The sequence below is a fragment of the Malaclemys terrapin genome, chromosome 20 (assembly GCF_027887155.1).
Source record: "Malaclemys terrapin pileata isolate rMalTer1 chromosome 20, rMalTer1.hap1, whole genome shotgun sequence".
Lineage (NCBI taxonomy): Eukaryota > Metazoa > Chordata > Testudines > Emydidae > Malaclemys > Malaclemys terrapin.
This window is the reverse complement of record NC_071524.1, coordinates 7,212,463-7,284,551: the sequence shown is the minus strand read 5'-3', so window position 1 is coordinate 7,284,551 and position 72,089 is coordinate 7,212,463. Positions and strand designations below refer to the sequence as shown.

Here is a 72,089-nt window from a genome sequence, read left to right as displayed (position 1 = left end):
CCATATTTAGTATTCTTTCTACACATAGGGATGATTTGTTCCTGCAACCTCAAGAAGGATTTTTTAAAATACAGCCAGCTCTTCTGGACTCCTTTCCCCCTCATGTTATTCTCCCAGGAGATCCTGCCCATCAGTTCCCTGAGGGAGTCAAAGTCTGCTTTTCTGAAGTCCAGGGTCCGTATTCTGCTTTCTTCCTTGTGTCAGGATCCTGAACTCGACCACCTCATGGTCACTGCCTCCCAGGTTCCCATCCACTTTTGCTTCTCCTACTAATTCTTCCCAGTTTCTGAGCAGCAGGTCAAGAAGAGCTCTGCCCCTAGTTGGTTCCTTCAGCACTTGCACCAGGAAATTGTCCGCTACACTTTCCAAAAACTTCCTGGTTTGTCTGCACACCGCTGTATTGCTCTCCCAGCAGATATCAGGGTGATTAAAGTCTCCCATGAGAACCAGGGCCTGAGATCTAGTAACTTCTGTTAGTTGCCAGAAGAAAGACTCATCCACCTCATCCCCCTGGTCTGGTGGTCTATAGCAGACTCCCACCATGACGTCACCCTTGTTGTTCACACTTTTAAACTTAATCCAGAAACTCCCGGAGCTCTGAGCAGTCATACTGCTCTCTTACATACAATGCAACTCCCCCACCTTTTCTGCCCTGCCTGTCCTTCCTGAACAGTTTATATCCATCCATGCCAGTACTCCAGTCACATGAGTTATCCCACCAAGTCTCTGTTATTCCAATGACATCATAGTTCCTTGACTGTGCCAGGACTTCCAGTTCTCCCTGCTTGTTTCCCAGGCTTCTTGCTGTGGGAATGTATCATCCCTACACCAACCTAATGAAAAGTTCCATGAGGAGGTAAGGGTCACGATGGGACACTTGCCAGGTAAACAAATCATGCCTTATGTAAGGCCCCCTGGTGGTCTAGGATTATATAAGATGATCATGGCCTTATGTAAGGCCCCCTGGTGGTCTAGGATTATATAAGATGATCATGGCCTTATGTAAGGCCTCCTGGTGGTCTAGGATTATATAAGATGATCATGGCCTTATGTAAGGCCCCCTGGTGGTCTAGGATTATATAAGATGAGGTAAACAAATCATGGCCTTATGTAAGGAACGGTTGAACCAATCGGTGTGGGGCTATACATGTGATAAACACATGATTCTCCTTCTTGTCCAATCCGTAGATGTGTTATTATAGCCTAATTGTGTTATGTAATGTTGAGAAAAACTATAAAAGAAAGCTTGCAATAAACAGGATTCGGATTCAGCTTGCAACCACATTGGTCGTGTGCTTTATCCGCTCCGCATGGGACCCCACAAATGGTGACCCTGACGTGATTCGGCTTGGACATCAAGGCAGCCAGGACTTTGCCCAGAGTAAGCTAGCAAAAATCATACTAAACACAGCCGCCAGTGGAGCAGGGATCAATGTTCTCAGACAGTAGACCCAACAGGTGTTGTCTCAGAAGCTAAGCAAAGAGAAAGCAGATCCAACCAGAAAAAGGATCTGAGAGGTCAGACTCTATGTCATCTCTCATGAAGAAACTGGAACAATTGAATTTAGATATTAAAAAGGCTCTCAGTGCTGGCTCTTCTCCTTCCAGCACTCCTTCTACCAAAAAGCGCAAACAGCCGTGCCCTGTTAAGGTGGAAACAGGCCTTCTTCACAAAGATCATCAAAGAAAGGGAATCTGTGGGAATAAGAGGGCAGGCTACCAAGATTTAAATGGTTTGCCAAGCTCAGTGTCAACTGGAGCACGACCAAAAACTGAAGCGTTCGGTAAGAAAAGGCGGAGGTGGCAGCCGCGGCAGGAGGTACCGGAGGATACCGGCTCCTGGTCGTCCGAGAGAGACGTTCGTGAGCTCACAGCCGACTGAAGTGTTCGGTGAGAAAAGGCGGAGGTGGCAGCCGCGGCAGGAGGTACCGGAGGATACCGGCTCCTGGTCGTCCGAGAGAGACGTTCGTGAGCTCACAGGTAAGCGGCTGCTTTTAATAAAATGGGCTCTGCTTTGTCTGCAGAGAAGGAGACGGTGCATAATTTTTTATTACGCATCGCTAAAAAGCGGGGAGAGAAGCTTCCCTCTGACGCGTTGTCCCGTTTGTTGAAATGGGGGCAGAAACGCGGGAATGTACAAACAGGGCCTTCAGCTACAGGACATGCTGAATCAGTTGTCCCATTTGGCCGGTGAGAGCCATCCCCCGCAGTCCCACACATTGCGAGCCCTGAACCAGCCCGGCTTTCCTGTCACCAATGATGTTTGTACCCCAGAGTTCCGGGCGGAGTTCCCGGGGCAGGGTGAGCAGTTGCGGAATAGGTTGGAAAGAATGGCGGAGCCAGGCTTATCTAACTTTGAAAGGACATATAGGAAAAAACCACCGGATAAGATCCCTCCGGCAGATGATATTGCTACCCGAACACCATGCCGCCACACAGAAGCCAAACAACGGCCCCGCAACACCGGACCTGCACTTGTTGTTTGCTACAACCTAGACACCTGATAATGCTGTGCTTCTATTTGTTCGGACTCCTTATTATAGGAGCAGGGGTCTTTGTATGTCCAAACTCTGTACCTTTTGTTAACCCACGACAAAATGTTTGAATCACCTGGGCGAACCAAACTGGCCAAAAAGCCCTTTTTGCTTGTTCATGGCCACCCCATCGGATCCCCAATGGTTTTCGTGGGTATTTATGTAATGTTATGTTTTTTAATAGTTCCCAGTTGTTAAATGTCACCTGTCGTCAGTTTTATAGGTTCAAAAAAAGTAGTCAGGTGACTAGTAATTGTCCTAATGTTAGTTGGACCCTCCTATAGGCCTTATTTAAGAAAAAGGGGGGAGGTGTGGGGATGTATCATCCCTACACCAACCTAATGAAAAGTTCCATGAGGAGGTAAGGGTCACGATGGGACACTTGCCAGGTAAACAAATCATGCCTTATGTAAGGCCCCCTGGTGGTCTAGGATTATATAAGATGATCATGGCCTTATGTAAGGCCCCCTGGTGGTCTAGGATTATATAAGATGATCATGGCCTTATGTAAGGCCCCCTGGTGGTCTAGGATTATATAAGATGAGGTAAACAAATCATGGCCTTATGTAAGGAACGGTTGAACCAATCGGTGTGGGGCTATACATGTGATAAACACATGATTCTCCTTCTTGTCCAATCCGTAGATGTGTTATTATAGCCTAATTGTGTTATGTAATGTTGAGAAACTATAAAAGAAAGCTTGCAATAAACAGGATTCGGATTCAGCTTGCAACCACATTGGTCGTGTGCTTTATCCGCTCCGCATGGGACCCCACATCTTGCATTTGGGTATAGGCACTTAAGATAACTCGCTGATCATCCTGCTTTCTCAGTATGAGACAGGAGTCCTCCCCTCTTGCGCTCTCATGCTCGTGCTTTCTCCCTGTATCCCATTTCCCCACTTACCTCAGGGCTCTGGCCCTCTGCTCTTATCTTAAATAGATATTAGGCCTAAATATGTCAAGAGGCAGATTTTAAAGGCCCAATCCTGCAGGATGCTGAACATCTCATGAGCATCTTCAGCTCCTATTGATGTCGAATGGGCCTGGGAGGCACTCAGCAATTGCCAGGAAGGGGTCAGCAGCTTGTAGGGCTGGGCCAGCCACTGGAGTAATTATGGTGTAATGCTGACAGACCCCAGTTGCTGGTGGGCAGGATCAAACCTGAGATCTCTGAAATTTAGTGTATGAGCCTCTACTGCATGAGCTAAAAGCCACATGCCTCTTAGCTAAGGCTGCAGCAGACTCCTCAATCTCTAGATGGTCTAGGTGCCACCAGAGGGGGACAGGGCACCACACAAGCAGGCCTGGGTTACAGTAGCGTGAGCCTAAAAAGACACGGCAGCCAGACTGTTCAAAGTAGCTCAGTTCCCACATGTATGGCCAGAGGAGTCAGCACCCTGAGGTCACGTTGGGTGCTGAGTCCTTGAAAATCTGGCTCAGAGCCCTTGTGAAAATCTGGCCCCCGATCCTGCAATCTGGATTTTATTGGCTTTGACCTTTAAAATGACATTTACAGGCCTTTGTTTCTAGTCCATCCAAATGGCTCAATAAAGTTCTAAAAAGAACCCCAAGTGACTGAGCTAGCGACGTTTTAAAGTTAGCCTCGCTGCTGGGCCCCTTTGCCGTGGCAGTTGCACTGTGTATCGCTGCTCGATGCATGACAGACTTTTTTTAGGTTCTCAGCTGTTTAAAGTGGGCTTGGCCCACCCGCTGATGCTCCTGGGATCACACTGTTCTGGGCCTCCCGAGACACCATGAAGTGGCCTGGATTTCAGAAAGTGCTGAGCACCCACCCCCTGGAAATCAGCCCCTTTGAAAGTGTCTCCAGTTGGGAGTTTTGGCTAGAGAGTCTTTATTAGCAGCATTCCTTTTCCAGTGGCAATTAAAGACCCCAGCCAAGATCAGAGCTGTGTTGTGTTGAGCACTGTGCAAACACAGAGCAAGAGCCAATCCCTGATGAGGAGCAATTTAAATAGCCAAGACAGGGTTAGGGTCTGACACCTCCTAGTAATTTCTTTGTTCCCCAAGGCCAAAGGGCTGGGAGGACCAGGGGAATCACAGGGGTCCTGGAGCCCTGGAAAGGGCTTTGGATCCAGGTTATTATTCCTGCCTCTGGGTCCCTTCACTCTTCCAGCCTCTCTCACTCCCCAGCTTCTGAAAGTAAATCAGCCCGCAGACAGAGTGCCATCCAGCCGCATGTTCTATGGCATCAGCTTTTCTGCTTAAAGGGATGGGCTGGGCTCAGTGAGAATTGGACAATGCAAACATGAAAAAAGAAATCACCAACATTTTGAAACACCACAGAATCCTTTTGCTGAAAATCTTTTCTTGACATTTCTCTGGATTTTTTTTTAATCAAAAATGTTATTGAAAAGTTTTGTTTCTCCTTTTCCACGTTTTAAATAAAAGAAAATCAATTAAAAAGATGATTTTGGTCAGCTTAGGCCCTGATTCTGTGAACACTCATACACGTTACTTACACTACCACCGCAGTAGTAGAATAAAGCACCTGCCGAAATGTTTGCAGAATAGAGGCCTAAGTGTGTGTGTGCACATTATTTAAAAATGTTAAAAAGCCATTTTTGAAAATTTCTGATTTAATAATGTCTTTTGTCCTTTACGCAACAGTAATATGAAGAAACCACAAGGGCATCATGAGGTCCACATTACTGTACTTGACTACACATTGACTACACATAACTTCTCAGGCTTGTACTACTGCTAAGATTAGTGTCGAAAAACACAAAACACGGTGAGCGTCACTAGACGGCTCACAGGCTATATAAAGAGACACTACCCAATTCCTATACACTGCAAAAAGCACAAAATTAAGGTACAGTTTCTATCAACATTTTAATACAATTTTCATGATGATTTCTTAAAAACCCTTATTAAGCAAAAATTCCAGCGTCAAAAAAATTCACCCTTCTCCCCCATCTGTTAAAAACACTTCAACCAGCTCCAGTGTGGCTGAATTTATCCCAGCAATGAACAGGTGTTTAATGTAATATATTTTTTCCCCATAGGTGGCCTCCCTGCTCCTCAGATATTTCTAGACAAGGTGTCCAGTCACCCAGGAGACACAGTTTTGCTTAAATGTAAAGTACCTGCCTTGTCCCGTTTTACCTTTCTTATCTTCTGTAAAGATGGGCAGGATCTTGCAATGCAGCCAATGAAGGAAAGCAGATTTGCCTACAGCCTCCATCACAAAGTGAGGGCAAACAGCTCCGGAAACTTTGCTTGTTTGTATCAGCACAGAGATGGCCAGGTGAAGAATTTGTTTCTCAGTGAAGTCTGGTACCTGAGTGTCACAGGTAAGAAACTGAACTCACACAGCTTAAAGAAAAAATATTTACTTTTCACAGAAGTGGCCAAAGAAAATGAAAATATACTTGGTGAAAAAGTTTGAAAATCGTTATCATTAATTTCCAGGCCATATGGGATCATTGCAACCACCTAGTTTCTGTAGCAGGTGCTAGAATGTCATCCATTCCTAGGATATTCCTGTAAAGATGAGCTAGCCTGGACCTGTTAGAAAGATGGCCAGTCTCAGTGTAAAGGCCAAATCATGAAGTATCTGCTATATCCCCATGTGAGGCCCCGGTTCTGCAAACAGTTATGTATATGGTTGACTTTAATACCATGAATAGTCCTATTAAATAACACAGCAGGGATTGAACCAAGAACTTTCAGATTGAAACAGGGTTGTTATGGCTTGACACTGTACTAACTCATACCCGGTGTAAACCTGCACAGACGGGATCCTATAACACAGACTCTCACCAATAGATTATATTTACAGGATTGGAACCTTAGTTGTACCAATAGTTCATTCCCTTCACTGTTAAAATTTACTCTTAATTTCCTGTTTGTATTTGTCTAACTTCAACTTCTGACCTTAAAAACCTCTAAGGAAGGAGATTCTACCGCCTCCCTAGGTAACCCATTCCAGTGCTTCACCACCCTCCTAGTGTAAAAGTTTTTCCTAATATCCAACCTAAACCTCCCCCACTGCAATTTGAGACTATCACACCTTATTCTGTCATCTGCTACCACTGAGAACAGTCTAGATCCATCCTCTTTGGAACCTCCTTTCAGGTAGTTGAAAGCAGCTATCAAATCCCCCCTCATTCTTCTCTTCTGCAGACTAAATAATCCCAGTTCCCTCAGCCTCTCCTCAGAAGTCATGTGCTCCAACCCCCTAATCATTTTTGTTGCCCTCTGCTGGACTCTTTCCAATTTTTCCACATCCTTCTTGTAGTGTGGGGCCCAAAACTGGACACAATACTCCAGATGAGGCCTCACCAATGTTGAATAGAGGGGAACGATCACGTCCCTCGATCTGCTGGCAATGCCCCTACTTATATAGCCCAAAATGCCGTTAGCCTTCTTGGCAACAAGGGCACATTGTTGACTCATATCCAGCTTCTTGTCCACTGTGACCCCTAGGTTATTTTCTGCAGAACTGCTGCCTAGCCATTTGGTCCCTAGTCTGTAACAGTGAATGGGATTCTTCCATCCTAAGTGCAGGACTCTGCACTTGTCCTTGTTGAACCTCATCAGGTTTCTTTTGGCCCAGTCCTCTAATGGAAACACCATTTTGAACTGAAAAGTCAAAACTAGATGTTTTGACTCTTTTTTTTCAAAACTGATACTATTTGTTGAATTTTAACTCAAATTTGGCAAATAGCTTTTTTATTAAAAAAAGGAATTAGTTTAAAAAATTCACCGAGCTCGAATAAGGCCTTGAAAATACCTTAATTTTTCAAATTTAGCAAGCCAATGTCTCTTCTTTATTTGGACCTATCTAGCACATATATTACGTTATAGAAATGGATGAGATCTGTTTTGCTACTTGGTGGGCACATAAAGTTGGGAATAATGTGTGTTTTGTGTGTATTAGTGATTGGATTTTTACAAAGCATCATAATTTCCCTGGAAGGTAAAATAATTGTGCCAATTTCAAGCTGCTAGATTTAAAAATGTCCACATTATGGTGAATAACAGCATTACTCTAGTATTAATGCTTGGACATGCACATCACCATTAGGAGATGAGCAAAAATTATCTCTGTGGTTCTAAAAAATGTGCAGCTCTCCTTCCTACAAGATACACGCATCTTTTTCACATGAAGTGAAACAAAGGTATTAACCCCAAATTTACAAAGTTCCCTGTTTCACTTTCATAATTACTAATTTTTTTACCTTGAGTTGATTGATGTTTCTGTTCTAGAAATGGTCCATTGGTTAATATTGGGATCTACAATTCCTTCTTCCCTGTTCATAATTTTGGTGTGTTTCCTACTGATGAAAAAAGGTAGGTAACAGTTAACAAGACTATCCAAATCAATATCCAAGACTGCACAGACAGATGTTCAAAAGAAGGCTCGAAAATGACTGTAAGACATTGAAACAATTAAACATTTAAAATTCCACCCAAGGAAGAGTATTTCTGGCAGAGAATAAAATACTTTACAGTTCCAGATTGCTAACAAATAGCAACTGTCCGTGTCTGATTTTGTGATCCTCATACATAGCTTAAAGCAACAGAGGGTCCTGTGGCACCTTTGAGACTAACAGAAATACTGGGAGCATAAGCTTTCGTGGGTAAGAACCTCACTTCTTCAGATGCAAGAAGTCTTACCCACGAAAGCTTATACTCCCAATACTTCTGTTAGTCTCAAAGGTGCCACAGGACCCTCTGTTGCTTTTTACAGATTCAGACTAACACGGCTACCCCTCTGATACATAGCTTAGTAATTAATGCAAATACATAAATATTTTCAACTGCTTGCTTGCAGCTGTTGAAATAGAAATTTATGAATTAAATTTTGCATAGTCAAAACTATTCCACATTGCATATTCTACTTGAGGCAAAATCCATCCTTCAGTTATATATATATATCAGGTTGAACATTTCAATTGAAACTTTTTTTAAACTGAAAATCAGATTTTGAACTAAAGGAATATTTTGGCAAAAAAGGAATGCTTTCTTCAAAAATTTAAAATTTTATTGGAAAGCTGAAAACTCAAAAATTGTTTGCTTCATGATGGTTTGTGGTTTTTTATGATTTTTTTGGGGGGGGGGGTAGTTTTCAGTCCAAAAATTTCAACTTTAGGTCAGAGATTTTGTTTTTCATCTGAAAGTGATCAGTTTGTGGTTACAGACAACAAAAAAATATTAAATTTGGCTGGTTTCTGGTTTCGGCAACAATTGAAATTTCCTATGAAATTGGAGGATGGTGAAGCACTGGAATGGGTTACCTAGGGAGGTGGTGGAATCTCCTTCGTTAGAGGTTTTTAAGGTCAGGCTTGACAAAGCCCTGGCTGGGATGATTTAGTTGGGAATTGGTCCTGCTTTGAGCAGGGGGTTGGACTAGATGACCTCTTGAGGTCCCTTCCAACCCTGATATTCTATGATTCTCTGAATAAACCATCCAACCTGCTCTCTCTCTGTTAAAATTATGGCTATTTAACAGAATGAGTAGTACATATGTATGCAACTAACAGCTCAAAGTGCTAGTATTTGGAAGACAACATTGGCAAGTAATGCATTCACACATAATGCAGAATTTGGAGCCAAACCTCATGCTCAGAGACTGATTGAAAACACAGGTCCTGTTCCAACCAGGGCTGGCTCCAGGGTTTTTGCCGCCTCAAGCAGCCAAAAAAAAAAAAAAAAAAAAGCCGCGATCGCGATCTGCGGCGGCAGGTCCTTCGCTCCGAGCGGGAGTGAGGGACCGTCCGCCGAATTGCCGCCAAATAGCTGGACGTGCCACCCCTCTCCTTTGTGTCAAAGTTCAGAATGCAAGTACAGAAAAGCTAGTAAAATCTCCTTCAAGATGATGCCAGCTTCCAAGACACCTCCCATGCCCACCTGGTCTCCCAAGCCACACTGGATACAGGTCCTACATGAATGGCCAGAAAGTCTATCCCCATCCCCATAGCAGCTGGAGACCTTTTTCTACCTTTCTGCACCATTCATGTATGAGTATGATGCTTCTAATCTACCAATAAGGGACAGATGTCATTTTGTCCACCCTGACCTGAAATGACCTAGTAGGCTTGGAAGGGATTGTGCTGTTTTGTGTCAGAGACACAATTTTAACACACATGTCAGGGAACAACTAAGAAAGCTGCAAGTAGAAAATATGTGTGTCTATCTCCATGGACCAGTCATACACACAGGAATCCATGGGAAGCATTCATCTCTCCAGAAACCTGATGGACATTTTTTTTATTTGAAACGTTTTTCCCCCAATCAAAAAGGGGGCCTTTTAAAATAAAAACTGAAACCTTTCACAAAAATCTTTGGGGTAAAATTTTCACTAGTGCCTAAGTGAGCTAGAAGCCCATGTTCCATTTTCAAAAGCCATTTAGGCTCTTCAGCCCAGATCTTCATAGGTCTTTAGGAGCCTAATTCCCATTTATTTCAATAGGTGTTAGGCACATATGAGCTTTTGAAAATCCCTCTAGGCACCTATCTGCATCATTAGGCATTTAAATACCTTTGAAAATATGGCTCTCAGATATTTTTGAAATTTTTACTGTTTGTGTGTATGTGGGGGGGGGAGGTGCTCAGTTTCTATTTAATGTTATTTATATTCAAAAATCGGAACATTTCAAAATGTAAACATTTTTATCATGTTTAAAATTTTAATTTTGGGGCTCCCCCTTTCACCTCCTTCTTTCCACTGAATACAATTGAGTGAATGAAGTCTAGGGTTTTTTTCCCCCTTAACTTCTCCCCACTCTCGATCCCCCACTTTTTCAATTGTAGGTGTTTTAGGGGGTGGGTTGGTTGTTTTGGTTTGTTTTCGGGGGGCGGGGTTGTCCTTTATTGTTTTATTTTTCTACATTGTAACTTTTCAAAACTTCCTTAACTTTGGAAAAGTTACCAAAAGAAATGGGTTCAAAAGTTGGAAATTTGAAAAATTACAGAGTTGCAAAAAGAAAAATGGGTGTGAACCCTGGGCTTCATTTACTTTATTGCCCTCAGTGGGCAAACAGGAACAAAACAGGGGGGAGGGGGAAGGGGGGGAGAACAAATCAGAAAAAAAAATACATTTCAAAATGGGGGGGGCGGAATATGTCATAAGAAATTCTGAATAAATGAAAAACTGGTCTGCTTCAAATCCTGAAACATGGAAACTTTATCAAATGTCCATTTTTTTCCCACATAATTATTCTTTTTTTGACCCACTCTAAACTTACACACTGAGCTGCACATCTTCCAGGGACAGGTTGACATTGGCTTGCCTCAGACAATCAGCTCTCTAAGCTCCTTTCAGCAATACCAATCTCTTCTCCCAGATTTCCATGCCGGTTATTGAGATCTGGAGGAGAACCACAAACAAGTGCAGCTGCCAGTCTTCGCTGTGGTTACTGTGCTTTTATTTTCTGCAGAATACAATGTCACAGTCACAAAAGCAGGAGCACTGGATATCAGCCGTACTGTAAGAAAGCATTTATTAATCAATTTTTAACCTGATCAGTTTAGATTTTCATTTATTTACCGAGGTAAGCAAAAGAGAGGAGAGAAGAGATAGTGCCCAAAAAGTCATATCATATTTATGTATTTTTATTTATTTATATTGATTTTTTTGAAAGAAGTTCAAGTGTCTTTTCAAAGTCACTTAAAGGATTTGGATGTCCAATTCTCTTTAGAAATTCTCACAGGTCAGTGCAACTGTACATGTATTCCCCTCCATAGTCCAGCAAGGGAACCTACTTATAGGTTTCTGGCTCCTCAGTTGTCACCTCTCTTAAATGGGACCTGTGATGCACCTCTCCGGAGCTGGGCGTTTTCTAGGCTGCACAATTCCCTGCCTACACTGTGATCTGTCCAGCTAGCAAGACTGCCTAAATAGCCAGCGTCTGCAAATTGCTATCTCTCCAGGGGCATGAACAGCTGTAATTGCCCAAAATTACCACTCAGACCTTTCTAAGCAAGTACTTTTATTCTTAAGGTAAAAGCATTACAGGAAAAAAAATATTAAAACAATAAAAGAACCTAAACACATGCTGATAAATTCCAGCAAGAGCTCTGGTAGGTGATTAGTTCTTCAAACTACACACAGCGTTTTTTCTGTGGTTATGAGTTTATAACAACTTTAGCTCAGAACAAGACCACCTATGAACAGTTTGTTTCTAATGGCCCTGTGAAGTCTATAACTCTTCCCAGTTCATAACACTGACAGTGGTACCACCTTCCCCTGTAGAAGTTATACGTTCAATAATACACACACTTTGGATTTTTAATACAATGGACTCCAAAGCTATTTAAACTTAATTCAGTAAGGTTTTTCAAGGATATTTCAGGAAATTGCCATATCTGTCACAGAAATCAACAGGAATTGTGAATCCAAATTCCTTTAGCAGCTTTCAAACTCTGCCCCCACCACATCCTGCTCCTGCAAACACATATGCATGGGCTTAAATTTATTCCTGAGAGTAAGCCTGTTAACTTCAAAGGCATTCCACACAATAGGAACATTAAGCACTACAGCTGGTCAGGAAATTTTCATCAGAATGGTTTTCCTACTGAAAATACAGTTTTCTGAAAAATCTAAGTTATCTGCAGAAAAAAAATTGGTTTTGTTCCCCCCAAAATATAGTTTCAACTAGGAAAAATAAAATGAAATGTTTCAGTTCAGATCACAATCAGAATATTTCATTTTTCCCATGGAAAAAACATTTAAAAAGTGTAACTGGGTTTACAATTCGGCTCTCTAAAAAGTAAGAGAAAATGTGGAATTTTTCTATGAAAAATGAATCAAAAACTTGAAAAACAACATTTTACAAAGCAAAAATTAAATTAAAAAAATCAAAATGTTTTATGAAAGCCCCAAAACTTTTGAGCAAATTAAATTCTATATCTATATCTATCTATTTATCTATAGATCTATATCTAATCTATCAAATATCTATCAAATCTATCTAATCAAAGATAGATAGATAGATACTCACAAAAAACACAATTTTTTAGCCAGCTCAACTTAATACTGCTAGTGACCTAATGAAGTCCATGGGACTGCCCATCTGAGTGCTCAATAGTGCTTGCATAATTAGACTGTTTAATGTCTGTGGGTGGTTGTTTGTAATGGCAAAAATTAGGAAAGGTCACATTTATTGAAAAAAGAACAATTTCAAAATATAACGTGAGAGGGTAATATTATTGACAATAAAATACCCTGGGCCTTCCACAATTTGTATCCACCCAGCCTTCAAGAGACTGAGCATTTATTAACATGCCAAGAACCATGTCTGCTGGGCACCATTGCTAGCAGCCATCTCTATAAATGCAGTCTAATTATTGTTTTTCAGGTACATCTCCCAGTGGATCTTCCCAGGAAAAGATAAGTGACTCTGAGATTCCAAGGCCAGAAAGGACCACTGTGATCATCTAGTCTGACCTTCTGTATCACATAGGCCGGAGAACTTCATCCAGTGATTCCTCTGTCAAGATAATACTGTGATTTGTAAAATCTGTGATGCTGATCTGCATTCAGAAATGCACTCGACAGTGTTGGTTTGCTTTCCTGCCTGAGATCTAGGCTATATTAGAGCTGGTTGGAAACTCAAGTCTCTGACCCACAGCTAATTCTAATATTTCAAAATGTGTTTTCATTCCAAATTGGAATGAAAAGTGGAAATTTTTGAAATTTCTCATGGAATTAATTTTTTGTAAAAAATCAAGTTCAGGACCACCAAAACATTTTGTTTTGTTAGTGGTGAAACATTATAATATAAAATAACATATGTAAATATAATATACAATATTTAAATGAATATTTACTATAACAGACATCTAAATTAAATCAACTGAGACTTATTTTAAAAACAATCAAAATCAACAAGTTCCTGTGAGACATTTCCATTTTGGCCAAACTACATTTTCCAACAGAAAAATGTTCCACTTTTTTTTCCCCCAAGTAGCTCTGCTTATGATACCCTTAGGCGCACTGACTGCATTGTGCCCTCCTCTGTGAGTAAGCACCAGCCCAGTCTCACACTTTTGAGAGCTACATTTTGCTTTAGGCAAAGACCTGAGCTAGGGGACATGCATAAGCTGCATCACTCTAAAAGTAGTCTTGGGAGACGCTGTGTTTCAGAGACAGTTGAGTGAGAATAGCATTCCTGCTTCCTCCGTGAGCCTGGCAGCTACTCATTTACTGATGTCCTTTAACACTGCACTGGCTCAGCTACTCTGGCCATCAAGAAGAAACAACCAGGTCACCCCTCATTTCCCACCCACCAAGTTGCCTCCCACCTGCTCCAGGTAGGCAGTAAGGAATGAGAGGTTGAGTGACTCTGCTTACACCTACACTCATGGACGTAGAGCACAGGCAGCCTGTGGAGAGTCATACAGTGGCTTATTTTATTCCCCTGCCTGGGTGCTTAGTCCAAGTCAGAATCCAGCCCTTGGTTCTCAGCAGATTTACCAGCTGAGCTGGTCAAAAATTGCAGATCATCTAGGATGATTTTAGAAGGAATTGAAAATGTTTCACTTTCACTGAAATATCTCGTGTAGGTTTTTTTCAGATTGTTCACTGAAGAACAATGGTTTTAAATTATTGTATTTAAAAAATAAAGGTTTTGGTCACCAAAAATTCAGTAGGAGGAAATTGGTTTTTGAGTTTTCAGTTTTTCGATGAAAACTGAATTTTAAAAAAAAATTAATTTGTACAAAAAAGGAAATTTTCTCTCAAAACATCCATTTTTCTCAAAAAGTTTTTTTCCCCATGATTTTTTTTTTTAATGAAATCTTTGTGACCAGCGCTACTGACCAGGAAGCCCCTTTGCACTGGAATATGATGTGTACAGGGAGTCAGATTCTGATACCACCAGTCAGAGGGAGTCATCACTCTACTCCATAATGAATTGCACTGAATCCAGGGGCCAGACCCTGAATCCTTCACTCACTCTGGTAAGTCTTTTACTCACACAGAGAATTCCACTGAAGTCAGTGGCGTTGCTCACTGTGAGTTGGTAACCTGGCCTGAAGGGATCATTCTTGGAGTAAGGCGATCTCTGAGAGGCTAGCTGGCTTCTCTTTCAGTCTTAGCTTTCAAACACTTTCTCAGGCAGAAGGTAGCCTCTTCCCCGCATATTAATGTCCAAAAGTCTGGTGTGTGTGTGTGTTTTGCTTTTGTTTTTAGAAGGCACCACAAGGTAACAAAGATATTGATGGCTCATATGAAAGCGTGAATGCCATCACCATGGAGAATACACCTTACTCCACACTTCCTGCGAGGGATGCCCCTGCCTCACCGACCACTGAGCGCCATAAGTAATACACTCCCCTCTGGACTTTGTATTTTTAGAATCAGAGAAATGTCAGGCTGGAAGGGTACTTGAGAAGCCATCAAGTTCATCCCCCTGCTCTGAGGCAGGACCAAGTGAATCTGGACCATCCCTGACAGACATTTGTCCAATCAGTTCTTTACAACCTCCAGTGACTGATATTTCACAGCCTCCCTTGGAAGCTTGTTCCAGAGTTTAACTACCCTTATCGTTAGAAAGATTTTCCTAACATCTAACCTAAATCTCCCTTCTTTCAGATTAACCCCATTAGTTCTTGTCCTACCTTCAGTGGGCACTGAGAACAATTGATCCCCATCCTCTTTATAACAGCCCTGAACTGTTTGAAGACTGTTATTAGGTTCCCCCCTCAGGCTTCTTTTCTCAAGACTAAACATGCCCAGTTTTGTTAACCTTTCCTCATAGGTTAGGTTTTCTAAATCAACTTGTGATCCACTATACACAACCCTCCACCCCCAAAACGTTTCAGCAGTACCACCACCTAGCCAGTTATTCCCCATTTTGGAGTTGATTTTTCCTTGATAAGTGAAGTACTTTGCACTTGTATTTTGAATTTCATCTTGTGGATTTCAGCCCAATTCTCCAATTTGTCAAGGTAATTTTGAATTTTAATCCTGTCCTCCAAAGTGCTTGAAACCCCTCCCACTTTGGTGTCACCTACAAATTGTATAAGCATTCTATCCACTCTACTATCCATGTCATTAATGAAAATATTGAGTAGTACCGGACCCAGGACAAGCCCCTGCAGGATCCCAGTTTGACAGTGAACCATTGATTGCTACTCTCTGAGTACAATTTTTCAAGCAATTGTGCATCCACCTTATAATAATTTCATCTAGACCACATTTCCCTAGTTTGCTTATGATAATGTCATGTGGGACAATGTTAAAAGCCTTGCTAAAATCAAGCTATATCACGTCTACTGCTTCTCCCCTATCCAGCAGGCCAGTAACTTGTCACAGAAGGAAAATAAGTTGGTTTGGTCTGATTTGTTTTTGACAAATCCATGTTGGCTATTATTTATCACTCTATTATCCTCTAGGTGCCTACAAATTGATTGATTGATAATTTGTTCCAGTATCTTTCCAGGTATCGAACTTAGTCTATAATTCCCTGGGTCCCGTTTGTTCCCCTTTTTAAAAATAGGCACTATGTTTATTGACTTCTATTGAGGGCAGGGCTTCCTCCCATGAAGAAACAGGGTGAAATCTGCTTGCCCCATACACATCTTGACTAACTAGCCTTTCCATGGGGCGTTGAGCAATAGTTGGGCTGGGGTGTGATGGGAGGTGGAAATGAAGATAACCTCCAACTCTAACACTCTTTGGCCAGTTTGTATAGACGAGGGTCGTCTCTTTCCCTGGAGGGGCTGCATCGAGATTCATAGACTGTAAAGCCAGATGGGACAGTTATAACCATCCGTTCTGCCCTCTAGCATCACAGAGCATCCTACCCAGCAAGTCCCGCATTAAACCTAATACCTTCTGATTCAGCCAGAGCAGGTCTTTGAAAGGATATTTAGTCTTGATTTAAAGACTGCAAGTGATGGAGAATACACTATGTCCCTAAGCAAATTGTTCCAATGATTCATACAGGCAACCCTCCGAGGCGCTAAATGCAGCGGGCTGACATGTACCCAATTCCTTCCCCTCTCCCCATAGAACCCAACGTGCCATTATACGAAGAGGCAAGAGACTTTGTGAGGAGCTGAGGCCAGAGGATCAAACAGCCACAGAGCAGCCCTCTCAGCTGTCCCAGAAGGAGCATCATCACATCCAGCAATAAAACTTGGGCAGTCTCCATGCTCTGTGTTCTCAGTCAATGCCCCACATGGATGAATTAGCAGCTGTCTGGGGTTAGGGGCAGGTGCCAAGAGCTTAAAAAGACACAAAACCCCTGCACACAGAAAGCTTCTTGCAGTACACAACAGCAATGCCGTTTTATTGCTCCTAGAACACCCATGAGCAATGCTACATATTCTTGTGTGCCATTTACTGGGGCATTATCTATATATTGACTAGAGCTGGCTGGAATTTTTCCAATGGAACTTTTTTCCATTGGAAAATGCAGGTCCATGAAAATTGAAACACCTAAAAGAAAACTGTCAATTTTGACAAAATTTCAGGTAAAAAAAAAATGGAAAGGGGGCATTGTCGTGACGTGAAGAGGGAACATTTCAATTTACCCTTTTAAAATGTCTTTTTGTCTCACTTTTTAAATGTTACATAGCAGAATATAAAACTGCTGTCAGTTGTTGGCTGTGTGTGTGTTCTCTCTGCGTGCTGCACTGGCTCTGGCCAGATAGCCCATACAGCAGACCTTGATCAAACTGCCCAAGAAGATGATTCAGTAGCGAAGGTGCTTGGCCAGGTTTATTGCCAGTAAAATACTGTATTAATCCCCTGTGCATGCTACAGGTACACTCAGTACATGTATCCCTATGACAATGGATTCAGTAAGCAGCAGGACTTTCTTCTCCTGCCCCCCCAGGCTAGACAAAGACACCCCCTGAGACCCCTCTTTTATACATGGATACAAACATATTGTGTATTGCCCCTCTGATGTGGTTAGTTATCGCCCTTTACCTTGTACCTACTGGTTCAATCAAAACATCTCTATCCATCACCCTGTCATCCTGATCTTATCTTTAGGAAGGCTCAGTGTGCCCCAGTACCAACTTCGGGGATTATGTTTACACCATAACCTGGTATCAGGGTGTTCTGGTACCAACCTTCTGGAATGCGTTTATGTGAATACTAAGTGCCTAGGAGTGCTTCTTTTTGCAAAGCCAGCCCTGTTCCTGCCCAGTTCATGTTTCAGATCATGAGCCTGCAAGCAGGCATCTGTTCTGTAACAGGCCGTCACTTTTGCTCATAGTCTGACTCTTGGTCATTTGCTTTATATCAGCAGGGCCTGATTTAAGTTTGGGCCTTAGGCCTTACACCAGGTCCTTCATACAAGGCCTCATGTCTCAGTCTCTTTCTACTACAAAAATGTGAAATAAGAACTAAATATTTAGCTGGCCCTGAAGCAAATTTCAAAACCATGCCATTTCCTGTGAAAATGAAACTCCAGTTCCTGCACAGCGCTACTATTTACCTAACTACAGACCTCTCTCCTATAGCTCACTCTCGTAATGATCATAAAAGGAATCTTCCCCCTTCCCAACAGCACAGGGAGGCAGAGAGGTCAGGAGCTGTTGGGTTTTCAGATAGAGGATGTGATGAGCCTGCTGTGTGAATTTTCTCTGGCCTGATCCTCCGATCTTCCCCATCCCCTCCTGGCTATCTGGACTCCCTCTCCCTGCTCCTTAGAGGGTCCAGTAGAAAGTTGGGGCCTGCCTGAATCAACTGTAGTGGACGAGGGGAACAGTGGGAAAAGTAAACCAACAGCCTTTGCAGGGGCTGCATAAACAAATTGTCTGTGGACAGTCGGGGTAGGGAGCACCCCTCCTTCCTAGTCCCCTGCCCTCCAGTGCCTAGGAGAAGTCCAGGCAGGGCACGGATCCTCTGCTTGAACCAGCCAGCCCCCAAACAACCTGTACATCACCAAAAACTTTACAGCTGGCAAAATGTGTTCATGTAAATCACACCATCAGGAGACATGCTTAGAAGCAGGATTTGTAGTTAAAGAAAAGTTACAAGCTGCCAGTAATGGCACAATGTGCAACAAAACCCAGGTGTTCTGCCACTCAGTCATTTGTCGCACAGATTGTGGTCATTGGCCGCCATGTAAAGATTGAGAGATGACATGTGGGGGAGGGATAAAATATGGTTGAAACCCCAGAAACAAATACTCTTTGAGCTCATTATCTGAAGGGACACATTTACCTTGTCCATATTCTTAAAGCACAAGGAGGGTTTGTATCAATTTCAGATCAGGTGGAAGACAAGGTGTGTCTGTGTGTCTGTGTGATGTACATCAATAATATCATTGTAAATTAAAATCTGCTGTACACGGAACATATGAAAGTTCCATTTCCTATTAGTTCATGACTCAAAGAGATGTCCAATATGTAAAGTATATGTAAGTATTTATTCACACAACACAGAGTCAACCTGTGGAACTCCTTGCCAGAAGATGCTGTGAAGGCCAAGACCATAACAGTGTTAAAAAAAGAACTAGATAAATTCATGGAGGTTAGGTCCATCAATGGCTATTAGCCGGGATGGTGTTCCTAGCCTCCGTTTGCCAGAAGCTGGGAATGGGTGACAGGGAATGGATCACTTGATGATTACCTGTTCTATTCATTCCCTCTGGGGCACCTGGCACTGGCCACTGTCGGAAGACAGGATACTGGGCTAGATGGACCTTTGGTCTGACCCATCATGGCCGTTCTTATGTTCTAAAATAACTGCTATCTGTAACATGAATACATGCATTACTTTTAATGCACCAGGCCCTAGCAGCCCCAGCATGCTAGGTGCTGTACATACCCAGAGTGAGCTCACAGTTTGGCTAGACAACACAAGGGTGATTGCCCCCATGTCACAGTGGGGGAAATGAGTCACAGATTAAATTACTTGATCATGGTCACTTGTGTGGTGTTCGGGGTGGTGTTCAGCATTCCTCCAGTGCTTAGAAGAGCTTAGCTTCAGCCTGAGTTCCAAATGGCCATGCAGAGCAACAACCTGCAGCAGAACCACAAACTGAATTTAGATTTGTCAGTTCTACTCGCAGGCCTGGAGCTTTAACCACAAGAACGTCTTTACTCTGACAAGTATGGAAACTGCCACAGCAGATCAGACCAGGGCTTGGTCTAGCCCAGTGTCCTCTCCAGCGCCAGCTGCTTCAGAGGCAGTTGCAAGAAAGCGCGAATAAGGGCTAAGTTTCCCCTGGGGATAATATCCTCCTACTCACCTACCCCCAGCAACAGGAGCGATGACAGAGCTCTCCTCTATTTGTACAATACTGTTATGGGTTGGGCTAAAGTTTGTGGCCCCCACCCATAGGCACGAGGACTACGGGTCTGGGGGGTGCTGCAGCACCCCTGGGCTCCCGGCCCAGCGCCTGGGGTCCCAGCTGCTGCCCCACATGCTTGGGACTCTGCTGTCGGCCCCGTGCCCGGAGCTTTGCTCCCGGCCTCAGGCGGGGTGGACAGGGGTAAGGAGGCTGGCTTTCAGCACCCTCACTCTTTAAAATGTTCCAGCATCAGTTTCCCCCCACCACCAGCATTCAGAATCGATGCCAAGAAGCCATTGTAACCAGGCAGCTGTAACAATGGGAGTCACCCCACAACCCAGGCACGTGGGAACGCAGAGTAGAAGCTGAATCGTGGCTCAGAGAGGGGGAGTTGAATAGAGAGGTGAGGGCTTTAACTGGTGGAAAGGCTGTGTGTGTATGTGGGTGCATGTGCAGCAGGCAGAGAGACACATGGCAAACTGGAACACAACAGCCTGGGGCAGGTAGAGGGGCAGCCTAGACAAACATAGTGTGCGACCCCGAAGTCCGGGGCGGGGGAAGGTATTAGGTTTGGTGCTGACTAAAGAAGCTTGGAACTGGGAGCAAAGAAGCTACTCCCTGGTTTTGGTTCCTTCTCCGTTCACAGAAGCAGGACTTTGTACATTCCTTGTAACTAAACAAGATGGCACCCCAGAGAATACCAGCCTCCATCATCAATTTCTCCTCGCAGCTGGACTATCCCCAGGGCCCTGATCTTTGACTAGCCTAGAGGTCCCCAAACTGTGGGGTGTGCCCCTCTAGGGAGACACGGAGGAATACTGGGGGATGTGGTGGGCCCCTGGCCCACCCCCACGAGGGGTGGGGAGCGCCACCCAACCCCGCTCCACCCCCAGCTCTGCTCCTGGGCCTGGCCCCAGCCCCAGCCATGCCCCCAGCTGCAGCTCCAGCCTCAGCCCCCTTACCAAGCCCCACCCCCCCGAGTTGTGGCCCTACAGGGGGTGATGGTGGACAGGGGTAAAGGGGGTGTGACCCTGAAAAGTTTGGGGACCACTGGGCTAGGAGCTGGAGCCAAAAGGAAACAATAACAAAACTATTTCTGCTTAACTCTTCACGGGCTGGGCGGGTGGCACTGCAGCAAGCACTGACGTAAACACATTTGATCACTAGACGTGGCTGCCTCTGGCACCAAAGTGAATTTCCACATGATCAGAAAGTCATGGATTTCCATGGATCTGTTCATTATGTAACCCTTCTGCCCATCTAAGTTGGCAGCAACAAGGGCCGGGTTCTGTATCTAGGGGTTCCGCTTCAATAACGCAATGCAAAACCGGCTCGAGCCCCCACCCAGTGACCTGGGACAATTACATACCACCCCCTGGGCACCTTTAGGAGGCAATAATTCCCCTCTCGCAAGCACGGAGTCTGAGTGTAACAGAAAATGTTTAATAACATGAGGTAAACGACATCAGCATTAAATTGGAAAAACAACACAAACAGGCTTCATGAGCAAAAAACCCACCCCAGCAAATTGGGTTGTGTCCTTTCTCTTTGGTTCTTGAAACCAGCAACCCAAGAATCACCAAAGTTCCAAAAGTCCAACAACCCCAAAGTCTCTTGGGTCCAGCAACCCAAGGATCACCAAAGTCCCAAAAGTCCAACAACCCCCAAAGTCTCTGTCCCTGGTCAGTGCAGCCCCAGAGTTCAAGCGGGGAGGGGGAGGCACACAGGGTGTTAAGGGGCACCTTACGTGATCCGAGGCCGACTGGCTGCCTCTCCGTGGGGTTCCGCCGCAGCCTTCTCCACGAGCCGCTCCACTCCACTCCACCAGCTGTCCCGTGAGCCGCTCCCGCTGTCCACAAACTGCTCTGGCAGCTGCTCCGCTCTGCTCACCGACCTGTGAGTTGCTCAGCTCCGCTCCAACCATCCCTGTGAGGCTCCACTCGGCTAGCTGCTCCACCAGCCGCTTAGCAATATAGCTTCAGGCTCCCCCACTAGTTAACACAGTCTCAGTGATCTCAGCTCTTAATAACTTTAGCTCTTTTGTGATTTCAGCTCTTAGCAATTTCAGCTCATAGTAGGGGAGCCCCAGTGCTAATGTACCATTGACCCAAAGTGAATTCAGCTCAGCAGCCTGTAACTAGACTCCTAACGGAATCAAAGTTAGCTCTGACATTCCACAGTGGAGAGAGGAGATAGTACAATTGGTGTTTCAAACCCTCAAAGAGGGCCCATACCATCAGGCACAAATACCTGTCCCCCTCCTCTCTCAATTCACTGGGTTTTGTAACCCATGCCCCTTGTCAAGCAAGTGCTACTTAGGTAATGGTGAAGGACTCACTCAGTCCTTCTGTCATACAACAGTTCCACTGGCCTTGATTCACAGAATCAGGGTAACAAAACTTTATTCTTCCTGCCCCAATAATAGAGAAACTGGGGATCCCACACCAGCCAAAGTAACCACTTTGAGTTGCTGTTGTTTCATGCCAGGCGAGTGGGTGTGCCTATGCAAACCAGATCAGCCCCTGGAGTTCTTTTCCACACTCGCCATAATTCACCACCAGATGTCAGGGTAGAGCTCATCCTGACTCTGCTTACAATTAGTATTCAGCCTATTAGTGTTATTAGGCGGGGAGGCTGGTTAGCAGGAGCTCTCGCTTGGGGGAGATGGAGGAGCGGGGAGGTACACCACGATTTCAGTGAGGGTGGAGAAAGCAATAGGCAGAAGGGGCTGGGGGGCTGGGCTGGAGCAGATCCAGACTTGCAGAGGATGATGTGGGGGAAGGAGACAGAGGTTACATTGCACAGTATCAAAGCATGTCACACACAGCAGATGCACTCTGAGTACAATGGAGCTGTTTAAAGCTATCCAGGTAATGGAATTTTGATCCTGCAAAAAAAAATTTGGGGGGGGGGGGGGGGGATTATCCTGACTCGGGACGAAAAGTCAAAATCTAGCAATTTGTCACAAGACTGAAATTCTGCAACACCAAAACATTCCTGCTACCTGGATTGCCTGGCTTTGTGGAGGGTGGGAAAGCTGCCCAGTTTCCCAGCCAGCTGGCTGGCTGCCCAATAAGCTGGCTGGGCAGCTGGCAAGCCAGGCAGACCAGGGATCTGGCCACCTGGTGAGCTGGGTATCATGGGAAGCCAGCCAGCCAGGGAGCAGGGCAGCCTGCCAGATGGATAGCTGGGGTGTAAGGCAGCGATGAGTGGCTGTCTGGTAGGAAACCAGGGAGACAGGCAATTGACACCTCCTCAAGGAATGTTTGGATTTTGTCCAATCAGCATTTGCCACTCAAACAATTCCACCGAAACAGATTCTACCAGCCCTCCTGCCCTCTGACCAGTTAAGCCCCAATCTTGCTAACGTGTGTCACTTCCTACTGCAAACAGTCCTGTTTCCCTGGGGCTCCACTGACTTCACTAAATCTACTGACATGTGTAAAGCTACTCATGGGCGTCAGTGTTTGCAGGATGGAGGCCTTAGTATGTCCCACTGTATTTGTTTCACGGATAACGAAGGACACGGATCATATTTCAATGGCTGCAGCATTCTGGCTGAGCAACTCTGGTGCACCTGAGTTTGGAGTTACTTATTAACTCTTGATTGCTTGACTTTGGGAGAGGAAAAATTTGGTGTTTTCTTTCTTTCTGAAACATCAACAAACAACCGTCCTTCACCACAACTAAAATGTGCTAGTGGAACTGACACATAACCGCCTGGGACTGGAACTATCTGGCTGAAACCTCAAGTTAATTTAGACACCACCAAAATAGTGCAGTCATGAACCGTCCACTGGGTCAGAGGACATGATCAAAGGCGGCAGCTCTGGTGTGCTCATGGCACATAACATTCAATGGTCGATGGCGATTAATTTGCTAATTAAATATAGTATATATGTCCATTTACATTTAAATATAAATGTGTATGTGGTGGCCACTTTGCAGACATCCAATGGGATAGCCACCCTGAAGTAATCAAAAATCATGCATCAGGTCCCAAAATATCTTGAGCCTGGCTTAAAAATCATGAGATTGTAAAGATAACAAACCTGAGGGCGATTGTTAAATTGTCCTTCTGGGATTTCAACCATTTTCAGGCTTTTCTGCACAATCACAAGAGCTAGAAACTTACTTTTTTAAAATAAATGAAGTCTGAACTACTCCTGTAATAATTACATGACTGGGGCTTGAAGAAATACCTCAAAATATAATAAGACTCATGTGAGGGACAGCATGAGTATAAAGTCAATGGGCCAGAGTCCCCACCATTGTGCACCTTGTCACACCAGTCACTTGGTAGCATATTACACCCATTGTCCACTGATTTAAGGGGCCTTTCGCCAAGAAGGCTTTAACAAGATCAGAGTGATGGACCCAGGAAGTGTGGCTTGATCCATAATTTTTATTTTGAAATCTATATTTCCTATTGACTCCTGAGATGGGCTGGACATTCTACCGGCTTCCTGGAAGAGACTTGATGTGTTAAAGAGCAACTTGAAGGAAAAGAGAGACCTGATTTCTCTTGAGAATTAAAAGAACACAGAACGTACAATAAAGTCAGTATAGTACATGAAAATACTGCCCTGCTGCTAAATAAGGAAGTCGGGGGGAGGTAGATGGATGCAAGACATGGCCGGATAAAGTCTATTCAGTGACTATATTTGTGTTCCTCTAACTATATCCTGTGGCTTCTGTGGCTGGGTCTCTGAGCAGGAGTCACTGTGCAGTCAGAGACAGGGTCACATCAGTGCTACAAAACCACTGTGCAGCTCAGATCTATTTATAGTTATCTTATCTGTATGGAGCCTTGACAAGCTGCAGCAGGCAGGCGCTGGCCATTCCGCCCTGCAGAATGATTGGCTCCCAGGAAGGCAGGTGTTTCTGGATGCATTTACTCATGCTGGCTGAAGGAGTCATGCCATGGTCAGAGCGGAGCCAGGCCCAAACTGGGCCCTGAGCAGTTTACTGCTAGCTGGACTAGCGATAAGTGCCAACTTGCTGCCTCTGCTGAAGCAATCAAGCAGAGTCATTTCTGACTGGTCTACACAGAATGAGCTGTGCACAGTTAGCTAAGACCTGATGAACTCTGTGGCCAGGTTATGAGCTCAGAAAAGGCCTGGCTTTCAATTGACTTAGTCTAACTCCACAGAGAAGCCCTCTTAATGCTTGTTAAGATGCCAGCTAACACATTTAAAGGTGAATTAGCTGGCCACATTGAAGCCTAGACTACCCACCAGGCTGCAATACAGCCGGCTAGAATGCTCCACTTCTCCTTGCCTCATAGCATGGAGGGGACCATTCAATGAAATTGAAAGGTGAGAAATTCCAAACTGATTAAAGGAAACACTTCTCCACACACAGCAGGTAATTAGATGGTAGAACTCACTGCCACAGGAAGTCATTGAAGCTCAGAATTTAGCAAGTGGCAAAAAGGGAGTGGACATTTATTTGAATAACAAGGATATCTAGTTACAATAGTTACAGACTTTTGGAAGGGACATTAAACCTCCTGCTTCAGGACTTAAACTGATCTCCAACTCATAGCGGTTAGGTTGTGATCTTCGTGGGGGAGGGGTTATGTTATCCCCCACCACCACTGAGGGGTTTCTCTCAAACATCTGAAGATGGCCACTGTCAGAGACAGGATACTGAGCTAGATGGACTCAAGTCTAACCTTGTCTGGCAATCCCAGTGTTCCTATGACTTCAAACACCTTAGCCTGTGTCTTAACAATAGGTCTGACTGGGAAATAGCAATTCCTTTTCGTAAAAGAAATTGCAGGCTGTGGACATTTGTTTATTTTCCTATGTGGAACCAGATATGAGACTTTCCTACATTTTTCAAGACATAAACGTATGACAGAGAGATCTCTACCCTGGAGTACTCAATTGTCCAGCTAAGCATGGTAAACTTATGCTCAGTCTCTGGTCCAAACTAGATAGCGTCTCTCAGACTATAGGTGCACACCCTAAACATTGGGCTATTGCTTATTTTACAGGCTATAGACCACAATGTCACTCACTCATATTTTGACTAGAAATTCCCAAGAAACCCAAGGAAATTTTCATGAAAACACGCCTGTTTCCCTAAAACAGTTTGGTTTGGACGAAATGGCATTTTTCGGCAGAAGAAAGTATTGTCAGAAACTTTCCAAGTTCTACTCAACAAGCCTTAAGACACGGCCTCAGCTGAACTCAATCCTTCCCTGCCCCCTGTCCCCAGAGGGACCTGGGAAAGAAGGAAAAAACCTGATCCTTGAGGGCATGTCTAAATCTCATGCTGGGGCTGTGATTACCAGCTAAAGGAGACATACCGAAGGTAACTCTGAGGGAGCCAGAGTGCTAAAAATAGGGTGTAGCTGCTGCAGCAGGACTAACTAGCTGCCTCGAGTCTATACCTCATGTCTCATGTGGGTACATCCTCCTTGCAACGCCACCAGCTACACTCCGTTACAGTACATTAGCACTATTGGAGCTAGTGCAGGAATATCTCCTCGAGTTAGAATGTACACCTTCCAGCACAAAGTGAAGACATACCTTGAGAACAGTTAGAAGGGGGCAAATCTGGCTGCACTCACCCCACAATCCCCTGAGGCAAGGTGTGGCCAGAGCTTGCTTCCGACACCATCTTCCATTGTCATCACCACAGGGAAAAGAAGGAGAAAGGTAAGGAGACCACTGGTACATCCCCAGAATATCAGACACTCCAGTACATCTGGGAACAACATGGGTCCACCCTCACCTGCCTGGCCTTGCCCCCAGTGGTGTGATCTTGCATTCATGGTGCGTAGAAAGACATGCCACACAGAGGGCACCTGTGAGAGGTCACACCATTGTGGGCAGGGTGGCATGGTCTTCAAACAGGCATTCTCCGTCCCATGTGTGATACTGGACAAACCCACGTCTGGTTTTATATCTGTGAAAAAAACAGGAGTGTCGGCTTAAAACCGGACAAATGAGGAGATAGGGCTAGGGCGAGTGGAGAATATGGAGGTACAGAGTGAAGGGAGCAGAGGATGGGACTGGGGGCTATATGGTGGAGAGGGAGTCAGTGAGCAATGAATGAACAGGGGGTGGACAGAAAACAAATGGAGAGGCTGGAAGGAAGTGGATAGGGGGGGAGAATTCTTTCACATCCCCAACACTCTCCTGCCACTGACCTTACGGAAATGTTTCTGAAAGCTGTGCTCTGGGTTTACATATGAGGCACAAAGCTGTCACCTGCAAACTGTCCCCCAGGAGCAGGCATTTCTGAAGTCCAGCCAAACCCCGCAGGGATAAGGTGCTATGATGTCACATAGTGTGTGGGGCAGGGAAGTCGTCCTTAGCCTTTGCTGAAAGCTTAGAATTTGCTACTGAGCAGGCTCTGACCACGGTCCTACGGGGGCCACTCTGAGATTGCTCAATCAGGGCAAACTGCAAAGAATGATCCCTAAAGCTGATGGTTATTTCTAATAGATTCGCTAAGCCAGCAACAAAACAGCTTCTACAACACCTTACTGGTTACCAAGAAGCCAGAAATATAGTTCCCTTAAAGCAACCCAGCCTTGAGCTCCCACCCAGACAGCCAAGTCAAATATGATGAGAATGACTGAACATCTTGTTAATCATATATAAAGTTCTACTAATGCCAAAGGATCGGACACATCATCCACCAGTTCAATAAATATTTCAGATCTCACATACATACACGCTTACAGCCAATTCTTATTAACTAAACTAAAATTTATTTAAAAGGAAAGGAGAGAGAATATAGGTTCAAAGATCATTATACATACAGATAGGAATAAAATTCTTAGGTCAGTTTCATAGTAGAGATGGTGAGCTTTGAGTTCCAAAGAGTCCTTCCAGAATTAGTTCTATAGGTTATAGTCCAATGTCCAATATCAGGGTGACCCAGACTGGAGCTGGAGACCTCTGTCTTGTGACTCAAACTTCCCCCGATGAAGCTTAAGCTGATCTGAGATACAGGATCAGGGTCCCGGAATTCTTTTCTAGATCTCCGGCAAGCTAGTGATTGCTTCTTGATAGCAAATATTCCTTGGGTGAAGCATTGCGGCTTTGAAGTAAAACCTCGTATGTCCTTTGGGGGGAGGGATAGCTCAGTGGTTTGAGCATTGGCCTGCTAAACCCAGGGTTGTGAGTTCAATCCTTGAGGGGGCCACTTGGGGATCTGGGGCAAAATCAGTACTTGGTCCTGCTAGTGAAGGCAGGGGGCTGGACTCAATGACCTTTCAAGGTCCCTTCCAGTTCTAGGAGATGGGATATCTCCATTAATTTATTTATTTATTTATATTTATTTGTATACGCAGGTAACAGTTGCTTTCATCAGCGTAAGGTGTTTACTACAAAGACAGTTTACTACAAATTTCAAAGAGAAATATAGACCATGATATTATTACACCGAAGTTCCATTTAAATGCTAATATCCCATTTTTGATCTCTGAATCAATAGGACATAGTAACATGGTTAATATCAGTCCTAGGAACTGAGTTTCATAACATGTCCTGAAAGCCAATGGACAGATCATAGCTTGGGACTGTAGTAAAAGTAAAAAAGAAATGTAGCAATCACAGAATCATAGTGCCCCATCGCCATCCTTCTCCTACCTACCTTGTTGCCTCCTCTTGTTTGTTCCCCCTTTTAATCGTGGGCCGGGTTTTGACACCCCCACTTACACTGAGACTGGGCGACTAAGGCCCCTTTGAAGTCAAGAGGATTACTTGCAATAACTCAGCATCAGAATGACAGAATCTGGCCCTTAGATTGGTAGTTCTCCAAGGTAAGACGATCCAGCTTTATTTGTACTTTAAAGACCTTTTTTTTCTTCTTCTTCTGGTTGTTTTGAGATTTTAATTTGTCTTGGAAGAAATGTAGAATTGTAACCACTCTGGACCATTCATATGATAGTTATTCTGTATATTTCAGACCAGCCTAGACATCCCCACCTGAGATCAACACCCCTTTGTGGAGAAAGTGAACAGGGAAATATTATTTATCCCTTCAAATAACACAAGAACTAGGAGTCACCCAATGAAATTAATAGGCAGCAGGTTTAAAACAAACAAAAAAAGAAGACCTTCTTCATACAACACATGGTCAACCTGTGAAAATCATTGCTAGGGGGTGTTGTGAATCCCAAATGTACAATTGGGTTCAAAAAAGAATTGCAGAAGTTCATGGAGACCATGAGTGGCTATCAGTGGCCATAAGCCGAGAGGGTTATGGATGAAACACCGTGCTCTGGGTGTCCCTACACCTCTACCATTCAGAAGCTGGTAGTGGATGACAAGGGGTGGATCATTCAATAATTACCCTGTTTGTTCCTCCAATCGGAAGTCTCCAGTCTCGGAAGACAGGATACTGGGCTAGATGAACAATGGGTGTGATCCAGTGCATAGAATCATAGAATCATAGAATATCAGGGTTGGAAGGGACCTCAGGAGGTCATCTAGTCCAATCCCCTGCTCAAAGCAGGACCAATTCCCAACTAAATCATCCCAGCCAGGGCTTTGTCAAGCCGGGCCTTAAAAACCTCCAAAGAAGGAGACTCCACCACCTCCCTAGGTAATGCATTCCAGTGCTTCACCACCCTCCTAGTGAAAAAGTTTTTCCTAATATCCAACCTAGACCTCCCCCACTGCAACTTGAGACCATTGCTCCTTGTTCTGTCATCTGCCACCACTGAGAACAGCCGAGCTCCATCCTCTTTGGAACCCCCCTTCAGGTAGTTGAAAGCAGCTATCAAATCCCCCCTCATTCTTCTCTTCTGGAGACTAAACAATCCCAGTTCCCTCAGCCTCTCCTCATAAGTCATGTGCTCCAGACCCCTAATCATTTTTGTTGCCCTCCGCTGGACTCTTTCCAATTTTTCCACATCCTTCTTGTAGTGTGGGGCCCAAAACTGGACACAGTATTCCAGATGAGGCCTCACCAATGTCGAATAAAGGGGAATGATCACGTTCCTCGATCTGCTGGCAATGCCCCTACTTATACAGCCCAAAATGCCGTTAGCCTTCTTGGCAACAAGAGCACACTGTTGACTCATATCCAGCTTCTCGTCCACTGTGACCCCTCCTTTTCTGCAGAACTGCTACCCAGCCATTCGGTCCCTAGTCTGTAGCAGTGCATGGGATTCTTCCATCCTAAGTGCAGGACTCTGCACTTGTCCTTGTTGAACCTCATCAGGGTTTTTTTGGCCCAATCCTCTAATTTGTCTAGGTCCCTCTGTATCCGATCCCTACCCTCTAGTGTATCTAGGAATAACACATCCACTGCTTTCCCCTCATCCACAGAGCCAGTTATCTCATCATAGAAGGCAATTAGGTTAGTCAGGCATGACTTGCCCTTGGTGAATCCATGCTGACTGTTCCTGATCACTTTCCTCTCCTCTAAGTGTTTCATAATTGATTCCTTGAGGACCTTGAGAACCTGCTCCATGATTTTTCCAGCTGTTCTTATGATTATAACTTGTTTAAAACATCCAAGGCAATTGACTAAATTTATGTTTTTGAAGTTTTTAGGCCAAAGCAGAAACCTGTATAAAGCGTTCTTTAATTAAAATCCAAAATATGGTTCCTTGAGGTCTCCCTAGAAAAACTGCTGACTGAACAAGGGAACTTTCAGTTACTTCTGTTAAAAACACAAAGAAAAGCCCCATCTCTGTAATGGAGTCTCAGCACTGGGATGGCGAGAGTTGTCCAGAGGGTTGGTCAGTTGCACAGTAGCACTTCTGGGTTCTGCTGCTTCTTTTGTGGATCATGCAACAGAAAAATTCACTTCAAAGTGTCAATTCAAATTGGAAAATTTCACTTTGAAATGTCAATTCAAAATAAAATATGTTTTTACATCTTCCTGATGAAGAGCCCATTATCAAATATTTGCTCCCCATATAGGTACTAATAGACTGGGATCAAGTCACCACTTAACTGTCTTTTTGTTAAGCTAAATAGACAGAGGTATTTGAGTCTATCACTATAAGGCAGGTTTTGCAATCCTTAATTATTCTCGTGGTCCTTCTCTGAATCTTCTCCAATGTATCAACATCTTCCTTGATTAATCAAAATCTATTAGAATCAGGAAAGCACCACATCCCTGATATGCCCATAAATGAGTGACTGAACTGAAGTTCACGACAAAAATGATTAAAGGTCTAGAACACATGACCTATGAGGAAAGATTGAAAGAATTGGGTTTGTTTAGTCTGGAAAAGAGAAGACTGAGAGGGGACATGATAACAGTTTTCAAATACCTAAAAGGTTGTTACAAGGAGGAGGGAGAAAAATTATTCTCCTTAACCTCTGATGATAGGGCAAGAAGCAATGGGCTTAAATTGCAGTCTGGGAGGTTTAAGTTGGACATTAGGAAAAACTTCCTGTCAGGGTAGTTAACCACTGGAATACATTGCCCAGGGAGGTTGTGGAATCTTCATCATTGAAGATTTTTAAGAGAAGGTTACACAAATGCCTGTAAGGGATGGTCTAGATGGTGCATGGTCCTGCCATGAGTGCAGGGGACTGGACTTGATGACCTCTCGAGGTTCCTTCCAGTCCTATGATTCTATGATTATATTACAGGTCTGTCGTATCTTAGGCGCATTTAACATGTGCGATTTCAGCTTTACACGGTCGGCAAAACAAAAACAAACAAAAAAAGAGAGAAAAATAACAATTTAAATACTGTTTCTGAAGTGCGCGTGATTCCGCCTGCCATTACACTCAATGTAATTTTGACTATATGCAATTTTTGCTTTAGGTGCTGACTGCGGAACGTAACCCCAGCGTAAGATGAGACAGATCTGTATTCTATGAAAATCTGACACACAAAATATGAATATTCTCTGAAGCCGAATCAGTTTCTTCAGTTCTTATTCTCATCTGCTGTACTTGTTATGTAGTACACTCGTCTTTCTAGTTATTCACACAATGTCATGAGCCCCGTACATTTACTAGAAAAGCAAGAGTAAAAAGTGTATTGATGCTAACTAGGATAAACCTATAGAATTTATCTGTGTGGGAATTTGGAGAGGTTGACAGATGATACTTGATCTTTCAGCATAAGGTTGTGCAGGGTGCGAAGGGGCAAGATTTTCTTTGTGTAGATTGTAAGAAAGTTTTAAATCACCCTGATTGGCTTCCAGGACCCACATAGGGGTCTCAACATTTTTCAAACAAAACATTTAGGGTTTTTTTGCCAAAAAATGCAGATTCCGATCGACCAGACAATTTTGCGAATATGTGTCAAATTGTTTCAGTTGAAAAAAAAATTCCAAAAATGTCAAAACTTTTCATTTCTACATTTATTGAACAAAACATTTTGACTTTTTGATTCAAGGTCTCTTTCTGTTTCAAATTTTACTTCAATTTTATTTAAAAAAACTTAAAAATGAAATAAAATGTTTTATTTTACCCAAAATGATTTTTTTCAACTTTTTCTGTTCTCTCACTGAACCTGAAAATCCATACAGCTCTATTTGCAACCCACCAGTTAAGAAACACCCTGGACAAACATTCTAGGCCAAATTCTACTCTCCCACGTGCTGGTGTAGATCCTGAGTATCGCTGCTGAGCTCCCTGATGTTTACTCTCTCCTTTTCACCCCAATTAGTCTTCAGTAGAGCTACTTGGATTTACACTAGATTCCTGGGGTTCTGTCTGCTGGCAGCTCAGGGAGAGGCACACTGTCCCTGGTAGGGAGAGGGAGCCAAGGCAGACTCAGAGTCTGCCCGGCAACCAATAGGGAGTGAGATGCCCCTCCCAGGGAGCTCAGGAAAGAGGAGATGCCATTTTTGAGTCAGTCTGGAGCCAGCCAGGGCAAGGGTAGGACTGGTTGTGTGGGGAGCTGGTGAGTTCCAGGCCTGCATGCAGGGTTCCCCCTGAGAACTGGCCTCTAGTGACCTGAAAGCAAGATCCCCTCAGCTGGGCTTTTCCCTCTCCACTGATGATTCCCAGTTTGTAGAGTTTTGCTGGGAAACTTCCCCAGCCAGGCTGAGTTCGCCCCCCAGCTCCCTAGGTGAGACCAGTCACCACATGGTCAGCTCTGCTCTGGCTGCTAGTCCAGGGCTGCCGCCTGCTGTGCGTGTGTCTGTGTGCTGGGCTAGGAGACTACAGTTTGGATTTTAGTACAATTGTGTAACCTGCACCTTGAGCCCTGCACCCCTTTTTGGTGAGGGGAAATCCTGGGACAGAAGCACCCTGATTCCTGCTTGAAGAGGATCCCTGCCAGCAGAGATCAGCCCTTCTGCAGTGACCGAGGAGTCCAGAGTCATCTCTGAACCTGAGGATCATTCATGGAGTTTGTGAGTGCACCATCTTTTAGTTAGTCAGTTAGGGAATTTGTTTTGGGGACCCCCTACTCCCTGAACTGTGTCCTCAAGCCAGAGAGTGAGGGGTTGGGGATTTTATAACCTGCTGGATATTAAACCTGTGGAGGGATTTAGTACCTCCTCCCACTTGTGAGTCCTTTGGACTGTACTGAACCCAGTCAGCCACACTGCTAAACCACCACAGAGAAGCTATCGTGGTCATAGGTCATCAAGGGCCCCAACAAAGTACGTGTACCAACGGGACACTAATCTTGTATTTGCTACATCAGGTCACATGACTGGGGAAAGTCACAGGTATTATCAGCGTGGGCACCGGTGACCCTAAGAATAGTGTTTTACCCTGTTATGTCATATTTGTTTCCTGTTTAATATAATTATTGTGTTGAATATATTGTATGTATTTGTGTTATTTCTTGGAAGTCTCCAACTATCTGGCAAATAAGTGGGGGTTACCTTGTGGTTAGAATTTCATCCCAAACTGCCCTGGTGACCCTGCCAGGAAGGAATGAGGGGGGTGGAGGCACCACCAAATAAATTCATAGGAAAAAATAAAGAAGATACACCCTGCTGAGTGGGTGGCAGGATCCAGAAGAACCCAGACCTGTCCATCAAAACCTGTATGCAGATTGGCATTATAGAAGATAACCAGGTGGAGAGGGGGCACTACACTGGTATAAGAGAGTGAATTTAGGTTGATTTCTTCAACCACAGTTAAAGGTTTTCTTATTGTATAGCAGGAGTGACCTTAAAACACCCCCTATACACCCACTGAAAGGAAGGTCTGTTAAATATGTGAGTTTGCTGAAATGCCTCTTTTCCTGTTTATTTGGATATTTAGCAGGTGCAACTGAAGCTGGTCCACCCATAACCTTGATCTGAACCACAGACAATGGTAATCTCCTAAGCTTTTCAGGTATCATGCAGGAAGTCAGGGCTGAAGGATGGTGCAGAGTCGAATACATGAACACTTGTCGCATACAGAGAGCAGCAACACAATCCACAAGAGATAACAAAACCAGCCTGTCTGCTGTCTGAACCCTGAGGAGCAAAAGGAGACACAGAGCTGAGTGAAAGCAGCTTCTCCTGGACCGGCAACCAGAAGCAACTCAGATTAGAGGAACTGTGTCTGGTCTTCTGTGAATCCCAGTGGACAAGAGCAAAGTCAGAACAGAGACCCTGGGTTCTCTCCTAACTGGTGCCTCTTCTAACTGGTGCCTCTCTCAATTGAAGCGCACAGCAAAAATTTGAAGTTCTCACCAAATCTCCTGATGATCCCGCGGCTGGTTCTCTGGCTTTGCTGTAAGTAGTTTATGGATATTCTACATTTTATTTTTAGGCGAGACTGGAGACAAAATATTTGAGCTTTGTCCCATTAATTAAACAGGAACATTTTAATGACTGGTCTAAATTAGAAATTTAGGCTAAGGTTTGCCAAGCCACCAGGGATTTGGACACATAACTCTCATTCATCTTAACAGGAATTGGGAGTCCAGATCCTTTAGGCAGCTTTTAAAATCTCTGCCTTAATTTTATATACAATTACCCACATATATAGAATATTTAAAATTCTATCTTTAATGATACCTTTGTAAATCCAGAGTAACTCCACTTTACCTCAACAGAGTTACTTTTGATTTTGATCTGTGTAACTGTAAAGCAGAATCTGATCCTAAATAAATACCACTCGTTTAATAAACATATCTCTGTTTAGGCTCAATCACTGTGGAATGGAGCTTATTTTGGAAGGTTAATAACCTTTAAATTAAAGAGATCTTTTTAGTCATTTAATGTTTTGCAAATGCCAGAACTTCCACAGGTTGAAAACCACTGTTCTATGGTAAAAACAACCTTTTGCAGACCCTTTAGACATAGTCTGCCAACCCCTGAGGGTCCCTGGACCATAGGTTGAAAACCACCACTGTATTACATTTCCTTTATGTGTCATAAGAAACAATAATATGCAGATAAAGGTGGTATCTCCAGGGAACAGAGATCAGAATCTGCCCCCACCCCATTGCAGCCACGGCTCGACTCCGGATTTACCCAACACCAACAGAGAACAAAACCTGAGCCTCTGCCTTTACCGAAAACTAAACTTATGTATTTATTTTAAAGGTATTCATTTCACAAACCAAGAAATCTGCAGTTCTCCAGGTGAGTATTTGCTCCACATACCTAGAGCAGAAATGCAACCACACAGCAGAAAAAACCTGCAGTTTCTGAAAGACTGGCAATTAATTCTTGGGACAGAAATTGTGAAGAGTTCTATGGGGTTATGTGGATTTGATTAAAAACTGTTAATTGATTATTAGATGAACTTCTCTACATTGGGTGAATTATTTATTTACCTCAAATTGCACTGGAACAGCTACAAAGCTGGAAGATCACTGTGCAAAAGGTCTTTGGCAGATAATTAATTTGATAGCAATGGTGTAATTGATCAAATAGCACATTGACTGATGGTTGGTCGACCAGTAGTAGCAACGCATGTGAATTGCTCATAATCAGCAAATGCTCCTGGGTTCAAACAGCTAAAAAAGGATGGCAGTAAAATTAAAAGGTAATCCCTGGGCTAGACAGGAATAAAAATAACAAATAATAATGAAAAGGATGATTCAATGGGAATCTTTCCCCAAGCCAAGGCCTCAAGCTTTTGTTCTGGATCCAGGTCCATGCGGTTTTCCACACCTGCTCTGCACCCCTTGCACTGGTCTGGCAACCACTACCAGGAGCTGGGATATAGCAAACTTTTGCACAAGATCCTTTCAAACTATTTGGAGACAGCGGGTATCATAATGCACCAGTTCAGCAAACTCAAGCTACTGCAGCGACAGGACAGGTGATGGAAGAATAGGTCAGTGTCATTTGCAGGTTTGGGAAGGAAAGATCTGCCTATAATCAGGAGTAGGGAACAACAGCTTGCAGTCCACTGCCTGTCTATTCAAGAATTTGTAGCTCAGGACTGTCTATGACTTTAGGAATTGGAACAACCTCTGTACATTTAAAATTAAGGACTCCTAGCTTTTGTGGCCACTGATAAATTGGAACAGCTTGTTACAGATGGGTAAGTTATTCTGAGTATCTGACTTTCTCAGGGTATTGCTATGGGGGTAGAGTTCTGGTTGTTTAGGTCTTTTAAATATCAATTTTTAATACTTTCAAATGTTTGATTTTCTTATCAGTTTCCCCTCAGTTCTGAACTTCCTGCCTTTTATAATATCTCCTCTCTTACTAATTATAAATGTCTACGTGGATTTGTACCCATATGTTACTGATGTCAACTTTTAACCTTAACTTCGCCTTCACAAAGTTTTTGTCTGGGAGTTGCCTTTGTTGAAAAAACAAACATTCCTAACATAGGAACTGGAAAAGCAGGGGGCTTGAAATAGAGAGATTAGGGTTCTTGATGAATTTATGGGGACCAAGACCACAGCAGGCAAGGATGGGGGGGCTGTTTTATGCAAAAGAGGGTAACCCTTCTTAGATTAATGAGGTCTGCAGGCTATGGAGCATGAGTAGAACAAAGGAACTGAGGGAGGCAGGCCATTACTCCACCTTCATTCTGGTGGATCCCTTGAGGTTCACAACCCAGCAGTCAATGGGAATCTTTCCATTGACTTCAACAGACTTTTGACTGGCCCATGTCTGAGGAAGACCCCACTTCTACAGACAGTAGAAAAATCACTGGGGCAGGGCTCCAGCTGAGAAATTGCCTCAGCCCTATGAAAAGTCTGAGGTGTCAGCATTGCTCCCACGCTACCAACCACCTTCTGCACTAGGAGACTCCTCAGGGACTACCCAAACCCAACCTCCTATCTCCACAAGTGGGAGGCTGACCATGTGCCCGCTTCCCTCCATGAGCTCTTTGGGCCAATGTTCTTGTCAGGATTTTATAAAGGCCTCAAAATCAAGCTGGTTGCCTCATTCATTGGTCCAAAATCTCTGCTAAAATCCTTGGAGCACTGCAAGGTTACACCATCAAGGAACTAGACACATTGTATTTAGCATAATGTTTGTCTACTTAGGTAACCTCCGTGCTCCTCAGCTACTTCTAGACAAGGCATCCAGTGAGGAAGGGGACACCGTGGTGCTGAAGTGTAAAGTACCTCCCCTCTCTCCCTTTTTCCGCGTTATTTTCTGTAAAGATGGGAAGGATCTTGCAAGTTGGCCAATGCAGGAAAGCAAATTCGCCTACGACTATAAAGTGAGGTCAAACAGTGCAGGGAGATTTACCTGTTTGTATCAGCAGAAGGATCCTCAAAATCAGGAAAAGAATTCACTTCTAAGTGCCACACAGAACCTGGGTGTAACAGGTAAGACACTAAACGCATCCTATTTATACAACTATTCTCCAATATTAGGTGTAGCCCAGATGGACTACATAAGAATGGCCATAATGGGTCAGACCAATGGCCCATCTGGCCCAGTATCCTGTCTTCTGACATTGGCCAGTGCCAGGTGCTTCAGAGAGAATGAACACAACAGGCAATCATTGAGTGATCCATCCCCTGTTGTCCAGTCCCAGCTTCTGACAGGTGGAGGGTTAGGGATACTCAGAGCATAGGGTTACCTCCCTGACCATCGTGGCTAATAGCTATTGATAGACCTGCCCTCTATGAATTTATCTAGGTCTTTTTTGAACCCTGTTATTCTTTGGCCTTCACAACACCTCATGGCAATGAGTTCCATGGGATGACAGTGAGTTGGTTGAAGAAATACTTCCTTATGTTTGTTTTAAACCTGCCACCTATTACTTTCATTGGGTGACCCCTAATTCTTGTGTTATATGAAGGGATAAATACAATTTTCCTATTCACCCAGAGGTACCGGTTTGATATAATGGACAGCCAGTGAGATCAAAGGGGCCCATCCAAACCTCCTGCAAATGGAATGTTGTTGTTTATGGACTGAGGATGAGAAAGGGTATAAAGGAGACCCTAATTTTTCAGGACGTGGGTTGGTATGGGGATGTCTCTGCCAGGGGGTTCAGGAATGTGTGACACACAGTCGAGCACCCTGCACTGACTATCATAATCTTAGGCAAGATAGCAGGACTGCCAAATTCCCTATACAGGCCCCTTCCTATGGAGTCAAGAGGAACAGGTATTGCACCAGGCTCTGAGAGCCAGGTTCAATCCTGTACTCATGCAGGGGTACAAGTTTGCCTTCTCCTGGGCCTAACATGAGACCCCAATACACACACACACTCCTGGTGCCTGAGTACATGGTGCACATCTAATGGAGCAGTCTCTGCTCCCAGGCACAGGTGCCCTTTGCATTAAGGGTATTCCCCATGGGACCCTATTTCTGCTCTCTGGACCCTTTGCATCAGCCTAACTGGAGTGAATGGACAACAGAGCAGCAATGGATTAGCCCCACAATATTTAACTCAATTATTAGGCCACAGAAAATGACTAACAGCCTAAATAGAGTTAAATAGGACCCAGCCTTAATCACCGGAGTCCTGGGATATTTTGGCCCTGTTCATGGTGTAATGGATGAGATGCTGCTGTATTCCTCTAGACTTTCAAGAGACTGAGGACCCAAACTACCACAGCTAAGAGACAACTGTCCCGTTTGAGAATGTCAATTCAAAGCCTAGCATAAAATAGATCCATTAGAAAGTCTCATTTTGGTTTTGTTATCATTGAAATTTTCAATTAGCAATTGTTGATTTTTATTAATCTTTTTTTTTCCCTGCTCAGTAGAATTGAAATGAAAATGTTGAATCAGGCCATTTTGTTCTGAGCCACTGAAGTATTTTCACTTTGACATTTCCAGTTTGAAACTTTTCAGAGTGTTCTATTTAGTGAACACTTGATATTTCGATTCTTCTTTCCAGTTTAGAATGGAAAGTGATTTTGAAATGTCAAAATTTCCCATGAAAGAAAAATGTGTCTTTCCAACAGCTATAGTAGAAACCACTTAAATTCTCTGGCTAAACATATTGACCCAGAGCAATGAGTATTTCATTGCAAGCATTATTGTAGCTTTAAAGCAGATTTTTGCAAGGATTTCAGATGAAGTAATTTATGCATGACCAGCTCTGCATCCACTCCACAGATGCAATGCCCACTTCCAACAGGACTGTACCTGGAGTTCAGCCGCTTTCCAATGGTAAATGAAGTTAGTTATGATCGTAGGTGGCTTGCAGACAACATAAAGCTGTTTTTTAAGATATGGGTAAATCTAGCTAAGATTGGGTCAAACAGATCCTGAATGCAGATCCACCATCTTCAGTTACCAGAGTGTTGGGGAACTGGGAGAGAGTGCTGAAGTTAGGGAGGTGAGGTGAAATTCACCCCTGTGCTGAAATCCAGTATAAGGCTTTGAGAACTTAAATGCAGAGACCTTGTGCTGGCCTAGGTATGAATTTCTTTCATTATGTCTATGGCATGGCATTGCTCTAGCATTGCTTGGTCAAATAATGTCCTGAGAAAAAGCATGAAGAATGAATAGACCTGAAGCTACTATTCTGACCCTTCCTTTGTTGCTTGGCAGTTTCTCTGTTGGGGCAGCCAGTGTTCAAATGCAGCTAATCACATTGTCTGTGGCAGCCAGCCTCCAGTTTGAATTTTGGCTGGAAGGAGATGAGCAACACTGAAGTTGGTTCCCCCTAAAATATGGACCAGCCACATCCCATAAGATCTATACAGCTGCCCACCCATAAGAAACATTCAGTTCTCCCACCAGCTAATGCGTCCAGCCAAGCTCAGGGATGATGTGTAAGATGGGGCAAGTTAAACACAGAATTTCTGTTCTGTGGGACAGCCTGGTCCTTCAGCATTTGTTTTTGACAAAAATAGCAAAAATTTCTGAATGTTTTTATTTGGAAATGTGAAAAATGGAACATTTTAGATATTTTCTCTCAAAATAAATCACTATGACATTCCTGAATCAAAACATTTCATTTCAGTTTTTCTACATTGATCTTTGTGTCCACTTCAGTTGCCACACAGCATCATGGGAGTCCCTTGACCACAGATCATAATGGGAGATGTAGTCTGTCCATGAGGCAGGCCCATAAAGGAGAATGGAGGCATGACACGTGCAAACTACAATTCCCATGAGGCACCACAGTAACTCAGGCAGACTAATCCAGAACTGAAATGAAACATTTTATTTTGATTGTCCCAAACGGCAAATTTTAAAGAATCAACAAAATCTACAGTTTCACATGGAAATTTTCAGTTTGCCAAAAATCAAATTTTCATGAACATCTGGATGGAAATTTTCTGACCAGCTCTAGTTCTATGTCAGATACCTCATCTACCTGGATGCTTCATATGTCTCCGTATGCTGCTTCCAATTCCATGCCTTCTCCAAGGCTGTCCCCTGTGTATGGAATACCCTGCCCTAGCCAGTTTGCCAGTGCATCCTGCTCCCTACATTCACATCCCTCCTCAGTCCTTACTCGGCTCCTCTGGCCCAGTGGAACTTTCTACAGTAAGAGTGAAGCTCGTCTCTGCAGGAGACAGAACTTGCTTGGGGGGCAGTCCCAGGCTGTGCAGTAAACTTCTCCGGGAACTAAGGACTATCACAAACCTCCGCACCTTCCGCTCCAAGCGCCAGATGCATTTCTTCCACTTGCCTTCTCCAACATAAATTCAGAGCAATATGTATATTTTAAAAAGTCCTACAAAATAATACTCTTCATTGCACACATTTCTCCTCCTAGGGCGAGGATGAGAGAACAAACAATGTGTGACAGATGTGCAGTCATGTCCCTTAATTCACTGCTGGAAAGTGCTTAGATACTACAGTGATGAGTGCTGCTTACAAACCTATATAGAATAGAATAGAACTAAGAAAACCCCACAAAAAGAGAGCTAATAATATTAATGACAGAAATTCATACACTATCACATGCCATATCTACTTTTATTTCTCCACTAATTTCTTATTCCCCTCCCTCCCAGTGTCTCCTTTCTGCTGACATTGTACTCTTTCTTTCCTAGGAATGTCCTCTAAGTTAATACTGGGAATTACCATTCCTTCTCTCCTGGTCCTAGTAGTGGTATGTTCCCTTTTGGCAAGAAAAGGTAAGAGTAATTTGTTTATCACTGCCCACAACGGCCCAGGCAGATGTTGGAAAAACTGTTTTAAAATTGGTGTAAGGCTTTGCAACCCTTTAATACTGAAATCATGCAAAGGTCAACTGCTGGCAGAACAATACAGCAGCTCAGCTAACCAATAGCAAGCACCAGTGAAAAATAATTTTTCTGTGGTAAATAATTTATGTGGTAAATAATGTTATCTGTCAATAATTAATGTAAATGATTGTAATTAATGTAATGTCATGCTGAAAAACTGGAGATGGGGGCATTGTCATGGTGACAGAGCCAGTTTACCTCTGTCCCCTTTCTCTGAGTCCATCCTCTCAGGTTGCAGACCTTGTGTCTTTTCCTCTCTTGCAGTAGAATGGTTCAGTTGTCCCATTCTCACACTGGGCCCAGGGCTACAGGATCCCATGTATCTACTCTGCTTACCCAGAAGGTCAGACTGGGTTCAGAACTGGCAGTTCTTCCTTCGGGAGTCTGTGACCAATGGGGAATAGAGTGACTCAAAATCACCAGCCTTCCTAAGACAAGTGTTATTTAATTTTAACAATAGGCACAAAGCATAACATCAGAGGAGGAGGATTTTAAACCATCAGTCTACACACCTGTCTGACTTACCTAAAGCCCGTCCCCCTGTGACGGTGGCCCAGGCAGGTCTAGCCTCTTCAGACATCCCCAGCCAGTGCCTGTGTCAGTTTGACCAGTTACCCAATGTTCCCACCTTCCCTAGTAAGAAAGTCACTTTTATCCAGCCAGAATTCCTTTGTCTTCTCCAGTTCTGGGCTTTTGGGCCCTGCTAATCCAAAGCCAATTGGATGGGCCCAGCAGCCTGTCTCCCCAGGCCCACAGCTGTGCCATTGTCCTGTAACAACCCTCAAGTGTTTGCTTATGTTTGCATAATGTCTTATCTCAAATAGTTGCTTTCCTGCTTGTTTCCCAATAGCCCCGCTGATTTAGCCCAGCATAGCCATATAGTAAGCCTCCCAATAACCAGGTCAACATGCAGTATCCACAAAGTATAGCAAAGCATCCCCAAGCCACTCACAAATGTGACTTAGCACGTACACACACAGATGAAGGTGGCACAATGTATTTGTCTAAGGCAGGATTGTCCAGAGAGCTTAATGGGGTTTAGCGCCCCCCGCCCGCAGTTCCTGTTTACTTTCAATGGGATTTAGTTTCCTCAATTGGAGAAGGTTCAAAGAAGAGCCACGAGAATGATTAAAGGCTTAGAAAAACTGCCTTATAGTGAGTCGGGAGCTCAATCTATTTATGTTAAATAGAGAAAGATTAAGGGGTGACTTGGTTACAGTCTATCAGTACCTACATGGGGGACAAATATTTAATAATGAGCTCTTCGATCTAGTAGAGAAAGGGCTAACACAGTCCAATGACCTCACACATGGGGATCAGTTAGACCCTGATCAAGTGATCAAGAACCAGCCAGCCAAGCACCTCAGAGAGACGATGCTCAGAGCCCCAGCCCTCCCTGTCTGCCTGCAGCAAAGTCAATCTCTGAGCATCCTAACAAGTGCAGTAAAATCCTTAAAAATATCACATCAAACCAGACCAGGGCACACCAACTCAAAGCTGTACCAGACCCTGTCAGAACAACAGGTGCAAAACCTGCAACCATATCTCCCCCACTATTTCAAGGTTCATCTAAAAGTTAGCCTTCCCTTTTGATCTCTGCAACAATAGCTGTGGTAATAGACAGGAACTGTCTGTTCACATGGTTAGTATCTGTAAGATATAAGTAAAAACATATAATTAGTATTACCTCTGATTTCTAACAATATAGGTTTGCACTTCAAAGTTCTATCCTAAGTAGCATTGAATGGTCCTAATTATCATTTGCATACTGTTCTCACATGCCTCTACAGCAAAAAGAACAGGAGTACTTGTGGCACCTTAGAGACTAACAAATTTATTAGAGCATAAGCTTTCCTGGGCTACAGCCCACTTCATCGGATGCATAGAATGGAACATACAGTAAGAAGATATTTATACATACAGAGAACATGAAAAGGTGGAAGTAGCCATACCAACTGTAAGAGGCTAATTAATTAAGAGAAGCTATTAACAGCAGGGGAGAAAAACTTTTGAAGTGATAATCAAGATGGCCCATTTCGGACAGTTGACACGAAGGTGTGAGGATACTTTAACATGGGGAAATAGAGTCAATTAGTGTAATGACCGAGCCATTCCCAGTCTCTGTACAAACCTAAGTTAATGGTATCTAGTTTGCACATTAGTTCAAGTTAATCAGCTTCTCCATGAAGTCTGTTGAGCTGCTGTAGGCTCAGGTCCGGCAGATCACCCGCAGGCATGCCGCTGAATCTGCGGTCTGGCGGACCTCCGGCAGGCATGCCACAGAAGGCTGCCTGACTGCCGTGCTTGGGGTGGCAAAAAACATAGAGCCGCCCCTGCTGTCACATATATGGTCTCTCATCCTCTGCCAAAGGAGAGGTGTGTGTGTGTGTGTGTGTGCACAGTGGAGTGGAGTAAAATAGTTTTTCATGGAACATTTTAGAGTGTAAGAATCCTGTGTACTAATGAGGTAGACAGGGATGGATGGATAAATTCAGTATATAGCTCAACAGCGATAAACAATATATATCACTTCTACATGCATACCTAGCCTTGTCCTGTTCTCATGGAAACCACGCCATTTACTTTGAAGGAAGCAAAAGCAAGATAGCCGTGAGGAGCCACACGGAAGCTTGATCACAGATTGTGTGTGCTTGTGGGTGTCCTTTAGTTCATGGTGAGGTGTTCAAACTTTAAATAACATTTTCCGTTTATTTTTCAGTTCTACTGAAGTGGAGAGATACGAGGTAGCTTGCGATCACCCCTCGGCTAACATGTCTAGCTGATATGTGGCCCACACAAACACACGTCATGGAGGCCTGCTTTTCAAAAGAGCCTAAGGCAGCAAAGGGTTCTAAATCCCAATTTGATGGGAGCTGAGTGTCTAATTCCCTTAGGCTCTATCGAGAATCCCAGCCAGAACGGTAGCGCTCAAACCACCACCTGCCATGACAATACCCCTCCCCCCATCCCTGGGGCTTGTGGGGTGAGAGTTCCCCTTCCTGGTTGAATCACTTCAAACTGTAGCTTCCTCCCATCCACATCATTAGCACCAGGGCTACAGAGCACCATATGGGGGGGCGCACAAGGAGTGCGTTTGGTTCTGCCCCTGGGTTGCGGAGATCTCCTGTCCCATAGGGCTGGCCCGGCTCCCCACTCTGGCCTGTTGGCTCTCCCCACTGAGTGCAGGTGAAGTTCTCTCCTGACAAAGCACTACAACAGCCAGCCTGTCCCCTTCCTGGCCCTGGCACTGCCAGATCACCTGCCCCAATCTGGGCTGTTGCTGGCCAAAATGTGGTTGGGTCGTGGCCTGGGTGCCCCCCAGCTCTGCAGCCAATGATTAGCACCACTCAGAGCTGGTCGGAACATTTTTGACAATTTTGTCAAAAAATGTTGATTAATGGAAACCTAAATTTTTGCTGAAATGTATGTTTCAATGACATTTTTCTCAGGAAGGTTTCCTAGGTTCCAGGATGGAATTGCGGGTTAGAGACAGCTCCATCCTGCAATGTCCAATACCCTCATGGTGAGGCCATTCCCCTAGGCTGTGGGAGACCCAAGTTCAAGTCCTGAATAAGACTGTGCCCTCACCCAGGTTATGGAGCCAGTTTCTCTCTCTGGCCCAGTGACTCTTCAATCAGTTATACACATTGGCAAAGCTTCAACAGACAAGACTGAGAGTGGCCCATATCAGAATGCCCCATAGCTCAGTTGTCAGGCTGTCATCCCGCTCAAGTCTCTGATCCACATTGGGTAGAGCGGAGATGTGAGCTGGGCCTCCCATTTCCCAGGGGGCGCACCAGAAACAGGGGCAGCTGCTGACTTCCCTGGTTATGTTGTGCTCACATTTTTCCACAGGGAACAGAGTCCAAGTGAGAGTGCCAAGAGCCCTGGAGATCAGCTTGAGTGTAAGATGCTGCTTCCCTTAGTGCTTAGATTGGTGTTTGGGTAAAAGGGTGTGGGACAGAAGAGTCAAAGCAGGGTGACAGCCGGGCCTACAGGGACTTCCCAATGGGTCTCTACTTTATGCCAAATTAGAAGCAGGAGCTGAAACAAAGGTTAATTAGAGCACTGCTTCTCAAAGTCGGGCCGCCGCTTGTTCAGGGAAAGCCCCTGGCGGGCCGGGCCGGTTTGTTTACCTGCCGTGTCCGCAGGTTCGGCCGATCGCGGCTCCCACTGGCCGTGATTCGCCGCTCCAGGCCAATGGGGGCTGCAGAAAGGGTGGCCAGCACATCCCTCAGTCCGCGCCACTTCCCGCAGCCCCCATTGGCCTGGAGCGGCGAACCACGGCCAGTGGGAGCCACGATCAGCCGAACCTGTGGACACGGCAGGTAAACAAACCGGCCCGGCCCGCCAGGGGCTTTCCCTGAACAAGAGACGGCCCAACTTTGAGAAGCACTGAATTCGAGCATGTTGTTAAATGCCAATTATTAGTGGGATTGGGGGGTGAAAAATGTTCATTTCTGCCCTGAAATTTCCTCAAAAGAAATCTGTTTTTTCAACAAAAGGGGGGGGGGGGGAAGGAATGGAAAAAATGTTTTTGAAATCCATTTTCAGTTTAAAAAAAACCTTTTCATCCAAAAAATGGAAGAAAATTGACCAAAATTAAAATTTCCTGCTAACATTTTCATATTGGTCAAACAGTCACTTTTAAATATATATTTTTTAAAAAGTTTCAGCAGCATCATTTGAACCAGCTCTAGGGTTAACAGGAGTTCTCTGGCATTTCAATGGAAGCTGATACCGATGTATTCAATATCTTTCCTCAGATGCCATGATTGTTGGATTTGGCAGGGCCAGCGCTACAGTAAGTGAAAGCCTGAAAGTTATTAATTATTTTTTGATATTTCTATAGTGCCAGGAAACTGCACAGATTAGTCTGCTTCTGAGTCAGCCTTTTGTAGCTGATATATTGAGCAGAAAGTGTTAAAATGTGAAACTCATCAAACCCTAAGAGCTGGTCTGACTGGGGTCTGGTTCAATGCATCAGAACACTTGTGCCACTGGTAGTTTACCATTGTTTCCTAGGGAAATAATTGTAATTCTCATTCCCCCACCAGCCTCCTTCTTCCCCAAATCAAAGACTAGAAGGCCTCTCCATATCAAGGCCAACAAAACAAAATAAATTTGGTGTCTGAAAGCCAGGGGCGTCTCCAGGCACCAGCGCAGCAAGCACGTGCCTGGGGCAGCAAGCCACGGGGGGTGGCCTGCCAGTCGCTGTGAGGGCAGCAGTCATGCGGATTCGACGGCACGCCTGCGGGAAGTCCGCTGGTCCCGTGGCTTTGGCGGCAATTCGGCAGTGGGTACGCCGAAGCCGCAGCACCCGCAGATGACCCGCAGAAACGCCGCCGCATCTGCGTGACCACGGACCGCCCTCAGGTGTGCTGCCGGCAGCCGCCTGACTGCTGTGCTTGGGGCAGCAAAAAACATAGAGCCGCCCCTGCTGAAAGCCACGCTGCTTTGGATGTCAGCCAAAAATGGAAACCTCCAGATCTCCAAAAACCCTCATCCAATTTGAACCAAACTTTCCCAAAAAATGTCCCATCCCCTTGGGGGAGATGCAGCCTAGACAACATCAGATGGGTTGGTTTGATATCACTGAAGTGAGAGGTGTGAAGGGTCGGGTGGAGGCCAAAACTGGACTTATAAGGAGAAGTTGGCTTCAATATCACAGAGGTAATTGATGGATAGTGGGTAAAATTTTCAGTAGATGGCTACATCCTATTCAAATCCAGTGGAATTTATGCTCCTAGTCACTTAGGGCTTGTCTACACACCATGGCAATGCACACTAGAGTGGAGTGAATTCTAAAGCACACCAACGTATTACTCGGCTGAATTGGGCCCCGCGCTAAGAGGGCCCCGTGCCGCAGCTCTCCACCCCTCCCCCAGCTCACTTCCCCCTCCTTCCCTCCCCTGCTTCCCAAGAATCAGAGGTTCGCGGGAAGTCTGAAAAGAAGCAGGGGCGGGCAGGCAGCACCAGGTAAGCTGGGGTGGCGGGGGGCGCGAGAAGGGCTCCGGGGAGGCGCGTCCAGTCCGGCCCCCGTTCCAGCCGAGCGCGCCGGCCCCAGCGGGTCTGGGCCTGCTCGGCTCCAGCCCGGCCCCCGCGGCTCGGGTCCGGCCCGGCGCGGCCCCCGCGGCTCGGGTCCGGCCCGGCGCGGCCCCCGCGGCTCGGGTCCGGCCCGGCGCGGCCCCCGCGGCTCGGGTCCGGCCCGGCGCGGCCCCCGCGGCTCGGGTCCGGCCCGGCGCGGCCCCCGCGGCTCGGGTCTGGCCCGGCCCCCGCGGCACGGCTCAGGTCGGGTCCGGCCTGGCCCCTGTGGCTCGGCTCCGGCCGCCGAGCGGCTCCGGGCCGGACCCAAATCTGGAGACCCCGGCTGGAGCGCTGCTTGATTCCTGGGGGCGGGGCTTGCGGCAAGCCCCGCCCCCAGGAATCGGGCCCTGCTCTTGCTAAAGCTGGCCCTGAAGCCCGCTGGCAGCTTGTCCCCCCAGGTGAAGGATACTAGGGGGTCTTTCTGCACCCCTACATATCTCAGACCAGTCCTTTGTTCTGCACCTGTAAAGCAGCCACCCCATCCCCTATTTTTATCTCTTCCTGATAATTCCCCCTCCCTCTCCATGTGGCTCAGTATGCTAATAGACTTCTATTGTAAGACACACAATACACACAATGGTCAGCTAGGGTGATAAGCATCTCCTGCCTGGTAGAAACTGTCACAAGGATAATACCTCTGGGTGACCTGCCATTAACTACAAGGCCTTAAGAACCCAGTTTCCAACACATACCTGTCTCCTTCCATATTACCCGCACATACACTTTGCAAATGTTCGGAGGACCAGTGTGACACAGGCTTTCAGTAGAACCTTCACATGACACCTTTGGTGAACTAGAATGTAAACACCAGCCCTGTGGGATCCCTGTAACATTCAGCCCCCCCGTGCCCTCTGCCAGTTGACTGCAAGAGGTCTGTGGGTTATACCACCCATCTGAGTTAATAAACCTGCTTCGGCCTTTAGCTGAGGCCACAGAGACTCCCAGTTTTAGATCCAGAAGTCTCATAGACAGTCCCCACTGCCGACAATTCCCTAAGGGATTACACCTGCTTTTTATCCCCCCTTTGCCCAGATATTTGTTCTGCAGCCTTAACAGGCTCATTTACACACTACTAATGCATGTGCACATTTTCCACAGTGCTCACAGCCCAGCAGAGACACGGCAGTGACCTACACAACCGTAGGTCATTGCACAGCACAAACAGCAGGTCATTCACCAGCTGGGGAAACAGAAGATGACTTACATCCTTATGGCATTGGTGAGCACATCTGGCAAGTATGAACCCCACTGGCCTCTCTTATGTGAAACCTTTGGTGAGGGACCCAAGTCACAGAGTTGGAGTGGGAGATAAATCTTGCCCTGAGCTTCCCCAAAGTTTGGAGGAGTTCATATTTCCTATTCTGGTCTGGTCCCGTTCTAGAGATGCTGTTCTAGTCTATATCGGTTCTTATCCCAGTCTCCCCATAGTAGTATCTGAGCGCCTTATATATAATATAGAGATATACCTATCTCATAGAACTGGAAGGGACATTGAAAGGTCATTGAGTCGAGTCCAGTCCCCTGCCTTCACAGCAGGATGAAGTACTGTCCCTAATAGATTTTTTGCCCCAGATCCCTAAATGGCCCCCTCAAGGACTCACAACCCTGGGTTTAGCAGGCCAAGTGCCCCTCAAAACCTCAGGTTTAGAAGCAGATAAGTTCTTGGAGCAAAATTAATCTCACACATATATTAATGTGTGTCTGTCCCTCTGTCTCATGTTTTGAAATATGTGTATGCACTTCTATTCAGAGTCAGGATCCCTGGTTCTAACTTATAGACTCTGCAATTGCAAGACCAGAAGGGTGATCATCTAGTCTGATCTCCTGTACAACACAGGAAGAGAACTTCCCCCAAATAATTCCTAGAGCAGAGCTTTTAAAAAACACTCAGTCTTGGCCCATCCAATCTGTTGTTACCATGAGTCTGCAATAAACAAGGGTTTGAGTTAACAGACTCTGGTCATCAGCAGGCAGGATCAAACCTGGGACCTTAGAGCTTAGTGCATGAGCCTCTACAGCATGAGCTAAAAGCCATAGCCCTGTTAACTAAGGCCTGGGATACACTAGCGGTGTAGTTCAAACTAAGCTATGCAACTTAGTTTGACTTACCTGGCCGTCCTCACGGCGGCGAGTTGGCTGCCGCGACTCCCACATCAACTCCGCTTATTCCTCCTGCCGAGGTGGAGTACGGGCATCAATTTGCGGATCAATTTATCGCGTCCAGACGAGACACGATAAATTGATCCCTGATACATCAAACACTACCCGCCAATCCGGCGGGTGGTATAGACGTACCCTAAGACTATAGAGCAGATTCATTAAGCTCTAAGTGGGCTCAGTGGCACTAGCTGGACAGAACACCACACCCAGAAGGTATGTGGGTTACATTAACAGTCAGATTCCCTCTGGAGTTCAGGTTGGGCAGTTGAGTTGCTGTGAATGTTCATTTTTATGACGTTTCTCTCTCACACCCTTTGCAGGTTTTGGTCTCTAATGTGGCTTCTCTGAGAGCACAGGGCTCAGGTCTTGCAAACACTTTGGATTTGTTTTCCTTTTTGTGCATCAGATTTTTTTTCCCCTTTTGGAAACATATTACAGCTCTGAGTGACTGATCTGCTTCAGAAGAACAGCAGCTCAGCTCCCCAAAGAACAGAAATCTGCTCCCTAGCATCCCCTCAGTCATATCAGTCAACCACTAGCTATGCCTTTTGTGGCGCAAATGGCACATGAAAAACACAGAATTTAAGATAGATAAGAAGTTCCATGTTTCATATTTAACATTATATCAGACTATTTATACAGCATGGCCTGGACTGGGAGCTGGGCTCTTATCCTGGCTGTGCTGGCTGGGTGACCATGGACAAATCACAGCCCCACTCCGTGACTCAGTTTCCCCATCTGTAAGTTGTGGAAAATGACACCAACCTCCTTTGTAAAGCACTAGGAGCTCTAGAGATGGAAAGCACTAGATACAAACCAACTATTTTTACTCCTGATGGCCAGATGCTGCCAACCTCGCTACTAACGAGTAGCTCCATGAGTGGTTGCCTTGAAATCAATGAGACTTCTTGGAATAAGATGCTATGAAATGGGTGACGTTCACTCCTCTGCCACTTAAGACCTATCTGTCACTTAATCAGGGGGTAAGAGGTACATAAACAGTGCATAAGCTTGTGCAAAGGCATGAATTTCATTCCAGGTAAACAAAGGCAGAAACATCCAGCCTGTAGTCTCTCTCTCCAATACACAGTAGTTTGCAAACATGTGCTTTCATTTCCCTTCATATATATTTCAGCATTGATGATTTGACTATGTTCCTTCTTTCAAGGAAGCTACTCTCCTTGGGCTAATATACATGCAGTGTTACAAGTTAAAAAATGCCATGCACTGTGTGATGCTGGAGAAATGTCTCCACCGGTTACACTGCAGACATTTTGCTTCTTCTCTTTCCCTTTCCACATGCACAGCTATGGCCCATTGATTTATGAAGCAGTTTTGCTGTCCAGTGTGTATGTGAGCCACCCCAGATATTGACAGAGCTGCGAATTCTGGAATTTCACAAATGTACATTGCTGAGATGAAACTGAAATGTTGTCCTGCAAATAAATATTATTGTACCCTTCGATCTAGAGCCTACTTTTGTTTTGTGTCTAGTGTGTAGCCACAAAGGAAACACAACAATCTCACTTGCTGGATCATCCTATTTATCATTAATATTTATTATTGGGATGATCTTTGTGGTGAAAACACTCGTTTGGGACCCAGAAGATCTGGGTTTAAATCTCAGCTCTGACACAGACATCCTGTGTGTCCTTGGGCCAGTCACTTGGGGTGGATAGATGGATACTTAGCAGGATTCGCTAAGTTTCTAGTCGTCTAATCCCAGTAGATTCCAATGGGAGTTAGACACACAGGTGCTTTTCAAACTCGCACAAGGCCCCCATCTACATCTCTAGGTGCCTAAATACCTGAGGACAGGGGGTGGGCAGGATTTTGCTCTCTGAGAAAGAGACCAAGATGGGTGAGCTGCAGCTCATGAGAAAATTCTGCCCCCGTAAGAGAAGCTGTGAGCGGCTAATCACAGCAGTGACATGCACTGGAGGGTCGGATGCCTAGAAGAGGTTTTTGCTGGCTGTCCCCTCCCCTGTAATCCTCCCAGTTACTGCCTAGCTGGACGCAGCGATGCCAGGGGCTCCTTATCACTGCTCTGCCCCCTGGTCCTTATCTTCCTGCCGCAGGGATTCAAAGTGCAGCAACGGCCTCTCTGGGGTTTGGTGCTTCAGCTCAATTCATTATTCAGACCCCTTTGGAGACAGTGAGTAGAGAGAATCCCTGGTGAGCAGAGACAGGGCCGGCTCTAACTTTTTGCCGCCCCAAGCAAAAAAAAAAGAGCGCAGACTCACCGTAACACACACACCCCCAGCGCCACGCCGCCATAACACACACTCCCAGCGCCGCCCCGCCCCACCGTAACACCGCCCCCCCAGCACTGCACTGCCAAAATCCCCCCCACAGAGCGCCGCACCGCCGAACACCCCCCGCAGAGCACCATGCCGCCGAACACTCCCTCCCCACGGAGGGCCGTGCTGCCAAACCCCCCCACCGAGTGCCGCACTGCCAAACCCCCCCGCCACCGAACAGCCCCCGCTGAGCGCCACGCCACCGAACCCCCCCACCTCGTGGAGCGCCACGCCGCCAAACACTCCCTCCGCCGAGCACCACGCCGCCACCCCCTCGCTGAGCGCCGCGCTGCTGAACCCCCCCACCAAGCGCCCTGCCGCCGAACAAAAACAACCCACCCCACCCCCAGCGCCGCCCGACCGAACCAAAAAAAAAAAAAACCCAACCGTCCCCCCGCCACCCCAAGATTGGCCACCCCTTACCAGGTGCCGCCCCAAGCACGTGCTTGATCGGCTGGTGCCTGGAGCCGGCCCTGAGCAGAGAGCTGCCATGTATGGAAAATCACCCAGTAATAAGGGAAATGGAGGGCCAAAGGGCGGTATACCCTGATTTCTGAGCATCTCTGTGCGGAGGCTGGGATGACAAGGATTGGAGGGTAGGGCTGCTGTGCATTAGAATGAGGTGCAGTGTAATAATCGAAGGGCTAGTAGATTTCTTTTGTTGGCTGATGGTTATGAAGTTAGCAGGCCTCGTTCAAAATTTTCCAACTAAACTTTTATTTGTCAGAAAACTGGATTTTCAACTAAACAAAAAGTTTTGCAAAAAAAAGTGTCTGCTTTCCTCCAGCATTGTCATTTATTTGTTGGAAAACCAAGAGCCTGAAAAACAAACATTTTCAGCCAAAATAAAAATATTTTGGTTGGTTTTTTTTTTATTTGCTCCTCTGCAGTTTTTGGCCTAATTTTTTTGGCTTTCAGTTCCAAAAAACAGAAATATTTTGGTTTGGGGGATTTTGGGGTTGTTTTTTTTTTTGCTTGCTTGTTTTTTTGTTTATTTAAATAAAAAGTTAACATTTTACAAGGGGGAGGGAAGAAATTCTGACCTACTTTACCAAGAGACAAAAGGGATTGGATATTTTATGGATAAGAAGAAGATCCAGAGTTTATAATATTTACTGCTAAATCAAAGCATATAGAAGAGATGTTCTAGCTCATGCTTCAGTGTTTAAACCAACCTTTGACTACCGGGGTTCAGAATGGAACCTGCAGGGTTCACCCATCACTGTCTATTGCGGGGGTCTTACACTTTCATCTGAAGTATTTGGTTTTGGCCACAATCAGCGACAAACTACTGCACTACTAGATAGACCTCAGTTCTGATCCCCAGTGGGTTTGTCTAGTCTATAGCTTGTGGCCCTGTGGTAACTCAAGTTGATTCATTACCAATTAATTCATAAAAAGAAGAACAGGAGTACTTGTGGCACCTTAGAGACTAACAAATTTATTAGAGCATAAGCTTTCGTGGACTACAGCCCACTTCTTCGGATGCATATAGAATGGAACATATATTGAGGAGATATATATACACACATACAGAGAGCATAAACAGGTGGGAGTTGTCTTACCAACTCTGAGAGGCCAATTAATTAAGAGAAAAAAAACTATTGAAGTTATAATCAAGCTAGCTCAGTCCACGAAAGCTTATGCTCTAATAAATTTGTTAGTCTCTAAGGTGCCACAAGTACTCCTGTTCTTCTTTTTGCGGATACAGACTAACACGGCTGCTACTCTGAAACCTGTCAATTAATTCATGTTAACTACCAGAGTTAGAAGTCTAGTCCAGACACTCCACATGCATTTGCGACCACAGATTCTCCATGTGTCTGAAGAAAACATTTGTGGGGTGGGTAGATGATCATTTGCAAAGGTGTTTTAGTGAACTCCAATTCACTGGCAATCGAGAGTTGCAATGGGTCCCCAAACTCTAGCCTGGACATAGTGAAAGAGGGCAGTGCAGTCCCGTGGTGTAACGGTTAGTAATTCAGCTCATCTCAGGCCAGGTCTACACTAGGAAATTAAGCTGGTATGACTATGTCACTCATGGGGAAAAATCCACACCCTTGAGCGATGCAATCAAACCAACCTAACCCCCGGGGTAGACAGCACTAAGTCAAAAGGAGATGGATTAACTACACTGATGGGAGAAGCCCTCCCATGGACTTAGTGGCATCTTCGCTGAAGCACAACAGTGGTGCACCTACAGGGTTTTAAGCATAGACCTGCCCTCAGTGGGACCTGTATGTTTCACAGCTGGAGGGCAGGGAGAGAGACTGAGAGGGGAGAGGCTGCTGGGCTGTGCAGCATCCCTGCCTATGGGGCCTGGTTTTGGCCAGACTTCAGTCCAGGCTAGATCTGCTCTGGGAACCACGAGGAAATTTCTGGTTGGGCGGATAAGAGCTCTGAGATTAGGACCCTGCTGTTTATGTGCCGGCCGGCCAGGCAGTACTGCAGGGGGGCAAACGCTAGGGTCTGTGTGTTTGAGTTTCACACAGTGAGGATCAGGAGGTGTTTGGAAACCTTCATCTCCCCCCTGTGCTCTGTACCCAGCCCCCTCCTGGCCGGCCCAGGCCTGTGGGGAGCACGGGGTCCATGGCTTGGCAGAACTCCCTTGTTCTGAAGGGGAGCCGAGCTCATGATCATCCAAGAAGGAATCACCATTGCACAAATTCACACTGCAGGTTTATTGCAATGGGAATAAACACTCTGACATCTGACCTGGTGTCTATAAAACTCCAGACAATGGAGGGGAGCAGGGATGGGGGAAGCTAAGAGAAATGAACAGAGAGAGCGCTGAGATGTTGGAGAGTGGGTAAGAGTAGGGAGGGGTCTGAAGTGAGCGGAAAGACTTTCCCTAAAACTTTGCAAAGTTCTAAGGCTACTCAGCCACTAGCCCATACAGGAGCCACTGGCCTCTTCAGCTCCCATCATTTCAGAGTCAATGTAGACCAGAGGTGCAGGCTGGGCCATGTGTTTTAGAAGCCGGAGCATTATCTGGGCCTGCCATGGCCTTTCCCTATGACAGCGTATGTTGTAGTCTCATTTTCCAGCACCTGAGGAATCTTTAAAACAAAAATAAAATCCTGTTATTCATGTGATAACCCCAAACCCCAACAGCTAGAGAATGACACCGCAGCAGAATAGTCCTTTGAAGGGAGCTTCGGACAAAGCAGCTGATCAGAATATGGAGAAACAATTTTTCAAAAAATATGTGGATTTGGTTGCAGCTCACTGGTTTCAGATGGAGCTGGTTTTTCTTTTTGCACGATTTGCCATTAATTTTTTTTTATCAGAATTCTCAACAAATGTTATCAAAATCATTATAATTGTTTTTGTTTACTGAAAATTCAATTATCAGTAAACAAACAATTAGTGACCACTTTGATATAAGTGTCCACCAGATTGTTGCATACAGAATAGAAAATTTCAAAAGAATCCTGCAATTTTATTGAAAATTTTTATTTCAGAAAAAATGATTCTGTTTGAAAAATTTCAATCAGCTCAAGTACACAGGCAGGAGCAGGTAGAGCTAGAAAACTGGGCAGAAGGAGAGAGAAATCTTGCCCTTTTCATGGGTAGTTAAAAGCAATAATTGCAGTGGCAGAAGTTCTGGGCAGGACATAGGAATCACAGGGTGAGACCCCGTAGGAGCGCAGAGCAGGAGTCCCTTCTGCATTACAATCTCTGAGGCAGCTCCCTGTGCACAGCAGGGCAGAGAGAGAGATGCTAATCCTGTCTCACACCCCCAGCACTGGGGTCAGCCCTGCTGTGCTCCTGCATTGGACAGTGTCTCTTGGCACAAATTCCTGCTGGGATGCCCCAGATCCTGAGCCTGAAATTCACAATCAGGATTCAACCAACACCGTGACTCACCCTGGCTGTGCCAAATTCGCTGATGGCGGCATCTGGGGAGAGAGTTAGCAGAGAGCAGGGGGGTAAGTGCTGCTCCCTGGGAGAGTCCCCCACAGCCCCTCTCCCAGGCATGCAGCACCCCCTGGGAACACCCACCCAGCCCCCCATCCTCTCCCATCCCCACACAACCAGCGCCACGCCGGGGCCAGGGCCAGAGGGGCAGGAGAGAGGCTATCCTGGCTGGGGATGACTTGCTCTGTGTCTCTCCAGTACCTCCAGGACCTAGGGGTGGGGGATGGGCCATTCCCACTTCAGCAAAGAGGTCTGAGGAGCTGCTGTGATTCTTACGTGGGCCCAGCTGCCCCAGGTGCCTGTGTTCAGCTCAGTACCATGCTGTGCTTTGTGGGTGTCTCAGCTCATGCCCCACCTCACAGCAGCCTGCTGAATGCTATCACAAGGGGGGGCAGAGGACATGCAGGGCCAACTCCACCCCACATGAGCCATCACTTTCTGCCCCTCACCCTTCTCAGCAGCGGGGTCCGTCCCCCGGGGACATCAGTGGATCTAAGTTCTAGTTCTCTGCCTACTTACACAGCCCCTAGTGCCACCCATGTTCATGGAGTTATTCTCCCAACCCCTCCAGGTGCAATCGGACTGTGTCAGACTGTGTTATACAGGAGATCAGACTTTATGATCACAATGGTCCCTTCTAAACTTGGAGTCTATGAAAAAGCTCATTAAGTTGTTTGCCACCATAACTCCGATTGGGAGGCTGTTACAGAACCTCACCCCTCTGACAATTAGAAACCTGGTTTCCAGCCTCAATTTATTCCTGGCTAGTTTATTGCCATTTATTCTTGTGCCAGCTTTATCCTTTAGCTGAAATAGGACAGGCCCTCCATGTTCCTGATCATCCCTGTAGCTCTTCTCTGCACCTCTTCCTGTTTGAATTCATCTTGCTTGAATATGGGTGACCAGAATGGTGTACAGCATTCCAGAGGAGGTCATACCAGTGCCTTGTACAACGGCATTAATACTCCCTATCGCTACTGGAAATACCTTGCCTGGGATCACATTTGCCTTTTTCACAGCCCCAGCACATTGGCAGCTCATAGTCATCCTGTGATTGACCAAAACATTCCGTTATTTCTCCTCCTCTGTCACTTTCTACTGATGAGCCCCAACTTGTAGCAGAAATTCTTGTTATTAGACCCTAAGTTATTAGACCTTATATTTTGTATTCTTGAATTTCATCCCATTCCATTAATCCAGTCCTCCACATCATCCAGTTCTTCCTATATCATATTCCAATCTTCCTCTGCATTGATGATGCCTCCATCTTTGTGTCATCAGCAAATTTCATTTGTACCCTCCTACTTTTTGTGCCAAGGTCATCCATAAAAATATTAAATAATTGAGGTGGGATTTTTTTTTTTTTCCAAAAAAACAAACCCCTGAAAATCAAAATATTTCAGTTCTGAAATCCCACCACTGTCCCTCTTGGGAGTTATAGTCTGGTATCCTCATGTGTCCATTCTCTTCTATTGTGGGGGCTCCCCATCTGGATTTTATCCTCCATGATGCACTGTGATCAGGATGCACCTAGAAGGGAGTCCATGGTGCATCATGGGAGATGCAGTCCAACCACAGTGCATAGAGGAGAATGGAAGCATGAGATATATGAAGTATAACTCCCATGATGCACCCCGTTGGGGCCAAAATAGTTCTAATTTTTATTTTTCCCAAAAAAATGCAAATTTTCATCATAAAATTTCCCATGAAAAAAGAAATTCTGACCAGATCAGTTCTGAAATACCAGGATGGGACTGAAGTTCAGCCATTGTTTTGATTTTTAGCTAGATGGGATTCAACCCAGATGCCACCAATAGGGAATAAAAGTTAGAGATCAAGGTGCCATCTGACAGTTCTCATAGCTCCAGCCCCAGGCAAATAACTTGAATCACCAGCAACTGGCAAGGAATGACCAGGGACGACACTGACAATGGGAAATCAGTAGCTCTTAGACTTCACAGCCGCTGGCCCCTAGAACTCACTGAACTCTCCTCATCCGGTTCTAAAGACACTTTTTGTACTGCAAGCTGCTGGCAAGGCAATGTGGTTAACTAGCACGCTGACCATCTATACAACCACCCATATGATGATCCATACCCCGTGTATCAAAGAGACCACTAGGCCTTACCCATCCAGAACTGAAAAGGGAAAAAGGCAGGTTCTTACACTGAATCAGATCATCTGTGCCCATGTTCTTGGTGTTACTGCTTAGACCTTGTTCCCTGTGGACAGCAAGAGTGAAACACATCAGTGTAGCTGGGAATTTCTCTGGCCACACACCTGCCTTCAGGCAGTGAGGTGTGAAAAGGGGTCACACTCCCTGGGTAGCTATTTCTCAGACTGGAGTATGGCCACCACAACTGGCACTGACATAAGAACAGCCATATTCGGTCAGACCAACAGTCCATCTAGTCCCGTATCCTGTCTTCCAGCAGCAGCCAATGCCAGGTGCTTCAGAGGGAACAGAACAGGTCAATTATTCAGTGATCCATCTCCTATCATCCAGTCCCACCATATGGCAGTCAGAGGCTTAGCCATCCTGGCTAATTATGGACAAATTGGAGAGAGTCCAGAGAAGAGCAACCAAAATGATTAAAGGTCCAGAAAATATGATCTATGAGGGAAGATTGAAAGAACTGGATTTGTTTAATCAGGAGAAGAGAAGACTGAGAGGGGCCATCCTAACAGTTTTCAAATATCTAAAAGGTTGTTACAAGGAGGAGGGAGAAAAATTATTCTCCTTAACCTCTGAGGATAGGACAAGAAGCAATGGGCTTAAATTACAGCAAGGGAGGTTTAGGTTAAACATTAGGAAAAACTTCCTGTCAGGGTGGTTAAGCACTGGAATAAATGGCCTAGGGAGGTTGTGGAATCTCCATTATTGGAGATTTTTAAGCACAGGTTAGACGAATACCTGGCAGGGATGGTCTAAATGATACTGGTCCTGCCATGAGTGCAGGGGACTGGACTTGATGACCTCTCAAGGTCCCTTTCAGTCCTACAATTCTATGGACCTGTACTCCGTGGCCTTTTCTAATTCTGTTTTGAACCCAGTTACACTTGACACCAAGAGAAAAGCAGGGCAATCCCAATTCAGTATAGGAATCATAGAAATACAGAGCTGGGAGGGACCTCAAGAGATCATCTACCCCCCCTCCCCCACTGAAGCAGTATTAAGTATCCCTAGACCCTCCCTGACTCCCTGACAGGTGTTTATCTAACCTGTTAGAGTTGGGAAACTTTTCCTAATAGCTAATTTTCACTTACTACAGATTAAACTAATTACTTCTTCTCCTGCCCTTGATGGACATGAAGAGCAATGATCACCATCCTCTTTATAGCATGCCCGATTTTTAACCTTTCCTCATAGATCAGATTTTCTAAACATTTATTTTTCCATTGCCGTTGCTGTCCTCTGCACTTTCTCCAGTTTGTCCACATCTTTCCTAATGTGTATTGCTCAAAACTGGACACACCAGCTGAAGTCAGACCAGTGTTGGGTAGAGCAGGACAGGTACCCTCCACCCCCATGTCTGATATATGCCTCTCACTGCTAATATGCCCCAGCATGATATTAGCCCTTTTCACAACTGCATCACATTGTTGACTCATATTCAATTTGTGATCCACTATAACTCCCAGATCCGTTTCTGCAGTGATACCACCAGTTCGTCCCCATTGTGTAGTTGTGCATTTGATTTTTCCCTGCTCAGTGTAGTCTTTATTGAATTTCATCTTGTTTATTTCAGACCAACTCCCCCTTTTATCAAGGTCATTTTGAATTCTCATTCTGTCTCCAAGGTGCTTGCAACCCCACCCAGTTCATCCCCAAAATTTATAAGCATACTCTCCACTCCATCATCCAAGTCATTAGTGATGATAGAGAATAGTACCGGACACAGGAAAGACCCCTCTAGGCACCAGCAAAGCAAGCAGTTGCTTGGGGCGGCAGATTTGCAAGGGGTGCAAGAATCCAGCATGGGAGCTAAGAATCAACAGGGGCCCCTGGGAGCTGTAATTCCTTGCTTAGCCAGCCCTGGATCAGGGAAAGAACTACATTTCCCAGCATTCCCTTGGCCACTAGCAACAGGAAGGGGTGTGGGAAAGGAGTATGGAACTGAAATCTGCAGCTTGCTGTGAATGGTAGGAACAGAGCCAGCTCTAGGTTTTTTGCCTCCCCTCCCCCCCACCCTGGGCTCCCCCCCGCCCACACCCCCTACCGCCCCAGCTCTGGCCCCGACCTGCACCCTCCTGCCGCCCCAGCCCTGGGCTCTCCCCCAAAGAAGGAATTGGGGGGACTAAATGGACGGTGCACCTCTCTATCTGAAGCCTAGCAAGGGAGGTATGTGGATCCCACTAGAATTTAAAATGAAAAGTAAGGGAGGGGAGGCTCTAGACCTGGGCAGCTTTAGATACAGTACCAGGCACTTAGGAGGATTTCCAGTTCTGAGCCATGGAAGCAGAAATTGACTTTTCCTCTCCAGATATAGCTAATATTCAGAAAGGGAATCTAGCACCTGCTTTCCAGATTTGAACACCCTCAAAATTCAGGAGTGCTCAAGCGCAATTTGGGCAGCTGTTACTTCATTTCCCCCAAATCAAATATACTGATCCACTGTAACTTGCTGTAGAAAAAGTAGAATAAACTGAGCAAGAAATGCTTCCCAGTGGTTATTAGGACTGAAATTGCTATTTTCAACAGCCATTGCTTTTTTTTTTTTTTTTTTAAGTTTTAGTTTTATTTGCTTAAAAGGAAGACCGTGATAGTGCATTCCCCATAGAAACAAAGAACGGAACAAAAGAATAATAAAGGCACCTCAACTTTTCCTCATTTATGTAGGACAGTCTTATAATGTGCATCCAGATATCCTCCAGTCACACAAGCTGAAAATTGTTCCACTTTACTGCAGTTCTGTAACCATATGGGAACCAATCCTGTCTGTGTTCTGTGCACATCCAAAATTCCTGCTGAATGACCCGCCCTGGGAGCAAGTTACCAGTGACCCAGGGCTGGGGCAGCAGGAGGGTGCAGTTGGGAGGGGGAGAGCCCAGGGCTGGGGTGGGGGGCAGCCAAAAAATTTTTTGCTTGGGGCAGCAAAAAACTTAGAGCCGGCCCTGCCTGTGGGACGCTACTAAATATACCCTCCCTGTTTGACAGTGAACCATTGATAACTACTCATTGACTAAGGTTTCTAAATCAGCTGGGCATATTTCCCTAGTTTATATAGGACAATGTCATGTGGGACTGTGTTAAAAGCTTTACCAAACTCAAGCTATTTCATGTCTACTATTTCCCCCATCCATTAGGCTAGAAACCCTGTCATAGAATCATAGAATCATAGAATATCAGAGTTGGAAGGGACCTCAAGAGGTCATCTAGTCCAACCCCCTGCTCAAAGCAGGACCAATTCCCAGCTAAATCATCCCAGCCAGGGCTTTGTCAAGCCGGGCCTGTCAAAGAAGAAAATTAGGCTGGTTTGGCATGATTTGTTCTTGACAAATCCGTATTGGCTTTTTCTTGTAACCTGTTATCCTCGATATGCTTACACATTGATTGTTCAGTAATTTGTTCCAGTATCTTTGTACATATTAAAGTCAGGCTGTCCGGTCTATATTTCCCTGGATTTTCTTTGCCCCCCTTTTAAAAGACAGGTACTATAGTTGCCATTCTTCAGTGCTCCGGGACCTCACCTGTGCTCCAGGAGTACTCAAGAATAAATGCTAGCGGTTCTGAAATGGCTCCGGCCAGTTCCTTAAGTACCCTAGGATGAATTTCATCAGGCCCTGTCAACTTTAATACATCTAACTTATCTACATATTCTTTAACTTGCTCTGTCCCTATTCTGGCTTGTGTTCTGTCCCCGTTATTGTTAATGTTAATCATGTTAAGCATCTGGACATGATTAATTTTTATTAGTGAAGACTGGAAATCACTGCCATGACATTCACCAGGGAAATTCCAGGGCAGCTGAGCCCGCAGTTTCCTTCCCTGCCCCATCCACTCCCATCTCCCTTCACCACACACTAAGGAATTATTGCTTCCTACCTTTCACGGTGCTGTTTAGGTGCAACTAAAACAAAAAGAAAAAAAAGATTATTGGAAAGCCTCCCCTCACGCCCCTCCTGGCAAAGAGATGGAATCAGCGATGTTGTGACCAGGGGCTGGACTCAGCACCATGGTCAGTGTGGGCTTTTCAAAGGTGCCAAAGGGATTTGGAGGCCCAGTTCCCAAATTAAAGAGTCCAAAACCCCAAAGCAGGTTTGACAAATTGAGGCATGAATGCATCTGCACATCTGCCTTCAATGGGCCAAACACAGCTCAGTTTAGCCACCTTATTATTAGTAGTATTAGTATTAGTATTACGGTAGCACTTCTCAGCCAGAAAGGAGAGCAGAGAGCAGGATTTTAACCAGTCTATCAACAGCTGATCACTACTCTCTCCACCCATCCTTCTTGCCTTTGGAACCCAGCAGTGACTAGGCATTTTCAAAGCATGTAAATCAATTAGGAGGCTAAGCAGTGTCGCCAATCCCAGATGTTCAGAAATCATGTCTCAGGCTCCAGAAATCACAAGATTGGCTTAAAGATCATGAGATTTAAAAAAAAATAAAAATTTTAAATTATTCTTTGGTTTCTCAGCCTTAATTGGACTCAGGTCACATTTTCAAGGTTTTCTCTGCAACTACAAGGGATAGAAACTTGCTTTTTTTTAAAAAAGTTGAGATTCTCACACAATCTGTTGATTCCATCAGCTGGGACTATTAGGAAAACACCAAGTACCACGAGAATCACAATTAGAGGTGAGCGAATAGTTGATTATTCAGTGCAGGGGCCAAACTGAAAAAATCTAACCCCCTGCCCCTCCCCCCAAAAATCAAATGAACTATTTCAGTTTTTCTTGCCAAAACGGAAAACAAAAATGTTGTTTGAACTGAACAAAACATTTAATTCAACCCCAAACAATCTTTTTTTTTTTTTTGGTCATTTTGGGATATTTTTCCTCCTTTTAAAAAAAATTAGCTAAATTTCTAGATGAAACTGTTTCAAAGGGAAACATTGAAATATTTCATTTTGAAGCACTCAAAACAAACTGCTTCAATTTAAAAAAAATAAAATAATTTGTTTCCAGTTGAAAGTTTTTATTGAATTTGAACCAGATTTATAAATAATATCTGTACCCCAAAAATGCATTTTGGGGTAAATTGCTATTTACAAAAAAAAAAAAAAAAAAAAAAAATTCCAGCACTACTTAAGGTAAAATCACAAGAGACAGCAACTCTACCAGAGCCCCATTGAAACTATCACTTGAAACTTGACTCCCAAAGCTTTCACTGGGACTTTGGTTTTTTGGAGAATGTTCCTGTTCATCTCCCATTGGCTGACAGGGCTACCTGACTGTGAGGAGCCCGGGTGGTGGGCAGTCTGGCCTAGGGGCAGGAGAAGGAATCAGGCTTAGTGGGTGGAACGAGGGTCAGAACTGGAGTGGGAGATGCCAGAGCCCAGGGTTGAAAAAGATACAGAGCCAGGAATCAGAGCCCAAGGTCAGAATATCACCTACCTTTTTTCATCAGAAGATAAGTCACTGGAGCCAGAATCAGACAGGAACCCACTGCAATACCAACTGCAATGCCCAATATAATCTCTAGTCGCAGTCCTGGGGAAAAGAAATAAACATGAAGCGTCCTGTTCTGGCAGAGAGCTAATACCATAGGTCTTACTGCCCGAGGGAGTCTTCTGAGTTATTACTGGACAGTGCATACAAATGCTGTAACCACATGTTTGTGCTCTCTCTCCCTGCCACACTGACCCCCGAATAAGGCAGCTGTTGTGTTTCAAAACATCCAGAAAAGTTAGATTAAAAAAACACATTACTTTATTTCTTAGAATCCAGAACCTTAAATTACAAGAAACAAAAACAGAGAGAGAGAAAGCAGGCTGCTCCCTAAGGCAAAGAGGTTCAACTCGCCCCACTTTGATCCCCACTGGCTCTTGGTGGACTGACTACTGCTAGACTCAGATTGCATGCTTTCCTACAGAGCTCTCAGCCTGCAAGCAGGACCAGGTAACCCCCCTGAAGTTGAACATGAAAGCTTACAATTTTAACATGGTTTTCCATATCCCACATCAGCAAAGCCACAGCAAGAGCTGGACAAGGATGGAAGGAACCTCAGAACAAATACGCAGAAGATCTAGGGCATTTCAGAGCCACACAGCACTTTCAGGACCCATGAGACAAATCAAAGTAATGGGAATAGATCCCTAGAGAGACCAAAACCAGAATTTGCAGTTCAGGAGGGAGCATGTAGTGGGGGAGGAATCATCAAGGGATGGAGATATTACACAAGTGGCCTGGGATGCAGAGGATACTGAATGTGACTGGATGATCCACACAATTTCTCTCCCCACATTACATTACATTTCCCTGTCCTAGACACACCCAGAACAGTGCTGGGCATTTTGGGAACCTGGGCCACTCACTCCCCCCCCCCCCCCCCCGCGATGGAAGGGGCTAGCCAGACCCCTGCTGGTGGAGAGAGAGCATCCCTTGGGCCAACCAAGATTGGGGCCCGCTATGCTAGGTGCAGTACAAACAGAGAAATAGATGGCCCCTGCCCCGCACTCCAAACAGACCCAGGGTGGAGGAAAGAGTAGGGCGCACCGGCAGAATGAGCAGTATGATGGCAGCAAACAGCCTGTTGGTGCCAGGGTGGAGTTTTTTGGTTTTGTTTTTTTGATGGGTTTAGTTAGGAGAGGACCAGCATAATGGGAAAAGCGAATGCTGCAATTTCAGCTGTGCGGGAGGCCCTTAAAGGGGCCGAAGATGCCCTACCTGGCTGGGTGGCAGTGACCCCTAAAATGTGCCCTACCCCTCACACAAGCCCTGGGAGATGCTGCCAGCTGTGATAGGGGGAGCGGTTCTGCAGAGACAAACGGTTAGAATCTCTCTCAGCCCTGGGTACTCCGCAGTGTGCTGCTCCCCCCACGCTCCCTGCTGTGGGGCAGGTTGGATGGGGGCTGCTCAAGGCCACGCCTACAACAGGACACTCCCCTCCCATCTCTGAACATGGGAGGCACCCGGCATTCGGGCCTGACCCACAGCCCACTGTGCTCAGACAATGAAGGGGAGATTTTGAAGAGCTCTGAACCCAAAGTGCTCTCAGCATGCTGAATGCTGTGGAATCAGGCCCGTGGTGAATACAGTCACTCACCTTCCAGAGGTGGAGTTTTCTCAGGCTGGCCAGTGACTGGGCTGTCATCAGGGGGAGCCTTTCTGTCTGGGCAATAAACACAGGAAATACCACAGTGTCTTAGCTGGGAATGAATTCAAGTGGGGTCTGCATCTTACCATGTCTGAATACCTTTACATGTCTGGCTCCTGGCTCCCCTGTAGCCATAACTCGACTTTTCAATACATGTGAAATCTACAAACTGCCCTGTCTTCACTACAGTTTTACCTCGAGTTAGTTCTAGTGGAGGACACGGCTGTTTTCCTATTGAATGCACAGCCCCTGGAGCAGAAAATGATACAAAGACATCTGAGATGGCTGGGTGGGGCAGCGGTAGCACAGAATAACTTACTAAGTGCCTGATACCTGCCACTTGAGCCCTTTCCCCTGCCCACACTGTGTAGCTTACAGCTGCTCACCTGTGACCTTCAGTTGCAAGAGGGCACTGTGGTTGGAATTGGCCACCTGGTTTTTCTCATCCTTGTGCTGATACCCACAGGAATAGCGCCCTGCACTCATCATGGAGGTGTTAAGGAGCAAGGTATAACTAACTTGTCCTGGTTCGAATTTTTGGCTGGAAAGCTCCACCCCATCTTTGCAGAAAATAACTTTGGTAACATGAGAGTTTGGAAGATCTGCACATCGGGCTAAAACTTGGTCCCCCTTCAGAGCTGACGTCGTATTCAGGAACAATCGAGGCGCAGGGAGATCGCCTGGAACAACAAAGAGACACGGATGCGTGTGCCTGAGGGGAATGACAGGGAGCTGAGCGTTAGTGATCACTGAGATGAGAAATGCAGTGACTGGTGAAAGGAGAAGGGTCTGTTCACTTGGGAATTCACATTCATACACCAAGACACGTGTCAGACTTGCTTATTTAGTCTGTTTTATTTTGGGTGGGTGTGAATTCCTGCTACACTGGGCTGCTATAAACGGGCATTGTTCCTCTGGAGTCAATGGGCCAGATCCCAGCTGGTGTAAATCAGCCACATCTCCATTAGAGTCAATAGGGCCGGAGCCACAGCCTGTGTAACTCAGCCATATCTCCACTGGAGTCAATGGGGAAAATACCCAGCTGGTGTAAATTGGCCCCACTCCATTGGAGTCAACAAAGCTACACCCAGGGCCGGCTCCAGGCACCAGCTTGTCAAGCAGGTGCTTGGGGCGGCCGCTCCGGAGAGGGGCGGCACGTCCAGGTATTCTGCGGCAATTCGGCGGACGGTCCCTCACTCCGCCTGGGAGCGAAGGACCTCCCGCCGAATTGCCGCCGCAGATCGCGATCGCGGCTTTTTTTTTGTTTGTTTTTTGTTTTGTTTTGGCTGCTTGGGGCGGCCAAAACCCTGGAGCCGGCCCTGGTTACACCCCCTTACACCATATGAGAATCTGCCCCAAACACATTTCCTTTTCGTTAATACGTATGGCCGACCAGTGTGAGAATTAATTGCTTAATTAACAGCGTCATTAACAGGATTTCAGGCAGGGATCGCATAGAAGGTTTCTCCCCTCCCATCTCCCCCCATTGCAAGGGCCTGGGCATTTTGTTCCTTGCCTTGCCAATGTTTTTCCTTCCCTTGTCTCTTGTGCTCTCACTCACCTGGGGAGCTGCAGAAGTCCTGGCCAGTGACCCCAGCACCTGCACCAAACAGCAGAGATGTTGAGTAGCAGACAGGGCATCTCTATCAATAACTAGCCTGCGCTGGGGAAATGTTAACATTGACATTTAAACAAATAACAGAAATTCCAAGCAATCAGAGGCCCCTGCCCTTTAGTGAGATCCATGCTGACGCAGGTTCCTCATACCTGATCTGACTCCAGGATCGGATTCGGGGCCTTAACTGCGTCTTGCATACACTCACCGCACCATGGCTTCTAGGATCACACAATGCTCACAGCAGTAAGAGACGTGCAGGGTTACACCATCCTGTCCAACCCTCCTTCCCCTTTCCCCCACCCGGCACATGGCCAGAGCAGAATATTCTCTAGGGTTTGGGCCATCTCTCTCTCTCTCTCTTCCCCATCACCATAGCATGTAAGCACCAAACATTAATGGATTGATGGATTATACTTCCCCAGTGAGATGGGGAAGTATAATTATCCCTCCTGTTACAGGTGGCACCTGAATCACAGAGCGATCTGGGGTCACACTTGGACTCAGTGGCAGAGCCCCAACTTCACCCCAGATCTCTCGGGATATCAGGCTGGGCATTAACAACAACCCCAGCTGCCTCCCCTTTCTCCAAACAATTTTGAAAAGTCTCAACCGATGGGGTCACAGCCATGTGCAACGACAGACCTAACTGCTGAATGCCAAAACCTCCATTTACTGAACTAGACCAATGAACACTCACTACTTAGAGTTTGAAGAACTTGGACTTTTGTAGACATTTCATATTCTGCTTGCACAACAGAAGAGATTTAACAAGTGTTATTGTAATTATTAAGTAATATTAGTATTGAGGTAGCACCAGCTCATTGTGCCAGATGCTGAACACAGTCATAACTGGGTTTGGCAGAATGCAATCTTTATTTTTTTTTATAATTTCAATGGACAATATCAATGTTTTAAGCATTTTATTTCAATTTTATCAATTTAAATGTTCACAGTTGTAGAAAATTATGGGGGCAGACAACCGGAGGGTCAGCCAAAAATTATTTAATGACAGTCAATGCTGAGACTCAAAAAATGAAAGCTTTAGAGCTATTAAAGGACAAATCGTCAACAGCACATGTCAAAATATACAGAGTAAACATCCTTAAATCAAACTCAATAAGGTCTCAGGCAGAACCTGTTTCTGTGCCCAGCTAGACATTTGCATTATTACTGATGGAAATATTGATTTATCAATTTCTGTGTTTGTATAGTAAAATCTACATTTATTGGCATGTACTGATAAAAATCTAATCCTTCCAAGCCTAAATCGTAATAAAAAAAAATAGTCACTGCACTTGAGAGTTTACAGCTTAAATAAATGATGCATAATTTAACCCCTGGTCCTTCACACAGTTAAGTACGTGCATAACTTTATTCATGCGAGTAGCCCTGTTATCTTCAATGGGAATACTCACAAGAGTAAAGTTATGTACGTGCACAAGTGATAGCAAGCGCAGGGTCTCAGTAGTTAGGGGTTTTTTCCCTTCCAAACTAACAAAGCCAGGGTTCCTCACTGGGGTACGGCCATGTGGAAAATGTGACATTTTAAACTTCATCCATTTAGTTCAAACTTCATTGTAACAATGTTTTTTGAAGTGAGAAATACAGCTTTTCCCTTCTCACCTGTCTCTAAAACAACTGAACAGCCTTGTAATATTAATTAGGGGGACTCTTTGCAAAGTCTCCTAGTTGATGTAGAATATTCCCAGATTGCTTTTCAATATCATAGCCTTATCACTGTAGGTCAGTGTCCATATCCCCATTGTACAGATGGGGAAACAAAGGTTGGATGAAAAACTAGGAGAAGGGAGCAGGGGTAATGAACAAACATTTTGTCTAAATTTTTCCCATTCATTTGCAAAGTTTAAAATATTCTCAAATTTTTGACCATGTCTAATCCCCCTACAATAACAAACAAGACACGATCAGTGCATGTGTGATAGGTCTGAACGCGGATGTCAGTGGAAAGACCCAGTTAGGAATATGACAAACTGGCTAGTTACAAGAGAGGATTATAAAGTCTACAGTAGAGTTTGAGGGTTTGACAAGAAGTCAGTGAAGTCAATGGAAAAAACTCTCCTTGACTTCAACGATCAGACTGTAAAAAAAAAATTACCTTTAATAAAAAAGAATCCCCCACAGTTCCCTGAGAAACTCAGAACATGGAGCATGGGAACATTTTCCAATATTTTACACCTTAATACATCAGAGTTTTTTAGTTTGAAACCTCAATAACATTCTTTGAATGTAGTTTCTTTATGTGTATTATTAGTATTCTCTACTGCAGTGGCACCTAGCAATGCCTGTTATAGACCAGGGCCCAATTGTGCTAGGGGCTGTACAAACTCAGAACAAAAAGATGGCCCCTAGCCCAAAGAGTTTACAATCCAAGTAAACTCAGAGGTTCTAATTTTAAAAGCTGTCTACGGGATTGCATAATTTTTAATGGGAAATGGGTGTTTCAACAACTAGGCTGCTTTGAGGGTACATTATATATATATAATATATATATGATCCTATGGTGCTTTCACAAGGGCACATAGAGCAGGATGTTACAAACATAGGAAGAAGATTGAAAAATCATGTCAGACATTGTAAGAAACTGCGCGCCATGAATTTATCACCAGCTTTAATATCTGAGATGAAATAACTGTCCGAATCCCGGTGAAATAGCCATGAGTAGCCCCCATTTCAAATATTTTTAACATAATTCTGATCCCAGGCTGATCCCCGCATCCCCTCAGCCCAGGCAGAGCCATAAACTCACCTCTCTCCCTGCTCCCCACACCCAGAGACACCCCCTCCCTGAGCCCATCGGCAGAAAGCTCCCCAAAACTTACAGAGCAGCCACAGCAGGATCATGGGGAGTGGGAGCAGGTGACCAATCCAGGAGATTCTGCAGCAGTGTCTGGGCCTCCGAGGAGAACCCCTGAGGCTCTGTGCCTCCAGTCCCCTCCTCCCCAGGGGAGCAGAAGAGGAACTGATGGGTTGTGGTCTCTTGTAGTATGTCTGGGAACAGCCCTGACGTGTGTGTGGCCAGAGGGGCCCTCCCACCTTGAGACGTGAGTGGAAACATTTTCCTCCATTCCCCTGCACCACAGAATGGTCTCTCTGTCTGTGATGGCTGAACGCGCTAGTTTCCCATTTACATTTCCCACCACATAGACTACTAGCCACAGGTCAAGGCTGGTCTCACTCACAGGGAGCAGTCACACCCTCCGCACCCCCAGGCCAGTGCTCCAATGGGGACCCCCTGGCTCACAGCGGGGGCAGTGACCTACATCAATAGTGTGAAATCCATGGAGGTTCAGCATCACAAACAGGTACTTTCCCAAGGACAATTTTTAGGTTCATGAAATACTCAGACAGGACACAAAGGGGCATGTGGTTGGCATGAGCTGGTGTCTGTCCACAGAGTCGCCACAGCTTCCCAGGCACATTGTACCCAGAGCAGGAGCTTAGCATGTGAGTAAGTTTATCAGCAACCATTGAGTGAGTGACATTAACATGAGCTCTGACCTCCAGCCCTGCTCTGGTAGCATCAGCCCTCATCCACTGCTCTTCACTGCACACCCTCAGCCCAGCCCCCGAGTGCCCCTCTAGGGGCCATGTGTCCCTGTCACGCAGAGCCAGTCCCACTCAGCCCAGACACAAGGCTCATACAGACACCGTGTGACTGTAAGACAACCAGACATGTGCACGGAGGGAATGAAAACCTGGCACATCGCAGGTGTTTGGGCATCCCATGGAAAACAGGGACTGTTCTGCTAATACAGGTCTTGTGGTCTCTGCACAGCACTCCCATTGGCAGGGGGTGATACAGCAGCTGGGGATTGGGTGCTTTCAGGAAAGTCCTGGCCATGCCCCCATTCCCAAGCCATGCCCCCTCTCCAAATTCAGGGTGATACACTAGCCAGGGATTGGCTGGGCAGAGGAATGTCCTGGCTCTGCCCCCTTTCCCAGGCCACACCCTATGCCAGTAGCTAGTTTGTGGCTAGTCCAGTTGGCACATGCTGCTTTGAGCTACTAGCACAGCTGGTGCCATGGGAACGGGGACAGTGAGGGAAGAGGATCCTGCACTGCAAACACTTCTGATAATACAGTGAGCACAGATGGGGAGGGGCCTGCGGCTTGGTCTCTGGGTCTGTATATAGTGCAGACAGGCAGGTCCCTAGATGGGTCAGTAACCACAGCCCCATCTATATTAGTTTACAGGCAGCTCCTATTTTGTCTCTTTCCTCCATCTACTTTTGCTTATTATATTTAGGAAACTTCTTTAAAATGTGCCTTAAAATTTGGCCGCCTCATGGAATGGTTGCACAGCCTGGGCCCCATAGATCCATGGATATTGAGGCCAGAAAGGACCATTGTGTTCCTCTATTCTGACTCCCTGCATCACCCAGGCCAGAGAATCTCATCCACTGACCCCTATATCCGGCCCATAGCTTGTGGTCGAATTAGAGCGTGTCTTTTAGGCACAACTGTTAAGATATAGATATTCCGGCCTGTCTGCAAAGGCCTATACTTTAAGAATTTAGGTGTATTCTTATCACTTAGCTAGTTATAAAGGTACAAAATAAGAATCTAAATCACAGTCTACCTGTTTATAGGCCTTCTCTCACTATGATAGTCTAAGGCCGTGTTCTTAGGCTAAGATCTTTTGCTAAGCAGCAGAGGCAGCCATAAGCTTGGAAGCGAACGGTCACATCCTCACCAGTCACACTGAAATAAAGTGCTATTGGGCTGGGGGATTGTATTCCTATGATCCTGGATTGACATGGTTCAAAAAGCCTAAGAACAAAAGGAACTCACGAATATATAAACTAACCACCCTAACCTAGGAGAATTTACATAAGACTGTGACCAAGAGAGACTGGCTCTGGGAAAAGGACCTGAAGGACTTTAATCCTGTCATGGTCTCCATGTGGGAAATGCATCACTGCCTGGTAAATTCAACATCCATATCCACTGTTAATTGTTGTCATGATCCGTTTTCTCTGTAATGGTTTTCTTCTGAATAAATAGTACTTTGCTTCATGAGAGCCGACTGGTCCCTGGTTAACTTTGGGAGAAGGGGACGGCAGGTGCTGAGCTGAAGTCAGACCTTCTGGGTTGATCACAGTGAATTGCGGCATAACTCCCCGGTCTGGAGAGTAAGGCATGCAGCTTCCTGCCCCTAGAAAGGTGGTGGCTGGAGGCCCGAGACCTACATGTTCTGCCCACGAGGAGGCCGTCAAGGGGTCAGAGGTGCAGTTACCTCAGGAAATATGAGAGTGGCCTCACTGTGAAATGCCACTGAAACGGCACAAAGGGGTTGTGTAGCAGCAGCAGCAGATGAGTCATGTTCACTCAAACTGTAGCCCATTCCCCGATGGACCAGCCATCAGGTTGAAAGCACCGCTACACTCGAGTGAAGTGTGTGTCTGGGACTTGTGTTGGGGCAGCACAAGTTGTAACTGGAGCTGCCTGTCCCATGAGGACAAGCCCTGAGAGGGATGTAG

The 72,089-nt window shown here is 45.3% G+C and overlaps 1 long non-coding RNA gene across 1 annotated transcript; it reads right to left on the bottom strand.

The window, feature by feature from the left end:
• Window positions 1-57,876: 57,876 nt before the first annotated feature.
• LOC128826391 (uncharacterized) lies at window positions 57,877-63,350 on the bottom strand. The gene is made up of 3 exons (XR_008442833.1): window positions 63,269-63,350; window positions 61,756-61,780; window positions 57,877-57,931 (listed from the first exon to the last, which is right to left on the bottom strand). It is a non-coding gene; the product is annotated as an uncharacterized LOC128826391 (long non-coding RNA).
• Between the last annotated feature and the right edge of the window lie 8,739 nt (window positions 63,351-72,089).